This window comes from Polypterus senegalus, chromosome 5 (genome assembly GCF_016835505.1).
Source record: "Polypterus senegalus isolate Bchr_013 chromosome 5, ASM1683550v1, whole genome shotgun sequence".
Classification (NCBI taxonomy): Eukaryota; Metazoa; Chordata; class Cladistia; order Polypteriformes; family Polypteridae; genus Polypterus; species Polypterus senegalus.
This window is the reverse complement of record NC_053158.1, coordinates 26,034,988-26,107,076: the sequence shown is the minus strand read 5'-3', so window position 1 is coordinate 26,107,076 and position 72,089 is coordinate 26,034,988. Positions and strand designations below refer to the sequence as shown.

The 72,089-nt window shown below is 38.5% G+C and overlaps 2 long non-coding RNA genes across 2 annotated transcripts; one reads left to right on the top strand and one right to left on the bottom strand.

Annotated features, from left to right (window-relative positions):
- Positions 1-19,669: 19,669 nt before the first annotated feature.
- On the bottom strand, positions 19,670-33,069 carry LOC120530168. Its single transcript, XR_005633912.1, has 3 exons — positions 32,742-33,069; positions 31,891-32,030; positions 19,670-19,709 (listed from the first exon to the last, which is right to left on the bottom strand). It is a non-coding gene; the product is annotated as an uncharacterized LOC120530168 (long non-coding RNA).
- LOC120530169 lies at positions 32,250-51,889 on the top strand. The gene is made up of 2 exons (XR_005633913.1): positions 32,250-32,606; positions 51,278-51,889. It is a non-coding gene; the product is annotated as an uncharacterized LOC120530169 (long non-coding RNA).
- Positions 51,890-72,089: the final 20,200 nt, after the last annotated feature.

Below are 72,089 nucleotides of genomic sequence, written 5' to 3'. Positions count from 1 at the left end.
CTAAAAAAACATTAGGGGGGCACGATTGAAACTGTTATGAAAACTTGGGTCGCGACTACTTAAAGGTTGAGAAACGCTGACATAAAGACCCTTCATGGCAATCCTGACAACATCAGGCACAAAGCAGGAGGGGGCACTAGTTTACCACAAGTGACAATAATGCGGCAGCCTACTGTACCAATCCACGTAAAATATGCTGTATATATCTGGAATGATGGAGGTATACTTGAAACATCTCAAAGTGCACAAAATGAAATTTTAACCCAGCACTTTGGAGCCAGCCATGCAAACTCTTGCACTACCATGCTATGCCAGATATTAAAAAAAAAAAACATATAGACCATAGTCAGGAAGGATGATGGCACTGTTTTCTCATATTACCAGATCTAATATATCTAGTTAAAGGTAGCAGGGGGTCAAATGTCGGTTCTGACAGCACTGAGTTCAAGGCAAGAACCAGTACTGAAGGGGACCCCAGTCTATTACAAGACTCACTCTTCAAATACCCACACTCACCCTCAGACATGGCCAGTATAGAATTCGCAGCTAACTTAACCAACATATCTTTGGGGATGTGGGAGGGCAATTGGAGTGACCACAAGATATGTGAACTCAGGCAAATATGGGAAAAACAGGTAAACTCCACATAGTGAGCATCGGGATTCAAACCAGAATGCCTAATTAATGAGCCAGCAGTGCTAACCACAATATCAACACACTTAGCATACACACAACGTAACAAAAGAATAAACAGAAAAACAGTCTATTGTCCCTATATATTCTATACCGCATGGGAGCAACTGGAGCAATTACTTCAGGTGACCGCTGTCACAGTGACTTCTTCTGGTTGTTGACGCTGCTTATGATAAATGTAAGTCCTCCCAGTAAGCTCCATTAAATGTGCAGAGCTCTAACGACTACATAACTACACCTGCCTTAGTTTGGAAATGTTTATTAATAACATTTGAATCATATCTGGTCCTTCTCATGTGGTCTCCTAGTTTTTGCTCCTTCTCTCCCCACATTAACACATATTCATATGACACTATACGGTACATCATAAAAAACTGAATTTATGTACATATATTGTCAGTCCACACATGTAAAAAAATCTCATAGGATTTTGGGAGTGATGTCCAAGTTGAGATATACGTTTAAATAATTTTATTAGAAATTGGGCGTAGGGAGGAAAATGTATGAATCTTTTGTTTTCCTAACACTCAAAAGCTGTTAACAGTAATATGAAAAAGTTGGTGAACCCCTCTTAATTCTTTGAAATTTTGTTTATCATTGGCTGAGCTTTCAAAGTATGAACTTCATTTTAATATACGACATGCCTTATGGAAACAGTAGTATTTCAGCAGTAACATTAAGTTTATTGGATTAACAGAAAATATGCAATATGCATCATAACAAAATTAGACAGGTGCATAAATGTGGGCACCCCAACAGAGATATTACATCAATACTTAGTTGAGCCTCCTTTTGCAAATCTAACAGCCTCTAGACGCCTCCTATAGCCTTTGATGAGTGTCTGGATTCTGGATGGAGGTATTTTTGACCATTCTTCATACAAAATCTCTCCAGTTCAGTTCAGTTAAATTTGATAGCTGCCGAGCATGGACAGCCTGCTTCAAATCATGCCATAGATTTTAGATGATATTCAAGTCAGGGGATTGTGACGGCCATTCCTGAACATTGTACTTCTCCCTCTGCATGAATGCCTTTGTAGATTTCGAACTGTGTTTTTGGTTGGAATATCCAGCCCCTGTGTAACTTCAACTTTGTTACTGATGCTTGAACATTATTCTGAAGAATTTGTTGATATTGGGTTGAATTCATCCGACCCTCGACTTTAACAAGGGCCCCAGTCCCTGAACTAGCCACATAGCCCCACAACATGATGAAACCTCCACCAAATTTGACAGGAGGTAGCAGGTGTTTTTCTTGGAATGCGGTGTTCTTCATCCACCATGCAAAACATTTTTTGTTCTGACTAAATAACTCAATTTTTGTCTCATCTGCCCAAAGTACTTTGTTCCAAAATTAATCTGACTTGTCTAAATGAGCATTTGCATACAACAAGCGACTCTGTTTGTGGTGTGAGTGCAGAAAGGGCTTCTTTCTCATCACCCTGCCATACAGATGTTCTTTGTGCAAATTGCTCTGAATTGTAGAACGATGTACAGATACACCATCTGCAGCAAGATGTTCTTGCAGGTCTTTGGAGGTGATCTGTGAGTTGTCTGTCACCATTCTCACAATCCTGCACATATGTCGCTCCTGTATTTTTCTTGGCTTGCCAGACCTGCTGGGTTTAACAGCAACTGTGCCTGTGGCCTTCCATTTCTTGATTACATTCCTTACAGTTGAAACTGACAGTTTAAAACTCTAAGATAGCTTTTTGTAGCCTTCCGCTAAACCATAAGACTGAACAGACTTTGTTTTCAGATCTTTTGAGAGTTGCTTTGAGGATCCCATGCTGTCTGTCACTCTTCAGAGGAGAGTCAAAGGGAAGCACAACTTGCAACTGACCACCTTAAATACCTTTTCTCATGATTGGACACACCTGTCTATGAAGTTCAAGGCTTAACGAGCGAATCCAACCAATTTGGTGTTGCAAGTAATCAGCATTGAGCAGTGACAGGCATTCAAATCAGCAAAATTACAACGGGACCCACATTTTTGCACAGCCAGTTTTTCACATTTGATTTAATTTCATACAACTAAATACTGCTTCACTAAAAATCTTTGTTCAGAAAACACTGCAGTACTCAGATGTTCCTAGGAAATGAAAGACATACCACTGTTATCTTTTTTGTTGAAAATAGAGTCAATTATTTTGCAGGCTGAGAGGCATTCCGAAATTTTTTCATATGACTGTAAATGTTTAAGATTATATTTGATTCCTTAAACAATGGGACGAATATTATTTGTTTCAATGTATTACTGAAATATTAATTATGAAATTATTTTATTACAGACAGTCTGCATAAACATTTTACAGTATAGTGGAGCATGGTAAGTTGAGCATTGGACTTTAAAGCACAAGTTTCATGATGTGTCACATAACCCCAAACTAGTTAATACAATACAGATGACTCCAGCGTATACTAGTGTAGCAAATTGTTTAGGGTAAAGATACAGTATGTGCCAACTATATAATGTAATAATAACACAATAGGAAACAAGATATGTCATAGTTATTAAATACTAAAGATATTCATTGATTTACAGAAAAAAAAGTAGGGAGTTAAAATAAAAAATACATATGCTGTGTATTCAAAACAAATGATAATGAAAAAGGGAATATAATTAGAAAGCACCTGTAACCATCAAACTATAAACAATAGTCAAAAATTAAAACAAATGAAAAATCGTATTGAAACTAAATAACTAGAAATACAAAGGTTAACTTTGTAGCTAAAACAGAATCAACATGACCTATTTTTGTCATAACATTGCAAAAAGTATTATCTAGGAAAGACAAAAGCAAAATGAGGAATACTGAAACACGGGTGTAGAGATTACATATTGTATATATATGAGGGACACTGAAAACGCTGCGGTGGGCTGGTGCCCTGCCCAGGGTTTGTTCCTGCCTTGCACCCTGTGTTGGCTGGGATTGGCTCCAGCAGACCCCAGTGCCTCTGTGTTAAGATATAGCGGGTTGCAAAATGACTGAATGACTGACTGACTGACATTGAAAACGTTTCGGCACTTTTTTTAAACTCTCTTTATTAAGAATTTCAATAACAAATTACATCACTTTTCTACATAGTCACCTTCGTTTGCGATGCAATTTTCCCAGCGTCGTACCAACTTTTTAATGCCCAATTACTACTCCTTATGCCTTCGCCATTTCCACAGAAAACACGAAAATGTGGAAACGTTTTGAACATCCCTCGTACATATGTATACAGTAAGTAAATCAAATACTTGTGTATGAAAAGAAAGGACCTAGTAACACACACACACACACACACACACATATATATATATATATATATATATATATATATATATATATATATATATATATACTATATATATATATATATATATATATATATATATATATATATATATATATATATATATATATATACTGCTCAAAAGAATTAAAGGAACACTTTTTAATCAGAGTATAGCATAAAGTCAATGAAACTTATGGGATATTAATCTGGTCAGTTAAGTAGCAGAGGGGTTGTTAATCAGTTTCAGCTGCTGTGGTGTTAATGAAATTAACAACAGAAGCAGTAGAGGGGCAACAATGAGATGACCCCCAAAACAGGAATGGTTTAACAGGTGGAGGCCACTGACATTTTTCCCTCCTCATCTTTTCTCACTGTTTCTTCACTAGTTTTGCATTTGGCTACAGTCAATGTCACTACTGGTAGCATGAGGCGATACCTGGACCCTACAGAGGTAGCACAGGTAGTCCAAATTCTCCAGGATGGCACATCAATACGTGTCATTGCCAGAAGGTTTGCTGTGTCTCCCTGCACAGTCTCAAGGGCATGGATGAGATTCTAGGAGACAAGCAGTTACTCTAGGAGAGCTGGAGAGGGCCATAGAAGGTCCATAGCCCATCAGCAGGACCAGTATCTGCTCCTTTGGGCAAGGAGGAACAGGATGAGCACTGCCAGAGCCCTACAAAATGACCTCCAGCAGGCCACTGGTGTGAATGTCTCTGACCAAACAACCAGAAAGACTTCATGAGGGTGACCCAAGGGCCCCATGTCCTCTAATGGGCCCTGAGCTCACTGCCTAGCAGCATGCAGCTCGATTGGCATTCACCATAGAATACCAGAATTGGCAGATGCACCACTGGTGCCCTGTGCTTTACAGATGAGAGCAGGTTCACCCTGAGCACGTGACAGAAGTGAAAGGGTCTGGAGAAGCCATGGAGAACATTATGCTGCCTGTAACATCATTCGGCATGAGCAGTTTGGTGGTGGGTTAATGATTGTCTGGGAGGCATATCCATGGAGGGTCACACAGACCGCTACAGGCTTGACAAAGGCACCTTGGCTGCCATTAGGTATCAGGATGAAATCCTTGGACCCATTGTCAGACCCTATGCTGGTACAGTGGCTCCTGGTGCACGACAATTCCTGGCCTCATGTGGTGAGAGTATGCAGGCAGTTCCTGGAGGATGAAGGAATTGATACCATTGACTGGCCACCACACTTTCCTGACCTAAATCCAATAGAACACCTCTGGGACATTATGTTTTGGTCCATCCAATGCCACCAGGTTGCACCTCAGACTGTCCAGGAGCTCAGTGATGCCCTGGTCCAGATCTGGGAGGAGATCCCCCACAACACCATCTGTCATCTCATTAGAAGCATGCACCGATGTTGTCAGGCATGTATACAAGAACACAGGGGCCATACAAAGTGCTGCGTACAATTTTGAGTTGCTGCAATAAAATTTTGGCAAAATGGACTAGCCTGCCACATAATTTTTTCACTCTGATTTTTGGGGCGTCTTTGAATTCAGGGCTCTGTAGGTTGATCATTTTCATTTCCATCAAACGATGTGGCATCCTTTTGTTCCTAACACATTACCCAGTCTATATCAGTATAGATATCCAGGAGGATTTCTTTTTCCCATTGAGATCTGATGTGTTTTCAAAGTGTTCCTTTAATTTTTTTGAGCAGTTTATATACAGTATACAGTATATATAAAATGAGAGGATAAAGGATCTGGCAAAACAAATATAGAAGAGACATAAATATACACATATAGAATGACAAATAAGCCTCCAGGTCTCACTTGGGAGATATTTCTATTCAATTTAAATTTCAAAGCATAAATATTAAAATGAAACATGAAAACTGATGGAAAGTTGAGTTGTGTGTTTCTGCACTTAGTAGCCTAGAATAGGGCAGCGTCCTTAACACAATTATTCAGTACAGAAAATGACAATGCATTTCAAGGAATGAATCCTCTTCCTCACCGCATTACAGCTATACAAAGTAAAAAGGAATTAAGGAAAACAGAACACAATTCCTGTTCAGTACAATCTAGAAATCTAAAATATAAAAAAGAAGTGACAATGAATTATTAAAAGATGATACATTTTACTGAATAAAGTCAATTAGCAGGATCTAACAAAATGAAGACAAATATTTTGCACAGCAAATGGAGCAGGATATTTAATCAGGTTATACTGACGGTAGTATAAAGGATAAACTAGGCATGGATTATGTCAGTTTCATTAGGTCAGGGCAATTTTGTGCTGGAGTTGTGTCAAAACAAGATTCTATAGAAAATACCTACGTATGTATCAGTACACGTATGTAGTGAGCTGAAAGGTAGATACACATGTATAAATAGCTTACAGGGACTTACCTATAAGCAACAAAATAGTGTAACTATTAATCAATGGAAGGACTATTCCAGTAAGCTGCAAAATAAGAGAGTAAAATTCATACAGAAAATGGCATGAAAACCAAGAAATACTGCCTATGCGTGAAGTCAGTCAGTAATGGATGCTAATCAATGGCTGCAAAACCCAAGGCTATAAATGACTGGAGCGACAGACAGTAAATGTCAGTGGAAGTCAATCATTGTAGAAGAAACTAAATGAGGAAACATGTCTTAAGACAAAGGTTATACCGTATTAAGTTTGATTTGATTGTATGGGATGTTATGTTCTTCAAGTAAAACCATCCATCCATCCATTATCCAACCCACTATATACCAACCACAGGGTCATAGGGGTCTGCTAGAGCCAATCCCAGCCAACACAGAGCGCAAGGCAGGAAACAAACCCTGGGCAGGGTGCCAGCCCACCGCAGGGCGCACACGCACACACACACACACACACACACACCAAGCGCACGCTGGGGACAATTTAGAATCGCCAATGCACCTAACCTGCATGTCTTTGGACCGTGGAAAACCAAGAAGAAAAAAAGCAGATCTATTAAGATTTTCTGTGTAATATAAGACTGCTGCAATTACCACCTTCCTGGGTCCTCACTGCGTGGAGTTTGCATGTTCTCCCCATGTCTGCATGGGTTTCCTCTGGGCACTCCGGTTTCCTCCCACAGTCCAAAGACATGCAGGTTAGGTGCATTGGCGATTCTAAAATTGTCCCTAGTGTGTGTGTGTGTGTGTGTGTGCACGCCCTGCGGTGGGCTGACGCCCTGCCTGAGGTTTGTTTCCTGCCTTGCACCCTGTGTTGGCTGGGATTGACTCCAGCAGACCCCCGTGACCCTGTAGTTAGGATATAGCGGGTTGGATAATGGATGGATGGATGGATGCAATTACCACGCTGTCGGTATGGCTTTACAACTTCTAATACTGTAGCCTACATTTTACATTTGTGTGTCGTAAAGTGACAGGAAACCAATTGTTTAATGGAATGTTTTCTAAAATTATTTTTGAGTTCCACAATGTGCTGTGTAATGGTGCGAAAAGTTTTGCCAACATAAAAAAAGAGGATAAGAGCATACTAATAAATACACAATCCCTTTAGTGCTGGAGTTAATCTGGTGTTTTAATGGGACAGGAAAAGCTACCAATAGATGGTTTACTGCAAAATACCTAATACTGCAAAGAGCAGTGTTCTGAAAAGATGGGATTAAGCTGAAAAATGTGGCAGTACTTTAATATATGTGAGGTTATAAATTTTAGTTTTCTGAAATAAAAAGTCACAAAAAACTAAAGAATGAGAGGTGAAATTGGGAGAATGAAAAAGATGTTCTGAAAAGCCATGCAGGAAAGAAAAAGGCCAAGAGATAAACCGTAGTCATAAACAATGCAAAAGTTTAAACCAGAAGCTCCAAAAATACCTAGCTCAAAATAAAACCTTACTCAAAGTGAAAAATCCAGAAGAATTAAAAGTCTGAGAAACTTTTAAACACACAAATGCACTCTTAGAATTTATTTGAGGAATTTTCAGTCTTGGATAAGGAAGTGCACACCAGGGGCTTAAGTTTATACCCCTGAAGTCACTCATTTCATGACCTCTGCAAACTGCATGGCAATCATCAAATTAAACTGCATAAAATAGTGACTCCCATTCCAAACAAAACCCCCCAAAAAACAAAATGGCATTATGGGATAATACAAGTAAATATTAAACACTACCAAACAGCCATATAAAAACAAACAACAACCAGAATGGAATTAAGCAACCCCAAAAACGTATAAAGTAATTTTCAAGAATCATACTGAAATAAGCATGTAAAAGAAGCAATCATGATGAAAGGCATTTTTCTTTTAAAGAGGAAAGTAAGACTTGGTCCGAACAAGCCAAGATCAGAAGCCAGGAAATCAAACTGAACCAAACACAAAAATAGAATACAAGTCTAGAAAATGCAGGAGTTTTCATAATCTAACTATAGATTTTACACATGCAAGATTCTTATGTGGTTTTTATCCCAAAGCCAGGATGAAGTGAAAGTTGTGTCGCCGGCTTAAATAGTTTGCCGTGTGATGATGTCACAAATAGTGTAAGACGCTGATCACATGGCAGCAGGCTGCATAGCAAAGGCAAGCAAATGAGATACAAAATGGCAGCACAAAGGATTCAAAGGACTAACCAAAACGGGGATGAAATGACATGACAGACAAAATAGTAAAATTACATAAACAATATTAAAAAAAACAAATAATCACAGAAAATTATGTACGTAAACACAAAAGGCAAAAGTAAAAATAATCATAACAGAAATATAAATGAAAATTTTCTAGGAATAAAATAAATCTGTGGGCGGCACGGTGGCGCAGTGGTAGCGCTGCTGCCTCGCAGTTAGGAGACCTGGGTTCGCTTCCCGGGTCCTCCCTGCGTGGAGTTTGCATGTTCTCCCCGTGTCTGCGTGGGTTTCCTCCCACATTCCAAAGACATGCCGGTTAGGTGGATTGGCGATTCTAAATTGGCCCTAGTGTGTGTGCTTGGTGTGTGGGTGTGTTTGTGTGTGTCCTGCGGTGGGTTGGCACCCTGCCCAGGATTGGTTCCTGCCTTGTGCCCTGTGTTGGCTGGGATTGGCTCCAGCGGATCCCCGTGACCCTGTGTTCGGATTCAACGGGTTAGCAAATGGATGGATAAAATAAATCTGCATAGAGTCTATTAATAATAAGCGACCACAGTGTCAGTATTTAGTACAGCAAACCGTAGTTGTTTCATATTTGTTGCATAATCCATTTTGATGGTAAATTTTGAATATTGTGTGCTACAAATTGTAAAGATGGACTTTTGTTAAAGGTGCCTCCAGCTTAACAACATGTGAATTGGCTAGTAAGCAGTGTCTTGAATGTGACCATTCTTCTGCCTTTACAGTGACAAACGTGTACAGAACATGGAAGAGATTAATAGCTAAAACTGCCAGTGTCATGTACGGGTGTCAAATGAAGAACTGTGACTCTGATCAGCCTAAGCCACCCAATGTTTAGTTAAAATTGATCCCAAAATAAACAACAGTCAGTCTGAAGATCCTGAAGAGTAAAGGAACTGCTTCTTTATCAAGAAGTGTTATCAATAAGAATGCGTAACTGCTTCTGCTAGGTTTGATCTAGCACCACTTAACTCGATGAATTAATAGTACAGTACACTATATGGGAAAAACTTTGCGGGTAACCCTCCAAATTATTAATTTCTGGTTTTTCAGCTGCATCATTGTTAAAAGGTGCATAAAATCAGGCACATAGCCATTGGTAAACATCGGAAGTGCAATGGTTCCTGCTAAAGAGCTCAATGACTTTAAACATGGCACTGCCATAGGATTCCACCTTTGCCAAAAGTCAGTACATGAAATGCCTGCACTGTTAGATCTGTATTGTGAATTGGAAACATCTAAGAGTGACAACAGCTCAGCCATGAAATTGTAGACCAGGCAATCTCACAGAGCCCTGACTTCAATCCCACTGAACACCACTGAGATGAATTGGAATCGTCTGTTGTGAGCTAGATCTTCCAACATCAGTACCTGACCTCAGAAATGCTCTTCTTATGAAAGGGCACAAATTCCCACAGAAAGACCCAAAGGAGTCTTGCCCAGAAGAGTGGATGCTGTCACAGTGGCCATGGTTTTGGAACGAGATGTCCAACAAGCTCACATACTATAGGTGTCATGGTTAGGTGTCCCCAAACTTTTGGAAATATTCTGTATTTTTCACAACTGGGACTCCACTTTTTTCGTTTGTTGTAGTGTTTCACTTCAACGTATATACTAATTATTTGTAAATCTGGACAATGTTACTTTTTAAATGGATGCTGTGGACGCGGCCCGGACACAGACAGGCAGACATGTTGTAATCCACCACCAAACGTTTATTTACAAAGTACTATTTACAAGTTTCAAGTGCACACAAACCCCTAAACACAGTGCTGGCCACACAATGCCTTCCTCTTCGGGCCGTCTCCACTCTCTCTCCTGCTTTGTCTTGCTTCCACCCGACTCCAGCCTCGAATGAAGGGAGACGGCCTCTTTTATCCCATCCCAGATGGGCTCCAGGTGTTTCCTGGCATTCCTCCCTGGACACGCCCCAGTGTGGCGGAAATGCCGGCTGTTCTCCCGGAAGCTCTCCGGGTGTCCCTTCTCTTCTTCCCCCCAGCACTTCCTGGTGTGGTGGAAGTGCTGAGGTCCAGGGTCCCCAAGGCATTGGGGTGCCCCCTGGCGGTGACCACGGGTCCCTACAGGGTTGGGCTTCCAAGCCCTCTACCCATGGCCCCCAAAGCAACTAGGAAGGCGGCCCCCATGTGATCCAGGGCAGGCGTAGACCCTCTTCCGGTCCCTCAAGGTGTCCCGGCCGGGTTGTTGCCCCTGGCATCCCTGGCAATGCTTACATTGTATTTGTTTTAATGGACAACAGTGGTTTATTTTATACATATGCCTTATATCATTACTTAATATGTAGGTTGTCCATGACATCTCATTCACAAAAGCACACTGCCCAAAGAGTAATCAAAGCTGGCTTTAAAGCTTGTTTCACCTAGTCGACAACACTACCCACAGTGCCACTATACTACCACATTCTGGAAAACAAGATTCCAGTTGAATGATGCACTGGATTTAATAAGTCTAAATGATTTAATTTAACAAGACTTGATATCAGAGCAAAAGTTAAAAAAGAAACAGAAATGTAGGGACAGTAAATTCTGTATTAAAATCCCAGAATATGCATAAGCCTGAAACATCTGACTATTACAGTAAATGGGAAACTCCTCAGTCATGTGTGTCACTGGCTGAAATCCTAACACTAGTTATTCACCTCCTCACTTCACTAAACAAATACTGTAAAAGCTGGAATGTTTGCACTATTGATTGTCTTACCATAACTATTAAAGGATCTGCTAAACAATTAAGTCTCTTCACACATAGTTTACTTAAAAATGACACCAAAATTCAACTCCAAAACCTACTATAGTACATGTTTCCATGACTCATAGCAAGTAGCTAATGACTCACTAGTCGGTGCAGCCACATTCCTTCTGCTTCCTCTGCTCATTAATTTAGTCTTTACAAACTATATACAGAATCATCTTTACTAAAGCTGGAAAGAACTTGACTGCAGTTATATTTATGATTCTGACCTATTTTACTACTGCAGATTGTTAGAAGATTAAAAACATACATCAGAATAAATTGGGATGATGCCATATACATTCTTGGCAATAATTAGTATTGATATTTTTGTTTGTTATTTTAAAATAACTTTTTTGTTCTTTATGCATTTTTCTCTTCAGATGACTTGTTTAAGCATTCTGCCAGTGTAGTTTGTGCACAGCCATTGCTAGGGATGTTGTCATTGATGCTACAGAACTTGATGTTTTAGCAGCCATACTGTTCTGGGGTGAACTCCGCATTAGAAGCTGATCTGACCTTTATTTAAAGGGAAGGCTAAGAAACTTTTGACAGTATAATAATTACATATTTCAGGAAGATTAAATGACACCATTCTATACTGTGATTTCATTATACTATTACTGTTCTGATAAATGCTATTTAATAATGTTTTATTGACATCTTCTTATTTTTTTAATATTTTGCTTAGTCTCTAACACTGAATAATAATGATTTAAACTTTGTAGAGTGCTTTCAGATCACCGTGAAAATCTACATGGATGCAGCTGTTTTGCCTTTTATGTTAAACATTGGTATTTTTGTTTAATCTTCAAACAAGATAGACAGATATGAAAAGCACTATATTAGATACCTATTAAAGGTATTATATGTCATAGATAGATAGATAGATAGATAGATAGATAGATAGATAGATAGATAGATAGATAGATAGATAGATAGATAGTGTCAGAGGTGCCAGGGGAAACGACCCGGCCGGGACGCCATGAAGGACTGGAAGAGGGCGTGCACCCACCTTGGATCATGTGGGGGCTGCCACTCTGGTTGCTTTGGGGGCCACGGGTACAGAGCTTTGAAGCTCCACCCTGTAGGGGCCTGTGGTCACTGCCAGGGGGCGCCCGCATGCCTTTGGAGCCCTGGACCTCAGCACTTCCGCCACACTAGGAAGTGCTGGGGGGAAGAAGAGCAAGGACACCCGGAGTGCTTCCGGGGATGCAGCTGGCACTTCCACCACACAGGGGCGTGTCGACGGGTGATTGCCGGAACCCACCTGGAGCGCATCCAGGTGATAATAAAAGGGGCCGCCTCCCTTCATTCGAGGCGAGAGTCGGGAGCGGAGTGGACTGAGCCTACTGGAGGAGGCAAGGAGGCGGCCTGAAGAAGGAAGTAAGACATTGTGGACAGGACTTTTGGGGTTTTGTGGTGCACTTGTGACTTGATCTTGTAAATAAATGTGCTTGTGGGTGACATGAATGTTTCTGCCTGTCTGTGTCTGGGCCAGTCTCCACAATAGATAGATAGATAGATAGATAGATAGATAGATAGATAGATAGATAGATAGATAGATAGATAGATAGATAGATAGATAGATAGATAGATAGATAGATAGATAGATAGATAGATAGAGCACTATATAATAGATAGATAGATAGATAGATAGATAGATAGATAGATAGATAGATAGATAGATAGATAGATAGATAGATAGATAGATAGATAGATAGATAGATAGATAGATAGATAGATTCTTTGAAAATAAATTCTTTTCATTTATACAGCGCTTTTTCTCACTAGTCAAAGTGCTCAGCAACTGCAGGTTAAGGGCTGTTCCTGACTCCTAGGGAAATGTCTGCCAACTATGTTGGAATGATTATTGAGGCAAAAAATGTGACCTTTGCTGTGAGGCAGCAATGCTAACCACTGCACCACTGTGACTCTCTAAGATAAAAATTAAAAGAATTAACCACAGATTAGATACCAGGTGCACACCACTAGCTAATTGAAATGTTCAGTTTCTTTGTCTTTTCCCCCCAATGCTTTTGCTCTTTTCACTGCCACTACTACTAAATGCACAACACCCAATTGGATTCTTCACTCCTTCCTGTTTGCATCAACTACACAGCAGTCTCTGGATAATACTATTGAAGGAGTAGTCTCAGTAGTGCACACAAGTCCAGAGAAAAAGACATTAATTTAAGACACAAATACAACTGACACTTTTCCAGTTTCTTTCTGCTTGCACGTTTTGTTTTTAAATGTATTTTCACGTTTTCTGCTAATTTTTTGCCCACTACTAGGATCACCGTTGTATGCTTCGTGGTTAGGGGAATGGGAGGCTGTCTCTCCCAACATTGGCTGCTACAGCTCTGTGATTGCACGCTCCCCTCACAAAGCATTATGGGGCACTGGGAATAAATGTTCACAGCAAATTTCCAGGAAAATATTCAGCAAACAAGAAAACCGACAAGCACTGCATATTCACTGTGAAAAATGCTTTGGTGAATTTTGCTGATTGACGGTAGTCACTGTATATTCAGAATGATTTATCATTAGAGTGTTTGTAACAGATGGAATCATTTAGGTTACTGAGGTCCAAGGGGAGAAATATAAGCCCCTTCTGCCTTTTTCCACTCCGTCTGATCATATCAGATGAAATCTGTCCAGCACCAGGACAACGTCTAAAGTACAACGTTCAGACCAGTTCCCCACAGTACCCATCATACCACAGTGCTTGAACACGCCATGACTTGTGACTTGTCATAACGGGTGACAGGTGACAGTTCATCCATTTTATTTGAAAGTAACTAAACGTTTTTCAATATATGGAATCAGGTCAGTTCTAAATTATTTCCAACTTACTTTTATCCTTGCTCTGGCTTTTAACCCTTTCCATGTTTGACAAGCTGCTCCTCCAACAAGGTGTAGGAAAGTTCTTTAGGCAGTAGTGAACGCAGTTATGAGCAGACTGTAGGAATATTTGATATACCCCACTTTATGCTCCTCAGAGACTTTAACATTTTCAGGTTTTGCAGACATAAGGTAACCATCAGATCTTCTTCACTCTGACCACGACTTCTAACAAGTTCGCAGCTTGTCCAAAAGGCTGGCTGAGATGAGACAATGCTTGAGTTTGCAAATTTAAAAATCTACTGCTAAATTTCTAGTTATATTCACAGTGGCAGAGTGTGGCAGAGTGTTGTACTGTTGTTGTTGTCTGTACACCCAAAAGTAAATGACTCTTCAAAAGTATAAGTAAATCTATAAAGCTTTTGTAAATAAATCTGTGTAAAAATAATATAAACTGAATTTATAGGGATTGCTAATCTTTCCTCAGGATAAAGATCCTGTCAGGAGCCTCTACTGACTAATCTCCTTGTGAATGCACCCAATCAAATAATTTCTTTTTTATTATTCATTGCGTTCCAAAAAGCTTGAGAAACAATCTTTATGTGGAATTTTATGAAAATGCCGTAGGTTACAAAGTAATAAATTACTCTGTGACTCAAATAAAAGCATAAACCACAAAAAACCATCTCATTGTTAAGAACTTGCATGCATTATTGCTTTCTTCCTACTTTATTTTACCTAATTCATGTTAAACACTTTGAAGTACTAAGCCCATTTTTTTTAACATTATGACATACACTAACAGAAATAAGAACATTAATTGAGTGTCTAAGCAAAGCTACACAATATAGTTTTATCGTTTTGTAGGGGAGCTTTCTGACCTAAAACTTAAACCTCAGTCATGTTCAATGCATTTTTTAATGTTTTACTTAAAGATTTAATTCCAAAACTGCAAGAGAAAAAAATTGCTTTTTTGCATGATGCTGTTGACATTTATTTTTTGCATAAATTTATTACTATTTGCATAAAACAAATATCCTAAAAGGTTGAACTTTTATTTCTTTAAATATGTATAACAAGGGAAGTACTTGTTTTCATATGTTATAATTAAATTTAAGTGCACTCTGCATGAACGCCATCTTTCATTTAAACTGCCATTTAAGACTTTCTTCATTTAACCAAACAAAGATTATATTTAGCTAAACACATTTTGCACATATATAAAAGTTGCCATATCTCTGAATGTTAATGGGGTTTGTGATTATAGAAGTCAATCAGGTGGATGGGATTCAAAAAATGTATCTGAACTGCATGAGTACTCATCCAAATACACTGTCCTATGACATTTTATTGCTTTATGTAGGGAATCAACTGAAATCAGTACAACATCCCTACATTAACTCAAGTACGCTTACACAATATTACAGGTATTTTGCGTGAACCTTTTTATATATATATATATATATATATATATATATTGTGAACTTGGACCCGGACACAGGCAGACGGACAACATAGTTTCACCCAACACACCGTTTATTTACAATATTTACAATAAATACGTGCTCACAAACCCCAGTGCCTCCTGCACCGATTCCCCCAATGTCCAGGCCACACAGTCCTGTGCCTCTCTTTCTCCCAGCCGCCTCCAATCCTCACTCCAGCTCTGTCCTCTTCCACCCAACTTCCACTGCTGACTGGAGGGAGGCGGCCCCTTTTATAGGAACCCGGATGGGCTCCAGCTGCTTCCCGGCAATCTCCCGCGGACACACCCCCGTGTGGCAGAAATGCCGGCTGCGCACCAGGAAGCCGTCTGGGTGTCCCCTGTCGTCTTCCCCCCGGCACTTCTGCCACACCCGGGATAATAAGGCACTGGGGCGCCGCCTGGCGGTGGCCACGGGCCCCTACAGGGCTGGGCTTCCAAGCCCTCTACCCGAGGCCTCCAGCATAACCAGGACGGACGCCCCCTCTCGGTCTGGAGGAGGCACAAGCCCTCCTCTGGTCCTCCTGGGCATCCCGACCGGGCTCCAGCCCTGGCCGGGGACCACAGGGGATATACCGGCATCGGGGCGCCGCCTGGCGGTGGCCACGGGTCCCTACAGGGCTGGGCTTCCAAGCCTTTTACCCAAGGCCCCCAACATAACCAGGACGGACGCCTCGCGGTCTGGAGGAGGCACAAGCCCTCCTCTCGTCCTTCTGGGCGTCCCGCCGGGCTCCAGCCCCAGCCGGGGACCACAAAATATATATATATATATATATATATATACATACAGTGGAACCTCGGGTCACGAATGTCTCAGAACAAGTACAAATTGGGTTACGACCAAAAAGTTCACCAAACGTTTGCATCTGTTCACGACCACACACTCGGGTGACAAACAAGCCAGTTTCCCTTCCGATTATTTCCACACGTGTTCAGTCTCTCCCTGTGCATTCCCTGTGAACTCTTTGTGCTCTATTTCGTTTCCCTTCCGGTTTGCATGCTCCGGTGATTTAGGTATGTGTTCAGACTCTCCCTGTACAGTACATTGTTCTTGGTCAGATGTGCTTCGCGCAGAGGGGCTTTGTGGTATAGCGGGTCCATAGCTCACGTCAAAACACCAGTTTTAAATAAATAATTGCTGCGCTTGCAGCTTAGAGAGGGGGCGTGGTGGTTGATTGCTACAGCGCGAGGCTAGTTTTTGTATTGCAGATTTTTCAAATGTTCATTTTTTGGTTCGTAGCATGAATTGTTGCAATGTTACTTTTCTTGGTTGTTTACTAAATTACGGATTTTTCAAATGTTAATTTTTTTCCCTGTGCTTAAAACTCATTGAAAAAAAGTGTTAACAGTGAGCGGTTCGTAAGGCTATAGCGTGAATTCTTGCAATGTTACTTTTCTCTGTTCAAGGTTTTCTCAGTTTTATTCAATGTTTTTACATTTAGTTTACTATTACGCTGTGCATTCTATAGTATATTTAACTATTTTTGTGCTTTAATATCTTTAAAAAAATATATTTATATACAGTTCATATGTCCTGGAACGGATTAATTGTATTTACATACAATCCTATGGGGGAAATTACTTCGGGTCACAACCAAATCAGGTTACGACCAGATTTTTGGAACGAATTACGGTTGTGACCCATGGTTCCACTGTATATATATATATGTGTATATATATATATATATGTGTATATATATTGTCACACACGTGCGCATGGGAGGCAGCTAAAGGGCTTGAGTGAAGGCAGTTCTGAGGCATGCTGGGATGTGGCAGAGTGCACTGACTATTTTTCTCCTTTTCCTGTAGACCATTCCCGGGAGATTCCACCTGGCTCTCTTGACGTCACTTCCGGGACTGAGCCATGGAAGTAGACCTTACCGGCTCCGGCCCCTGTGATGTCACGTCCGGGCTCGATCCAATGATTGAAGAACATGGGCCCGATCCTTATAACCTCACTTCCTGTCTTCCCCTTTAAAAGCCTGCCCTTTTTCCCTTTTCCCTCAGTCTTGTTTTGGACTCATTTGTATGCACAGCAGTGCTGTTTATTTTTGATAACAAACGACTTTGCAGCCAGGATACCAGAATATACAGTTTGCTGCCCCAAACCTTTATCAGAGTATGTCTCGTTATTGTGATAATATATATATATAATTCTTATTTATTGTGGGATTCTCTAGTTTTTTTATTCTGTTTCTGAGTTATGTATTCCGATATTTTAGGCATCTCCATTTTCCCTCTTTCTCTCTGAGGAGCATTGCCTTGAATTACCATTGGGGTTTTCCAGGCCTGACCAATAAAGCTTTTTATGGGTCATTTTAAGGGGGCTCACACCCTCTTTGCTGTGTTGGGGTCTCCAGATCACAACATGTCCATCCCCCAGTCCTCTCATAAAATATTTTTCTGCATAACACTACCGGCAAAAATTATTTCTGCAAAAAATGAGGAGTGTAGTAAACATTCCAGCTTCCTATAATTATAATAAAATTATTGTAATCAGAATATAAGTTTAATATGTCACTGTGCTCTGTGCAAATATTTTAAATCTGCTTTTCTTTTCCATTCCCATGTACAGCTAACACAAAGCCAGATTTAGTACAGGGGTCCAGCATTTAGAATTGCTAGGCAAGCTTCTTAAGACAAGACAAATTAAGGACAACTGTGAAATGGGCAACGTGCACAATTTCTGTGTGTTATAGTCAGCATGATATTGGAGTATTCTAAAAGTGATTAAAAGAGAATTGCTCTAGGCTTTATAATAAAAGTTTTTTTTTTTTAACAATTCCAGGAATTTTTGGGTTCCCCTTGTATACTGTGCCATTTTTAAAAATGAACTGGCACATCTTGGATTGCTTCATGCCACACACGGAATGAAGCTTCAAAGAATTTTACCAAGATGTGTGTGTTGAACTGCTTACTTGTTGTGATGTTGCACTTCAGCACGTCCTTGGTGTTCTTTTAGTAAACTGACATTTATTACAAATGATTTATGCTGAATGGTGTACCAAAACACTGAATGGTCTTGCAATCTTGCTCTTTCCATGGGAGCTTGAGTGTCAAGTGAACTTTGTGGACATTATTAATGCCTTTATACAGTATAATAGCGAAAGCTTAGAGGTGCTTTTATTTGTCATATTTGTGATTTACTGTATTTGTTTTACATGATGTTAAAAGGATATTTTGTTGCATTTTTTATTGTGTTATAAAATGTGTGTTAATAATATTTTGCATTTGGCTGGAAAAGTAAAAAAAAATGCTAGTATTGTTTTGCATTTGGGTTGAAATGTTTCATAATATGTGTTTGTAATGTTGTGACAGTAACAGCTGAAAAACAGCCAATATGCTCTGAAGGTGAGGCTTAGAAAGGCCTCATTAGGACAGTTCTCTCCCAAGCCCTGACGTATATAAGCATTGACACTGGTGACTTTGTAGAGCTGTGGGGACCACACCCTTCTGTGTCTCACCATTTCCTTTGCAACATCACTAAGCAACTGGATGCTAAAGAGGAGCTGTCTCAACATAACATGATGGGTTATCGTGGGGTTACACTGATGTACGGACATTTACTCACCTGGGATTCCACTGTTAACCAGACTTGTGCATAATGGAATGTGGGAGAAAACCGACATGAGCAGAAGGAAAAACAAAGCAGCCAGAAGACAGTCTTAAGGTTTAATAAATACTGTACTGGAGTGTGAAATTGTACATATACAATTTCTACCACATGATGTCAGCATTTTGCAGGAAAGAAAATTTACATTTAACCAGAAGGCTACCTAATCCACACACAAACTCATTTAGGAGAGCTATTCTAAACATTATAGGCATATATAAATTTGCTAACAGTGAAAAGCAGAATAGAATATAATTTTCACCACAAGCTAACCACATATGATATAAATGATAATTTCTGTTACTTTTAATTTATGAAATAATGAAACATAATTTCAAAAGTATACACAAGAAACTTTAAAATGTCTTACATTTCCTTGCTCACATGGATTTGTTTTATTTTCAGGGCAAGTTCCATTTTGAATTTCTTTTGAAAGGAGATCATTCTAAAATTGCAAAAATAAAAAACCGTCAGCAACCATTTTCAATAAAAGATTAACACATTAAAGCAAACACAAATAACACACAAATGCACCCATTCACAGAGATTCACACTCTATATATGGCTGCAGGACTCAGTTTGAAGATCAGTATCCGCATTTATCAAGCATTGGAGGGTTAGAAAATGGACCTTCTTCTTCTTTCTCTTCATCTTTTCCCACCTTTATGTGGGGTCAATGTGCCTGATCAGCCTTCTCCATACTGATTGGTCATCCACCTCCTCCCCAGTTAGGCCCTTTTCCTTCAAATCTTCTTTTACTTTATCTGTCCAGCTACTTCCATTCCCATCACTCTTTTTCCCACATATTCATTGTCTATCCCCATCACATGTCCTTTCCACTTCAACCTGCTGTCCTGTAATTACATATCTCTTCCACTTTTCTTGTACCACTGATTGTCTCATTTCAAACTCTATCAATTTTTGTAACCAAATCTAACGTTTTCTTCTGTGCTCCCTTCACTTCCCATGTCTCAGCTCCATACATCAATGCTAATCTTACCACTGTCCTAAAAACTTTACCTTTAATCTTTGCCTTAATTCTTCAAACACTCAATACTCTTGATAGCTTCTTACAGTTGTACCATCCACACTGCACTCTTAGGGTTATCTCTGCATCTCCATCTTATGCTACCACTGATCCTAGATATTTAAATGTATCCACTCTTTTCAATAGCTATCTCAGCAGACTGACTTCTGAATCCTGATATTCAATCTTCTATCTTCCTTCTGCATTTTTCCAACTTCCTCTCCACTTCCACTTTTCTGGTGCTACACAACTCAAAGTAATCAGCAAAAAGCCTGTCTCAGGAGAATTGGTCTTTTATCCCATGACTCACCACAAGATCAAAGAGGTAAAGAGGTAAAACCTTGGTGCAGACCTCCTGTAACTGGGGTCTTGTCTGCTACCCCAGCACAAATTTAAACCTGAGTCCTCACTCTCCAATATATATCCTGGATAATCCTCTCATGCTTCTCTGGTATGCCTTACTCATACACCTCGGGACCTCCATCATAAGACTTCTCCAAATCAATAAACACCACATACATTTTTTTTCCGTTTTTCTCAATGCTTCTGCGTGAGTTGTTGCAGTACAAAGATTGCATTTGTTTTTCTTCTCCCTGGCATAAAATGAAACTGCTTCTCCCCTTGGGTGGTCTCCACCCTAAGCCTTGTCTCTATAACTCTTTCAGATTTATCCCTCAATAGTTTCCACAATCCTGAATATCACCCTCCTCCTTATAAATGGGTACAATCACACTGTTCCTCCACTCCTCAGGTATTCTCTTCTATTCACAGATCTTCTTTTTAGATCCCACAACACATCTATTCCTTCTCCCTAAACCTTTTCTACTTCTGCTGGTATTTCTTCCAGTCCTGTTGTCTTTCTATTTTTCATTCTTTTCAGTGCCTCCTTTACTTTCTGACTGCACTTCATTCACGCTTTTCTCCCTAAATCTGTTCTTAAGACCTTCCTCTTTTATTCTCCACCACTTTATCCTTGGTGCTGCTTGCTCTGGTTTTATTGTCCTGCTCATGCTGGTTTCGCAGTCCATCACCACCAATTTATGCTACACTGTCACACTTTCCCCATTTATGATCTTACAATTCTTTATCTCTTTCAAATAAGTTCTTCCACATATTAGAACATCTATTTGGCTTTCCCTTCCTCCACTACATACAGTAAGTCACACGCTGATTTACTTTCTTTTCAAAAAAATATGTTAACTATTACCAAATCATATGACATTGCAAAATCTGCCATCCTCGACCTTCCTTATTTCTCTCTGTCACTCCCCACCCTCCATGTACCCTCTCTATCATCTCTCTACTCTTTCCCAAATGCCCATTTAGATCACCAACAACAGCTGCCTTAAAAATTTCAGAGTAATAGCATTTCATCAATTTTCTACTTCCAACACCAAGATTTAGGAGTGCTCATAAGCTGTTCTAACTCGCAAGGAGTTGCCAAAAGATGGTCTTCAGGCAGAGATATGCACACACATTCTGGAAAAGGCAGAATGTTTTAGAAATGCTGGATGATTGTTAACTTGTGAGAAGATTTTGATTAAACAGAGATGGAATAATATCCATAACAATTCTTGTATGTCATGTGATTGTTTCATCTGTGAGTAGAAGCCATTCAAAATTGTTGGTAGCGTTACATTTTTTGGCCATGGGGAAAATGTAGCTTTGGAATAGTGATGATTTGGTAATATCACAACCAACTATTTTTGAATTTTGCACTAGATTTTGAACAACCTTACAACACATGAGGTAATATGGTGATTTATACATTTCCCTATCACTCCGCATGAGGTAATGTTAATGAAACCTGCATTCATGGAGATCATGCAGGTATTCTTAGAGATGCTGGTGTGATTGACTGCACACACATAAAAACAATTTCTCCAAGTGAGGATGAGCATGCATATGTGAATTTCAAATAATACCACAGTATCAACACACTGGTGGTCATGGATGCAAACTATATTGTAGTATACAGCATACAGATAGGTGGGGCTGGATGAGTCACTGACAGCAAAATGTCATACATTACAGTACAGGGAGCTCCTCATTCCATCAACCGCACAATCATTTGCATTATGCTTTAGAAGCCTGGGACGGTTCAAGAAGGCAGATTTTGACTCCCAGGGCATTGGATAAATAGAGTCACGTAGAAGATACTGGGTGATCACAAAGACAGGCATGACACATGACTCTGGAAGACAACGGGGAATACTAGAAGACTGAGTGTGACTTCTGAAACAATAACTATTACTTTATGAGGCATTTCCCATTGCCATATGAGCAGGAAGGTGATTCTTCTGAAAGTTGGCCGTGTATCATTCATTGCTAAAAAAAACATGCGACAGTTATTGGGCTCTGCTCTTAGTCGGTGTGTGTATCCTGGTCATTCCATCTCATGCTCATTACACTATTATTTATGATGTTGTGAAGTAGCAGCAATTATGTGCAACTTAGCACAAAATCTTATGCTTTCCTTCTTCTTCTTCTCCAACTACTTTGAATGTTATTTTTATTATTATTACCCATCCATCCATCCATTATCCAACCCGCTATATCCTAACTACAGGGTCAAGGGGGTCTGCTGGAGCCAATCGCAGCCAACATAGGGCGCAAGGCAGGAAATAAACCTAGGGCAGGGTGCCAGACTACTGAAGTATTATTATTATTATTATTATTATTATTATTATTATTATTATTATCTTTGTAGTGAAACTGTAGAGACAGTATCAGAAAACTTCAAAAGGTCACCATGATTTCCAAGTAAACTACAACATACTTTCACAAGTTTCTTCCATAATTCATGGACATGAATTATGAGGAAAATTAAAAGAGCTGAGCATTTTCAGTTTAAGCAAAAAAAAGATTATGAGGAGACGTCATTAAAGTATTTAAAATTATGAAGGGAATTAGTACAGTGGATCGAGACTGTTATGTTAAAATGAGTTTATCAAGAACACGGGGACACAGTCAGAAACTTGCTAAGGGTAAATCACGCACAAACATTAGAATTTTTTATTTACACAGAGACTCATAGACGCCTGGAATAAGTGACTAACAGTGGGTAGGCAGTAGGACTTTAGGGACTTTCAAAACTCAACTTGATAATATTTTAGAAGAATTAAGTGAATAGGACTGGCAAGCTTTGTTGGGCTGAATGGCCTGTTCTCATCTAGATTGTTCTAATATTCTTATGTTCTTATATATATTAATATTCTTATGTTCTAATATATATATATTTCAGTTTTTATGGAAATGTATGCAGTTTAGTGCCTTAATGTTTAATGAAATCAAGGCATAAAACAAAACAATAGCAAATAAATAAATAACTCAAGGAATCATTAGGGCGGCACGGTGGCGCAGTGGTAGCTTCCCGGATCCTCCCTGCGTGGAGTTTGCATGTTCTCCCCGTGTCTGTGTGGGTTTCCTCCGGGCGCTCGGTTTCCTCCCACAATCCAAAGACATGCAGGTTAGGTGGATTGGCGATTCTAAATTGGCCCTAGTGTGTGTTTGTGTGTGTCCTGCGGTGGGTTGGCGCCCTGCCCTGGATTGGTTCCTGCCTTGTGCCCTGTGTTAGCTGGGATTGGCTCCAGCAGACCCCTGTGACCCTGTATTCGGATTCAGCGGGTTAGAAAATGGATGGATGGAAGGAATCATTAAGTGTACAATATTTTACTCAAATTTTTGATTCACGAAAGTAGCCAAGTTTTGCTGATATGGATTCTACAGTGAGCTTGGCGGAATCCTTTGAATTTTTGGGCACAACTATCACAAACACTCTTAGCTGGACATTAACACCACGTACATCACTAAAAGGGCTCAACAGTGGTTCCACTTCTTATGCCAACTAAGGAAATTAAATACTTCCCAGCCAATCCTAGTTCAATCTTACAAAACCATAATTGAAAGTATAATCACATTCTCCATCGCTGTCGGTTTAGGTTCAGCAACGGCACACTTCAAAAATAAATCACAGCATCTGCTGAGAAAATAATTGGCTGTGCTCTTCCATCTGTTGCATACCTGTGTACATGTCATGTCATTAACCATGTCAAAAGGATCACCATGGATTCATCTCACCCTGCTCATCACTTATTCTAAAAACTCTCCACTGGTAAGCACTTCAGGACAATTAAAACTAAAACTAACAGACACCTCCATATTTTCTTTCCCAGAGCCATAGCTCTCTCAAACTAGTAACTTAGCATGTCTTCTTTGTATAGTCATGTGTTCTGTCATATACTGCATGAAGGTGTGTTTTTTTTGTCTACATTATATGTACGCTACACATTCACATTTTCACTTGCACATCATCATTAGCATATCTCCTTTATAACTGTACTATTCTGCAACTTTGTATGAAGGTTTCTTTCAAACTTATGCTATTTAAGTTATTTTCATCTGACACTGAGTTATATTATAAGCAGCTCCAAATCTACAAAGTCAAATTCCTGTACGTTAAGTACTGGCAAATGAAAGTGATTCTGATTGTGATGTAACAGCCAAACTGCGGTAACCCTTTTGATTCAGAATGCCAGTCACTCTGTGCAAGTCACCAACTCGGCCTCCAGTTAAAGAACCCCAGACCATAACAGTCCCTCCTCCATGTTTGACGGTTGGTGTCACATGCTGAGGAACCAGCCTGTCACCAACTCGACGGCATACAAACACTTTACATGATGAACTAAATATTTCAAATTTGGATTAATTGGTCCATAAGAATTTCTTCCAGTCTGCAGCAGTCCACAGCTGGGATTCTAAAGGTATGTTTTGTCCTTTAAGGAATGGCATTCTTACTGCCACTTGTCATGTCAAACCTGCAGCACAAAGTTTCCTCTTCATAGTAGAAGCTGAGAGTTGGTTTTTTCAACCTCTGTTAAACTGTTCTTGTGCTGTGATCACACAAGCTGGTGACCCTCAGAAACTTGTCTTCTGATTGGGTTGTGACTTTGGGTCTGCCAGATCGCTTCCTATCAGAGTTTATACCAGTTTCCAATTGTAACTGAATTGTGTAAGATGCCACTGTAATCACTGACACTCTGATTTGTTTTGCAATTTCTCCAAATGAAAGGCTTACACATCTAAGGATAATAATGCTGTCTTATTTCATTTACTATTATTACTGGAATTTACAACTTTCTACAATGTAATATTGTCCAAGTACTACTTCAGAGGCGACTTACAACATTTATGATACAATTGGTTACATTTCTTTTGTTTTTCTAAGTGAAACAAAGGCAAGTTAAGTGACTTGCTCATGGCCATACAGTGTCAGTAGCAGGATTTGAACTTACAGCCTCAGGATTTGCAGTCTGAAGCCTTAAGCACTACAACACACTGCCTACTAACACAAATGTAGTGTAGTAACACAATCTGTTTCAGCTCTGCTTTAAGACAGACATAGGATTCAAACATCATGAGGACGAAAGTACAGCGCCTAAATAAGCCCCAACAAAAAAAGGAGGAGAAAGGCTTCACCATGAAGTGTGTACCTTTAAGGACTGCCTTAGTTGGATTAAGAAGAATGGACTTTAAATTACACCAAAATCTCTCTCTCCTTGCTATACTGAAGCAAAGCTTGATTTTACAAACACGGATTTGAGTCATCCAGGTTGTATGTTTTATTTTACTTTTTACTTCTAGTATTTAATATCTGGTTTCTCTGCAAATAATATTAGTCATGATTCAATTAAAGTTTGAATACTTCCACACTAAACCTTGCCTTCTTTGTTGATATCTGTTTGTTTCAGTGTGCATGTTTGATAGATTCTTTATTTGATTAACTCATTCAAAAGTAGTGAACAGAAGAACCTAAGGATAAAGGTAACCTTGCAGGAGAACCCGCATTTTATTAGAATTGTACAGCCCTTTCAGGTTTAACGATGAGGTAGCCAGCCTCTGGCCCTTGTTAAGGCATTGAAGCTGAGGTAGCTAGCCTTGGCCATATTGCTCTGTTTGATCTTTACAGCCCTTTCAGGGGCAACAATGTGGGAAGTTCTAGCAAGAATGTAGCTCTTGAAGCCACTCTCAGACTTTGCTAAGGCTTTCTGAAGTGTAGCCCTTTTAAGAGAAGTGGCCAATGCCAGCGAAATGTCCTTGGCCTCTACTGAGGTATTCTTGCTTTGTACTTGATCTGTAACCTGGCGGGGGCAGTCGCCCTTGTCCCCTGTTGTGTTTGAGACATGAGTAATGACTAAATGTCATATAGGTATGTACTGCAAGGTGTACATGTAAATTAAATCAAGTCAAATAATTTAGGCATTTCCAGTGTTAACTTATTCACCAATATAATCGGTTGAAGCATCTTTCATGGACTCTCTTACACAACAAAACAAAGAAAGTTAGATAGTTTCTTTTCAGACTGGGAACCATAAATGCACTAAATAAATTACAAAGTAGTATGGTAGACAGTATTTGCCTGGATATTATCTTGGCGAAATTATGTGTAGAGAGTTGGTGAGCTTTGTTTGGGATGAATGGCCTATTTCTCGTGAAAATGTTTCTAATGTTCAAATGTTTAAAAATATGCATTTACAAATTTTACAAAAGACATAATGCCCACATGTAAAAGTACACATTCATTTAAATATACAGTAAAGCGAAGCAATTTCAAACTAAATAGTCTAAAAGGAACCTAACAGTATACATGTATGCCCATTAATGTGCTTTTTAAGATAGGGTCGGTTGACAAAGGAAAAGCAGAATGTAAAAACTCCAGTCAGTAGCATCCCTAAGCAAATGAAACAAAAGAGGGATCCATGGCTAACCAGACAAATGTATTCATATCATGAGAATGAGTCAGGTTTTCACCAGACTGGAATTTGAAAGAGGTTGCTGTAAGATTCAAAGGCCATTCATTGAAATTAAAAATCTGATTGCTTTATGCAGAGCCTTTTATGTTTTTTTATGTTATAATATGGACTATTTTTTATATAATTGACTAAAACTTCAAAACAGCCATTCTCTAGACTGACAAATTATAATAATAGTTCTAATGTCAAACTGAGAAGAATACAAATAACAATTCAAAATGGATAGCCAGCCTACACCTCAATAGGCTTTGGTGCAAACAAATATTTTCAAAAATCATGTAAGTAACTCAATGGAGTCCACCTGTGCTCCTTTACTTGTTCCCTGGTTTTGAAAATGTATCAGGTACTTATTAAAGCTCCTGACATGAAGACAGCAAAAACAAACCTGGAGAAGAGGTCTGATAATTAGCAAATACCAGACAAAGGAAATAAAATTTTCAAGGCAACAAAAATAACTTAAAACACAGTAGAGTCCATCCATCCATCCATTATTCAACTCGCTATATCCTAACTACAGGGTCACGGGGGTCTGCTGGAGCCAATCCCAGCCAATACAGGGCGCAAGGCAGGAAACAAACCCCAGGCAGGGTGCCAGCCCACCACAGACAGTACTGTAGAGTCCTTTTATGTAAAATAATATATGACCCATCTCTGGTACCGCAGACAGCTGGGGGCCCTCCGAAAATGAAAATCAGAATTAGAAGATCTCCAAAAGGATTCTGTTAGCTCTTTACAAAGCTACAAAGAACTTTACTGAGAAATCCTCACTATAAAAAGGTTTAATGGCTGGCAAGGAACCTGAGACTTGAGAGAAGAGTTAACTTTCAGCAAGCAAGACGATAAACTTAAACACACACCTAAAGCAAGATTGGAATAAACAAAAAAAAAAAAAATGTCCTGGAACAGCCAGATCTCTCAGACCTCAGTCCATTCAAAAATTTAGGATATGAGTTTAAAGGCATTTTTCACCAATAACTGACATTCATTGTGTTTAAGTTTAATCTGTTTTGTACAGATGAATGACTTTACATTGTACTGTAGCATCAAGACATTAAGGAATAGACTCATGACTCATTGCTGCAATTTCCACTGCACTGTATGTCTCTTCCAAATATTGACTTTGATGGGTGGGGATACCAATGGAGTCGCTTATCTTCTGTATTTAATTTATGACTAACTAAAGCTCTTCTGTGTCCTTTAGTTTTTATTTTAAAATAAAGAGTTCCTTGTGTTAATCAACTTCAAATCATCCTAAATAAATATAATAAGTTTTCATACTGTACTAGTAGGAAATGTGAAAAACTCTAAAGGAAGTAAGTACTTCTTTGAGCACTGTACACACATAGATAGATAGATAGATAGATAGATAGATAGATAGATAGATAGATAGATAGATAGATAGATAGATAGATAGATAGATAGATAGATAGATAGATAGATAGATAGATAGATCTTTATACTGTGTATGAATATATATAGACACATACTACATACTGCATATCTAATTAACATTCACAAATTGTCTTAAATTGATTCAGGATAATTGGGGGTTAGTGGCAGCTTTGAAGCAAGAATCATCCCACTTACACCACTTACACAGGGCCAATATGGAGTGATAAATTAACATAAATGGTATTTCTTTGGAGATATGGGAGAAAATGTAGACGGTGATCAGGCATGGGAATTATTCAGGATGCTAGAGCCATTAAGACCAATGTAATCAGTGGAAGTCTGCTTTTTTGGCTGATGATTGATGAAAAAATTAAAGAGCTATTTGACCCCTTGGAGGTCCAAAACATGCTGATATACAGAAACTATAGTGAAAAGCGGGGACGTACAAAAGTTCGGAGAACTAGGCTGTTGTTCTACATACGGGTTGGTTGTAGGCCAGAGTTCCAGTACGCATAAAATAAGTGTAGATACTCATAAGGGCAGAATGGGTATATGCCAGTACAGACTACCGATGAGTACAAGCCAACTTCAAGCACTTCTGACAGGTGGCATCTTACATCCCAAATTACTTTTAGAAAACACAGACTTTTCTTTCCAGTAAAGTTATTCTGCCTCCTCCCCTTCTGCACGAAGTGTGCTTTGTCCCTACTCCACACCAGACTCCAACTCACCTAACTAAGGAAGAGAGGTTTCTTTTAAAGTTGGGCCCGGTCATACTTCCAGTACATCAAAAGCACAACTGGTGTTGTGCTGAGCTGATCAAGTAAATTTTCTAGCATTTATTCAACAATCCCGCATGTGATATGGACGATTTTCTTTCTCCAAGTCACCATGGCAGGTTTTCAAGAGACAATGATGACAGCATTTTTTGACATTGATGGACTTGTTCATATTGAGTCTGTTCCCCATATTGAGTTTGTACCTGCACACTAAGAGTCAAAGAGTCAGTCAAAGAGATTTTGGCCAACAATAATGTGTTTCTTGCTTCACATGCCCCGTATTTGCCAGATCCTGCTCCCAGTGACTTTTTGTTTGTTCACAAAATTAAAATTGAGGCCTGTTCCAGCTACAGTTCCTATTCAGCCCAATGTGTGTCCAACCCAGGGTGATGCCAGAGATATGCTGCCACTCAACATATTAGGGAAACATATTGCTTGGGCAGGCCGTTCTCCATTGTTCTTATTCAGGAAAGACACCCCAATCCACTAGAGTTATGTTGCCCATCCATTCACATCTTTCTTTAAAAGTATTCATTAATAATTACATATATTTAAGGGCAGAGTGGTGGCTCTGAGCTGGTATCCCGAAGGTTGCCAGTTCGAATCCCCGTCACTGCCAAATGAGATCCTACTCTGCTGGGCACTTGAGCAAGGCCGTTAACCTTCAGGGTTTGCTCCAGGGGTGCTGTTCAATGGCTGACCCTGCGCTCTGACCCCAAAGGGGTATGCAAAAACTAACAAATTCCTAATAGAGAAATTGTATAGGGTGAAATAAAGAACAAATATATATATATATATATATATATATATATATATATATATATATATATATATATATATATATATATATATATATATATATATATATCTTTTCCAGGTACTCGCAGTACTTTACACAGACAATGGTGATCCATTTCACCACCACCAGTATGCAGCGTCCTTCTGGTTGATGTGTGGGCAGCCATTTTTGTTTTCACTTTAACTATTAGGTGGTCAAAGGGTGAGAGAGATAGTTAGCCAATTGGAGACACGAGATGATTAGGGGATCCAGAATGGGCAAGGCCATGATGGGCAATTTATTTAGGACATCAGGGGACACCCTACACTTTTTGAAAGATACTCAGGGATCTACAGTATAATCACTACACAAACTCTGTAACTCAGATTCCCATCTCATCCGAAGGTGACCATTTTTTACCACACAATGTCCGTATCACTGCACTAGATCATTGGGATCCACTGGCTGACCACAGGGTAAGTGTACGGGCTAGCCTCACCAACACCTCTTACAGAAGCAACCCAGGCTTTCCTGTTTGGTCTTCTATCCCAATAACATCTGGCTGCAGACCTCCTAAGCTCCACTCTTTTGAAGAGCTACTCAAATTACACACAATTGTATTAATATGTCAGTGATGTTATACGATATAGCCAATCTTTCTCAGCACACTCATAAAACATCATTACACTGTGGTTAAGACTAGGGTTATGGGATGGTTATCTGACTCATAAATAATGACAGCAATCTGACAGTGCCTTGCAGTGAGCATGTCATGTAGTACAGCTCTCTCAGACAGCAACTAAACCATATGATATACAGTAAACTTGCAATCAGCCTGGCTGTTCTGTGGAGCTGCAGAATTACAGCACTGTGGACCATTCTCTGCAGCCCGGAGCCTCCACCCTGGATCTCTAAATAGGTGGAGTTTACTCCAAAGGATGCCAACCGAGTCTAGCTGTAAACCTCCCAAGGCCGTCCCAGTTACACTATGCTTAAGATTAGGGTTGCGGGACAGTTATCTCAATCAAATAATGATGAATGTCCATTAAGTCAACTCTAGGTATTTGGAGCTTCAGGGCAGATGTTCTGGGTTACAGAGATACCTGACTCTGCAGTTGGACCCATTGCTCCCATTGTGTGGGACAAGTTTTGTATTAACATTTTACTGTTCTGGTAATCTGAAGATTTGTTAAATGCACTTGTAGATCAAGATTGGTTTATGTGATTAGAATAGGTCTAGACAATGATACATTTTTAATGGGGTATTATCTCTTTAATAAAAGAGTGTGCTGGGTTGCAGGGGTTAGTGGGAATAAGGAAGAATTTTACTTGTTTGAAGTGTCTGTGTTGAAGTTTAATACTACAATTGTGGACATATAAGTTAGAAAATAAACATTGCTTGATTTACAGAATAACAGAATGGGTAATTGTGAAACTCCGAGAGATGGACACGCGTAAGTTATTGCTCACTTCACACCACATTGTTTTCAATTACAGCTATCTAAATACTTGCCAGATCTAAACATTCCTAGTTTCAGGTGGATTTCCTGTTATGAAGCGAAGGTCTTATGGCTGTTGGCATAGTAGGAACAAACCCTTCCAAAGCTACATTACAATGACAACAACAACAACAATGTATTTTTGTATAGGCCAAAATCATACAAGGAGTGCCTCAATGGGCTTTAACAGACCCCCTTACCCACACAGTCAGAGGAAACTGTCATTCAAAAAAGTACTGATAAGTGAATATTTATATACTGTAACTAAATGCACATACATCTCATGAAGAATGGAATAAAAAAAATGAAATCTGGTTTAAGAACTCAAAATATACTCACAGTTTTGTTGATTAAATGATAAATGACATGGCTGTAATCCGCAGCTATACTTGCTGGGCTGTCAGGGTTTTCACAAGGCTGTACAACAGGCAACGTAAGTAATGCGAGCTGATAAATACCCAAGACATTCCTGAAAAAAACTACACAAGAAGAGCATTAAGTACAGTTACATGTCAAAAAATGAGCTTTACGATAAACACGTGTCCATAAAGATAGGTGGTGAAATTCTTATCTTGTGTATGTATGTGCGTGTCTGTGGTGGCGGCGGGCGGTGGGTTTAAAAGTTTAACTGAACATTTTAGGAGCGACGCCCCTCGTTGTGGCACTCATTCCAGGGCAGTTTTCTAACCTGGGCAGAACACCCTTGCCTGCTGGCTACGAATAGTGGGCACCGTTCTGTTCGCGCCAGTCCGTGGGCGCAGGGCTTGTTCAATGAGAATGTCATCAAGCCTACAAGCCACTTACGGGAATTGCGCTAGGTTTCTATTTCTTTTCAAGGGAAGAGTGGAATTATAATTGCTGGGAATTTCCCCCCTCTTTCTTGTAAGTGCATATAAGTCACCTGCAGCTGCCACTTTCATTTTAGTCTTAGTTGATCGCGAGGGAAAAGCTACCTTACCCACTGCCAAGGTGTATTTAAGAGAAAACGAGCGGGTAGAAAAGAAGCAGAACGCTGTTCGTTGTTTAGCACTCCGTCAAATGTAATATAGACACGGGTAAGGTGATCTTCCTTTATTTTATTTTATATTTTTTGAAAATCGAAATGCTTATTTTAGCTTCCTTCACATGGCAGAGATATGCTTGTACGACCAACAGGTTAATCGATTTGCGCGAATTTCGGAACTACTTACCATTTCTCATCTTATGGTCATGTTTACTGTTTGACAGAAGCATAAACTCCAAAGCATGGCTCAGATTTTCTTTCAGTCATGTAATGTACGCTATTATTCTGAGACGTCGTTTTTTCTAATTTATTCTTGATATTTTGAAGAAGTGCGTTAATAAATGTACTTGTACTGCAATGTCGCATCTGCCGGGTGGGAGTCCTTGCAATCCTAACGTGAATTTCTGTCTGGGCATTCGTCTGCACTTGCTTTACAAATCATGGCTTCACACACGCAATGAGCTCGAATTTTACTGAAGGAACTTCCGTCATTCCTGAAGAGCTTTCACTTTCGGATTTTGTGCGTCTAACTTTGTGCCGCAGGAGTTTGAGGCTTCATCTAGCAAGGCGGACTGAGTCCGATCTGTGCCTCTACAAAAAAGCTCCCTGCATGCTAACATCTTACGCAACCCGATATATTTTATTAAACCGATCAATTTTCTGAATTTATTTTTACCCGTGAAAGCTCCGGGGAAGCCGGAGCCGAGCACGACAGAACAGAATGAATGTTAAGGCATGAAGGGTTTTGTATTGTAGCAAACGTATGTTTTTTGTAGCTTGTTTGAGTATGCGATGTTAATACTGGCAAATAAAATGCAGTTTTACTAAAATGTAGTGCAAAAGTGTGTTCAGTATACTTTTTTTTTTTTTAATTTCGTGATATGCACGGGGTATTATTATATATTACAAGATGATACTCGTAATGTTTGAACTTGCAGGCCCGTCCATCTCCATGCATTTGTTATTCTGTTACTTAAAATATAACTAATGCACGTGAGCGGAACTAATTGTACTATTCAGCGGCAAATGAAATATTTAAATACATTTTATTCGTGTATGTACCCAAGCAGAAATGTGATGATACCGATTTAATGTGTGTTTCCAGCTCATTGGCACAGATGACTGCAGCGCTACTGCCGTTCCAGTTCATGTCCGGTCAATGTCTGTATGGAGCTCGTAGATTCTTCCAGTGCTCTCGTATAGTTTTCGAGCGGAATCCAATTTCCTTCCATATCTCAAAGATGTCCGTTTCAATTTAAATGGTGCATCTATAATTTACATGAGCATGTCATGAGACTGGCCTGGCAGTCCGCCCAAAGAGGGTTCCTTGCTGGCACCAGACTCTGCCAACATTCGCTATGGCATTTTAGATTGGAATAGGCGGATAAGTACAATAAATGCAATGAATGAACGGATGTAATGCAAAGCATGTTGGAGTTTAAAAAATGAAACATTACTTAGTGAATTTACTCGTTTTATACTCAAAAGGAAATCCTCCGCAGATATAAGTGAACATTTTTTTTTTTACACTTTCATAGGTTTTAAAATTGTAACATTTGTTTGTTTCTTTAAATGGTCTTTATTATGGTTTTAATATTTTAGAGATCAAAACATATAATGGATGATTCAGTTAACATCAAAGGGTAATAAGCAAGGTCATTCAAATTGCAACAAACAATGAGTTAATCAAGTTCCAGTGACTCATTATAGGTGTGGACTGCTAATCAAGGTGAGCAAAGTTTTAATAAACACGTTGTGTGGCTGATTGACCGCCAGGTGTGTACGCTTTTGATTTAACGTGGCATAACATGGCCTTCACACAGCCATCAACGCCACAGAAGAGTTGTGGCCTACGCCAGCAGCACTGAGCGCCAGGCACATAACAGTGCTAGGGACAAGAAAGAAAGAAAGAAAGAAAGAAAGAAAGAAAGAAAGAAAGAAAGAAAGAAAGTAACAGTGCTGGAGTATGGACAAGAAAGAAAGAAAGAAAGAAAGAAAGAAAGAAAGAAAGAAAGAAGCACATAACAGTGCTGGAGTATGGACAAGAAAGAAAGAAAGAAAGAAAGAAAGAAAGAAAGAAAGAAAGAGGCATGTAACCGTGCTAGAGTAGGGACAAGAAAGAAAGAAAGAAAGAAAGAAAGAAAGAAAGAAAGAAAGAAAGAAAGAAATAGGCACGTAACAGTGCTGGAGTAGGGACAAGAAAGAAAGAAAGAAAGAGGCACATAACAGTGCTAGGGACAAGAAAGAAAGAAAGAAAGAAAGAAAGAAAGAAAGAAAGAAAGAAAGAAAGAAAGAAAGAAGCACATAATCGTGCTGGAGTAGGGACAAGAAAGAAAGAAAGAAAGAAAGAAAGAAAGAAAGAAATAGGCATGTAACAGTGCTGGAGTAGGGACAAGAAAGAAATAAAGAAAGGCATTTAACCGTACTGGAGTAGGGATAAGAAAGAAATAAAGAAAGAGGCATGTAACAGTGCTAGGGACAAGGATGAAGAAAGAAAGAAAGAAAGAAAGAAAGAAAGAAAGAAAGAAAGAAAGAAAGAGTTCACACTTTCCTAAAATTTGAGTCACTCGCATCATTAGTGGCTCTTTAACAGGACTTAACTGGGTTGTGCGGTTTCTTGATGCTCGACAGATCCATTTTATTCTGATAAGGGTCCTTTGCTCTTAGCGGGCTCCTAACATCAGAACAATACAGAAACCTGAACTCTCGAGTGATCTTACTAGCAGGATACAAACAGAACTGGAAAACACAAACTTAACCGGTGGTATTATATCCACAATAGTCACTTAAAATAAGAAACAAGTTACTGATCTAAATAAATAAGGGTTATTTCTAGAACCTGTGGATGGTGCTTTTGGGAATAATTTTGGCATCACTCTGAAGAACCACTTTGGCCCTTTCAATTTTAAGAGTGAATTTGTGTGCTGGTCGGATTACATTTCATTCTTGTAGTACATAGACTAATTTCTTTCAAAGTACGAAAGTGTGACTGTAAGCTACATACCAAGGAAAGCGATTTTCATAGCAGTGTGAGGCATCATTTATCATGACAGGACTTCATGTGGGTGAACTTCAAAGACATCCCTCTGTGTTTCCTAACAGATCAAGTTGCACCGATCTACTGCAGTTTGTACAAGACCAGCACTTACTTCTACAACTTTTTTCACATTTAGCAAATAATTTCCCAAAATAAGTATTTCATGTTTTGTCCTATTTATAACTATTTGCCATGTGTAAATGTTTTTAATTTGCCTCTGCATCATTTCCCCCGTTGTTGCAATTTGCACATTAAAGGTACGTTAAATGATTCGACATCTTTTTTGAATCGGGGACGTTTGATTTGAATTATTAACATTTTGTGGCAAACTTATATGTATATATCTATTTAAAATGCTCAGTATGTTTACATATATTATAAACAAAGAATACATTCATATTTACATATGTCGTGCTAATTTTGTTTCTAGACGTTGACTCAATTGTTTTATAACTGTGTGTGAGCACTTATTAAAACTGTCAAGATGTATTTATAAAAATATTCTAGTATGTTTACCTACCATAGATAAATATACATGCAAAATGCATTCACATATACTATATCTGACCGTTCTTCAGATAGATAGATAGATAGATAGATAGATAGATAGATAGATAGATACTACAAAAATCTAAACTTAAATATACAATATTCACATTGAGAACTTGCTGGCATTCCCTGAATAATCTCATTGGCTTTTCTTGACTCCTCCTCGATTTTTTTTTCCAGCCAAGGTTAATCGCCCTTAACATTTTTCTCCATATTATAATGCAGGCTGAGGTCTTCAGCGGCACATCCCACCTCGCCTCGCCCGTGTCTTAACACCAGCAAGAAGCAGTCTTTCTTTTCCATTATGTCTAATATAACAACGGGGTGTAGTGGTAGTAGTAGTAGTAGTAGTAGTAGTAGTAGTAGTAGTAGTAGTAGTGTCACGTGTTTTTATTCTCGACTATTCTTCATACATAATTTCATACATACTTTTTCCAGGGGAGTGCTGAACTAAATTTGCCGAGTTAAATGATTATGCCTTCGATTGCTTCTAAACTGAATTTTGAGAGTCTCCATCCTAGAGCCGAGTGGAAACGTGCGTTCTGTCGCAGAATCCCACCCCAGAATACTCACAGTAGGAAGTATACGTGCTCTCGGGTCTTGGGTGGCTTTTAACGGTGTCGTCATTTTCACGTGTGGGATCACACTTCTGGATGGAAGGAGCCGTCTGCGGTTTAGTCATGGTTCCGGTGCAGAACACGTGTGAAAGACGAAGGGAGCTCCACTAGATGCCAGATGTTGGTGATGGAGGGGGGGTGATATCATAAGTCAGCGTCGTGGCGAACTCGTCATTGATAAAATAATCTTGCATTTGCGCCATCTTTGAAATGGAAGCAGGACTGAAAACGTCGAAATAATATCAGTGCACGACAGACGCTGGAATGCAGGAAGATGTGCCAAAAGTAATCGTCCCTAATTTTGAAACAGATTGCGGCGCGTGTCAGGTGTACCCCGTCCTTCATTCACAAATGTCAATAAAAGCAACGAATGTGCAAATTAGTGTGGAAAGATAATGTTTTACACAGAAAAAACCAAGTGCTTGATATTTGTAGATTAAACAGAACTTCGACTCCTCCTTACTTTTTTTGATTTTATCAGATGTTGAGACCAACTTTATGCCCAGTTCCTACAGGAGTGAGCAATAGAGGTTTACAGTCGCGAGGCCGGCAGTTTGAGCACTTGTGATATTGTACCTAAGTGCGCTGTGCCATTGTGAATTTCTTTTGAGTTAAAAAAGCTATTATAATAATTATAATCTGCATGTCTTTTTTCATACGAACAACTGTATACTTACTTTTACCCACTTATGTATTATCCCAGTAACAGACGTAATGAAGTTTTGTATTTACACATATACAACGGTTAAACGATTATATAAAGAATGAACGTTTTCATGTGGATATTCACATACACTCCAAGAATACTCATAAAAATTCACCTTCACTTACCTTCCGGTTAGTGTGACTGCTATATGGTGCTGCCCTGATTCTGTCACTACTGCGTAGCTTATTTAATTTTTAAAAAGAAACACATAAAGTATGTAATAATTTCTATGGTTTTAGAAAAACCTCCAGACAGAGCCGCTTTGCCGCTGCGATTCCAAAGGGTATTCGTCAAAGGCGACGCACAATTAGGGAGCTGTCTTTACTATCTTTGAAGTTCTGTCAACGCCAAATTATATAAAAAATACATGTAACTGAAAAAAATTATATAATATGTGTTATATTTTTTTTTCTCACGCTACAAGCATAAATTCAGTCTTTTAAGAATTACGTATTACTCAATCTAACATGCACTTTCTAAAAATGTAGCTTTTGTATTGGCTTACTTAATCTTATAGTATAAACGTGTTCAAGGAAACAGCAATAATTGAATTTTCTATACTTGTTCGAGTTGTCATTTTCGATAGAACTTCATCATTTATTTACAAATTACCGTTAAATCTATTGGCTATAAAAAATAATTCCCCCCTGAGTGAGAATGCTTGCCCGATTGGGTCCTGTGATGGATTGGCGTCCTGTCCAGGGTTGGTTCCTGTATTGCCCCCATAACCCCCTGCGACTTTGAATTGGATTAAGTGGATTTGAAAATCTCTTACAATAAATCGAGACAGAAATACATAAGTAAAACCAGCTTTGAAATGCAGTTGAATAAACAGATCGCGACTTTGATCGTTCCTGGTGCACAAATATGATGTGTTCTTTTCAAAAATTAAGCACGACCGACTTAGTTAGCGTATCTCATTATTTTCGCAGGTGAACACCTTGCGGATAGAAAATTTAATGTCATTGTAGACAAGCTGCTGAATGTCAATTTGTTTTGATAAAGAGAAAATTCACGTTTTTTTGAAATGATGTAAATGTTCTCTTAAAAGGTTGTAATCGAGAAATTTAAAAGATATATATTGCTAACTCTGGAGACGATGTATTCGCAAGTAGCCTCAAGGCAGCATTTGCATTAAACATAGCAATTGCCCAGAAGCAGTTTGGATTTTTAGAAAATTTAAATAATAAAGATTTATGTCATTTTGTTTATCTCTGATGTCTTTGTGAAATTTGAATTACCAACTGCAAGTACATCAAAAGAAACTGACTTGAACAATTTAGGGAAATGAATTTATTTCGTTAGCGCGGTTGAAAAATGATGTAATGGATGAGGACAGAAAAGCTCACAGGTGAAGTCAATTTTCAAGTGTGAAAGTTAACGACTGCTGCGCAAAATTGTTTTCGTCATAATTATAGTCAGACAATGAACATTCACATAAGGTATTAAATTTGACACCAGTTTCCCAGCGACCCTGCCTTCGATAAGCTGGCATAGAAGATGGATGGCTGGATGGACAGACCAGAAATGAAATACAAGCACTTATTTGAAAGGTTTTGTTGCTGCGATATTTTTGCATAACCTTTGATACTCATTTTAATAATTTGTTTGCTTAAAGTCGCACAGTCATCACCAGTTAAATATGTCCAGCTTCGACTTGTTCGTGATGTGGAGCAGAAATGCATAACCAGAGAAAAGGCGATGCTCCGCACAAACGGTGACTCGAAATGTCCATACTGGAATTTAAGGCGTGCTGTGTGGCGGCGGCGCTCAGTGTTGTGCCATCGTGCATCCTCTGAACCTGCGACTCTCTGAAAATTCGTTCAGTAACTTGACGCAACTTATTAAAATAACAAGCAAATCGAAAAATAAACAAGAAGTGATGCCTGATCTATCTATCAACAACAACAACAACAACATTTATTTATATAGCACATTTTCATACAAACAGTAGCACAAAGGGCTTTACATAATAAAGAAGAGAAAAATAAAAGACACAATAAGAAAACAAAATAAGTCAACATTAATTAACATAGAATAAGAGTAAGGTCCAATGGCTATCTATCTATCTATCTATCTATCTATCTATCTATCTATCTATCTATCTATCTATCTATCTATCTATCTATCTATCTATCTATAAAATGTATTCTTTTTATGTGAAAAAATGGTAACCACGACACCAAAAAACCGAGATAATGCCACCAGAAACGAAATCTTATAATACCCTCCATTTTACTTCACCAAGCTGTTTAATGAAAGGTTGCTGTTTGTTGACCGTGTGCTCAGAATAGTGGCACTGAAATAACGCCATACACATGCTTCCCAAGAATATTAATTAATAACATTAATTTAATTCAGAATGATCATATGTATTTCCCTTATGTAGTTGCTTTTTCAATATTACTTTTAATTAATGCGCACCCGAGATAATTATGTGGTTGCCATGTAGAGTATGATGATAGAGAATGATGCAGTTTTTCAGAACTTTCCTTTTTATTTGCATACAATTAACGATATTTGCATAAGGAAACGCCCCTTTTACCATATTTTTTCCTGGTGCTCATATTTGCACAATGGGAGGAAGCTGATTTATGGTGGGTTGTTTTCAATATACTGGCAAACCTGTTGGTCGCCATACACCACACAAAAGTAAACTTTTCTTCTCCATGAGACAGCATACCATAGCCTCATCAAACATTCAGTTATTTTCAACGCATAAAACTAAAATCTATAACATGTCTGCTATTGATTGTTGTTATTTTAACGATGCAAACTGCACTCTGGTCTATGCTTGTGACAGCATTTTTTGATGGTTTAATGATTGGCATATTTATTAAAGTGAATGTATTTCAGCTTATGGTTAAATGTTCACTTCTATTGTAATGTTCTGTAAAGAAAAGCAGTTATTTACTGTATAGTATACAGCTGCAAAAAGTTATACAGTAGACCTAAAAATATTGTCACCTTATTTTTTACTGTAAAAGTCTGGCATTTAATAAATTAAAATTAAACCACAGCTGGCAGGTTTTTTTACTGTAAATGTAACATTTTTTTACAGTGGGAAGTGAAGCAAAATGACACCTTTTATTGGCTAACTGAGTGGATTACAATATGCAGGCTTTCAAGGCAGCTCAGGCTCCTTGTTCAGGGAAGATGAAATGTACTCTTTACTTTCCTGTGAAAGTTTCAATAATGGGTGATTTTGTTTAATTTTTTTAGGTTATTGTTCAACCCCCTTTATAGATTTAAATCTAAACTGGAATGTGCAAGTGAACGTTATGTGTACTCTCTGATTAATAATTGACAAAAATCAGCCAATTTTAATTGAACTGCAGTGCTTGCTCTTAGTTAATTTGTGACTTGAATTCTTCCGATTTGACACTATACGGTGCTAATAAAAAAGTTCTAACAATAAACCTTAATTGTTAGATCTTTATGATAGAGAAATACTGTTCAGTTTGTGTAAATCTGAATGTAAGAGTCTTTTTCTAGTAATGCGTCTGTATGCTGAGCTTCACCGCTGGGCTGGGCTGCGGCGAATGGGCTTTTAAGTGTCATTATAAGGGGGACAGAATGGCTGAAAATGCTTCATGTTTGAGTTGCTCTTTAACAAGAATTGCTCTTGACACAAGAACACACTCTAAAAACAATTGTTTTGGGCCAACCAAAAAAGTTAACGCAATGCTCTGCATCAAGCTCTTTGAGTGACTACAACTTCTGGTTAAAATTACGTAGAACCAACCTACAACATTGAGTAATTGGAAAAGGTTTTTTCTTCTGATCTTACATTACTTTTAAGTACCATCTACTTAAAAAAAATATAGGATACACACAACTTTTTAAATTCACTGCACATAAAAATTAAGTTGTACCAACTAATTTATATTACATTTTTAAAGACACTTTTAAGTTCTAAATACTTAATTATTAATATATTTTAAAGTTGTGATGATGTAAAAAATTAAGTTGGTGTAATTAGTGTTTTCTGCCTATAATTTTAAGCTTTATCAAGTTTAACTACTTATTAAATTATTAAAACTACAGCCACTTAAAGAATGAAAGTGTTGCAAAATTTACTTTTTTTACTTACATTTTTACATTTTTCAACATCTTTCAAAAACTTTGTCTAACAAATAGACATACTAGAGCAGCAAAAATATAGGCCTCAATGTAATATTCAATTGCCAAATATGTCAAACCTGACTTCTATTGCAAGATGCAAAAACATTTTACATTACAGTTTTGGAGTATAGTCTAAACCTTACAACTGGAAAATAAGTAAAGTCAAAGAAAGATTATTACAGTTAATGAAGTATCTTCTCAATATGCCATCAAGCTTACATCCAGTAAAGCAATATTGCGTCTAAAATCCTTAAGCAACATACAAACGCACGTGAGAAATCATTAGCGGCTGGAACAAAAAAGTGATGTTCAGAAAATATGGTAAGATGGACGGCACTAAATTTCACTAGAGCTATTCATCTTGTTATGCAAAATAAGTAAATGATATTTACTATATTAGAGTGATGTAAATAATTATTACCTTGAAATTGCTCCTCTATCACTAAAATATCCGTTCTATCACTCACCGTAGTTGTTTTTTTCACTTGCAGTGTGGCGTTCTGATCTTGTCACAGCATGTTAAGTGGAAGGAGTTTCACCCTCATGAAGCAGAGAAATCGAGTAGCCATAGCGTTAGATTAGGTTAGACCAGTGCTTCTCAATTATTTTCTGTCATGCCCCCCATAGGAAGAAGAAAACATCTCGTGCCCCCCGCGCGACTATAAATAGTATCATTTGTCTATAAAATTGTTATAAGTACACCTCTGCATAACACTGTATCCTTATTAACGTATAAGAGAATAAAAAAAGAAAGAAATATGGACCAATTTACAACAAAGAATAGCTTTATTAAATGTAACAGAAAAGATTTAAAGTGCATTCTAAATTAAAAAAAATTTAAAAGAAAAATATAAAAAAGCATGTTCCCCGAGGTCAAACGCGCCCCCCCTTGACGGAGCCCCAAGGTCAAACGCGCCCCACTATTTGAGAAGCACTGGGTTAGACGAACTTAAATTTTGTTTTTCAATAAATGAAAAATGAAATTTGAGTTTAGATTACTTGAAAGTCTAAGGTAAGTATGTACTAATATAATTCTTTCACGTCAACACATTAAATAATGTTTTCAAATTAAAATATTCAATAAAATCATCGAACTTGAATTTTTAACCTGATAGCATGCATTTGATTAAGTGATTATTAGAGGTCCCTCGAATTGCTTTTTACAGTGCACAACAATTTCAAGTACTGCTTATTAAATTCTCTTCAATATAATTAAACATTTTTAAGTTGCCCCGAATGTCTGGTGTCTCGACTGGGATTGAGGCTGATGCCACATGCTCCCAAGATCTAGTACTTATATTCACTCCTAAAAATGATGTGTCTTTAATGGCACTTTACTGGTAGTGTGGCTCTTTCTAGAACCATCTCTTGACAAAGGAGCACTTCATTCTGGGAAGGGTTCTTTTTATATGAATTTGGTTCTTTGGGTTGTCACAAGAACGAGACATGGACAGAGTCAGGTTTGGGGCAGCCACCCGTGTAATGTGGTATCCTGGCTGCAAAAGTCGTTTCAGCAAAATAATCAGCACTGAAGTGCATACAACTGAGTCCACAACAAGACTGAGGAAAAAGGGGAAAGGGGCAGGTTTTAAAGGGGAAGACAGGAAGTGAGGTCATATGGATCGAGCACGTGGTCTTCCACCATTGGATCATAGCCGGACGTGACATCAGAGGGACTGGAGCTGGTGTGGTCGACTTCCATTGGCTCAGTCCCGGAAGTGATGTCAGGAGAGCCAGGTGGAATCCCCCGGGAATGGTCTACAGGCAAGGGAGAAAAAGAGTCAGTGCACTCTGCCACACTCCGGCATGCCTCCGAACTGCCTTCACTCAAGCCCTTTAGCTGCGTCCCATGCGCACGTGTGTGACAGGGTTTTGAAAAGGTTCCTGATGTGTGGACAAAACACAAATCTTCAATGTCAAGTAGGCTACAACAAGAGAGGAAAAGATGAAGAACACCTAAACTTAACCTGAGTTATTGTATGCAGCAAGAGTCCTTATAAAATCACAAAATGCTCAAACATGTTACCATCTATTCATGGTTATTTATAGATCTAAATATTTAGATTGTGTGTAGATGTGTAGATCGTACTTTTGGAAAACAAAAATGGTTCCCCTATGACATCACTCTGAAATACCACATTGGCATCTTTACACTTCAGAGTGTATTATGTGTTCAGAACACGAGTTAATGATTACATTTGTGTTTATTGATTTTTGATTTAATCAATGACACAATTACCCGCTCCACACACGTTTCCCTGGGCCATCAGTAGACATTTCTCTTTTGTTGTACTTTGTTGTTCTCATTCCTACAGACTAGAAATTGCCAAAAATCTTCACCTTTTATCAAGAACCAATATACTTTTAATCATAAATGGGCCTTCACACTTAAAGAGAGAATTAAATTCTAACATTTTCGAAGATGCAAAGTCCTCAAACACTTGCTTTACTACTCGATGTTTATACAGTATGAGTAGTTAACATTCTGGCTTGAATTATATTGATTTACATGTTTGCACTATTGGTTTGTGAACATTTACTATAGATTTGGGTTCATAAAATATTGGTTTACCTATGTATATATTTCATACATATGAACAATGTTTATATTTTACATTTACATTTATTTTCTTAGCAGATGCTTTTATACAAAGAGGTCAAACTATGTAAGTTTGCATGTGTATATTACTGCTTTGTGTACATATGTTATTGGTTTGCGTAAAATCTTTATTAGTCTGCATAAGTACAAAACATTATTGGCTTGCCTGTGTATATTATTGGTTTGTGAGTGATGTATAGTGGTTTACATTCATATGCTATAAGTTTGCCAGGGGACCATACTGATTTCAGTGTGTTGCATGTGCATGCTATTGATTTTCATATGAACTATTCTATTAGAACATTAGAACAATTGTGACAAGAAAACCCATCCCTACTGCTCACCTAGATTGTCTGAAATAACATCAAGCTGAGATTTGGGGGTCCCTAAAGTCCTAGTCTCGACCACACCACATGGTGAAGTGTTAGATAATTCCATGTGTCTATAGTTCTTTGTGTGAAGAAACATTTTCTAACATTTATGGCCTTAACAAGTTTCCAACTGAGTCTTGTTGCAGGATTTAATTTAAAGTAACTGGAATTCATTGTACTAATTCCTTTTATGATCTCAAACACTTATGTTTGCTCTAATTAAAAAGTTTCAGCTCCTTCAGTCTTTTCTCATAACTCATATCCTGCATTCCTGGAACCAGCCTAGCTGCTCTTCTCTGGACTTTCTCTAGCACTGTTATGTCTTTTTTCTAATATGGGGCTCAAAACTACACACAGTACTCCAGGTGAGGCCTCACTAGTGCATCATATAACCTTCCATGACTTGTACTGCACACATTGTGATATACAGTATAATCTAACATTCTGTTAGGTCTCTTGATCTCTTCTGTACACGGTCTGGATGTAGATAGTGATGAGTTCACTGTGACTCCCAGGTCCTTCTCATAAGCAGTACTTTTAGTTTTCACATTTCCCATTGTGTATTCTGTCACATCTGTCCAAGCCTGTATGCTCCCTAAGTCTAACAATTTAGCTGATTCTACATTATCTGCCCTTCCACCACGTTTTATCGTGTGCAGACTTAACCAGCTTACCAATTATATTCTTTTCCAGATTGTTTAAGTAAGTATTCTTTTACTTATGTGTGGCACTGGTTTTATGCATGTGCTTCCTCAGCTTTACACACATCCTGCACTGCATCCATCCTTTCAGAGTTTGCTGGCATCTAGTGCTCATTTGATCTCTCTACTGTATCGTTTTTCTTGGCATGCTGTATTGGTCAATCACTTGATCTTAAGTAGAGATAGTCGGGCAAACAAAGTAGCTGCTCTGGTAATGGAGGCTTCTGATGAGCCGGATTAGTAAAAGGGTCAGCATATAAATGGTCCTTTGTTTGCCCCACCTCTCACCTTTCAAGATCATATAATGATCAGTATAGTACACAAATAGATAAAGCTAATACAAAGCAAATATAACTTCCAGTGTGGTTCATACATAAAACCAAAAAGAGTAAGCATGAAAAACTGATACGGATGACACATAAAACCAGCTGAATATCAACGGAAAACCTATATAGTATGCACATACTGCAAATGCAACAGACCATGTACACAACATTGACCTAATTCATACATTAAGCCAGTAGAGTATGCATGCAAAACCAAAGCAGAACACAAGTAAAAATAGTGTACTAAAAAAGCAAGATTTACAAAAAACTCATATAGAATATGCATAAAACTAATCCATGAATTTTCAAACCAATGGTATGTGTTCACTGACCAATATAGTTGGTATGAAAATCAACAGCACCTCAATGTCAACCAACGCAGTTCATGCAGACAAATCAATAATACTATGAATGTGCAAACAAATAGAGTTTATATGCAAACCAATAACATGCGCACTTAAACGTATAATGTACACATGTAAACCAATACAGTTTATGCACAAAGCAGTAGAATAAGTACTCAAGCCAATCTAAATCATACAAAAATCAAAGATATATGCACAAGAACCAGTAAAGTTCAAATGTATGAATCCAGTATTTTATGTGTAAAGAACAATATTTTATTTATGAACGTGTACAGTAAATCAATGCATTATAAGACAATAATGCCATGTTCGGCCCTTCAAACATTCACACTGTAATCACAAACTTGCACATCAGTGGATGTTGTTGTTTAGTGATTTTTGGAAATATAGAAACAGATGCTATTTTAAAATAGAAGAGCATCCGATGATTTGAAGTTTTAACAGTAAGTTAAATCATTACTTCTAAAGTTATTTATTGATATAATTTTGTACAACATACACCTCTTCAACTAATGACTATAGACCTGTGGCACTTACGTCTCAAATTATGAAGACCTCTGAGAGACTAGTCCTGAACTATTTGAGTCCTCTTATGGTAGACCACCTGGATTCACTGCAGTTTGCCTATCGGACAAAGATTGGAGTGAAAGACAAAATTATCTATCTGCTCCACAAGGCTTTTTCTTACCTGGCAAAAGCTGGCAGCACTGAGAGGATTCTGTTTTTTGGTTTCTCCAGTGTCTTCAATACCATCCAGCCATCCCTGTTAAGGGGTAAATGGTGTCCTGGATAAAGGACTATCTGTCAGGCACACCGCAGTTTGTGAGACTCAAGGACTGTGTTTCTGATATGGATGTGAGCAACACTGGAGCACCCCAAGGAACAGTCCTGTCTTCTGTTCATTCTCTACACCTCTGACTATGAAAAAAATAATATACCGTATATATAAAAAATATGTTGATTGATTGATGAAAAGCAGCCACGCCTTTAATTTACGAGTGGTGTATGAGAGACTTATTTTTTACTTATTAGTACACTTTTTAACTTAATATAAGCGTGTTTTTTTTTAAAGTATTTTATATACGTATATGTATTATTTTCAACTTTTCAATCTTGGGTTTGTTTTAGTATAATTTTGTAATCAATACTTTAACACTTCCTTTAATATTTCTATTCGTTACTAGCGTCATCTACTGGTGAAAACTAAAATGTAACTTCTTAAGTAACATGGACTAATTGATCAATTAGTAAAACTGATTATTGATTCATGTATTGTCATTGGAAGTGAGTAAGTGTGCAAAATTTCAAGTCATTTGGACAATAGGAAGTGGGTTAAATATTGATTACAAGATTTGTACCAGACAACAAACAGGTGGTAATAATAACACCAGGTCATTTCACTTGAAGAAATTCTCAGACGATTCTGCTCGTATGGGGTGTATCGATAAGAGACTGAGGACAGGAGTCAGGTGGAGAAGTTTGTTTCTTGGTGCAGAAAGAATTCTTCACATCTTACCATTTGTAAAACCAAAGAACAGGTTATTGACTTTCACTCCTGCAAGTACTTGGGGGTCCACATCAATGACAGGTTGGACTGGTCTTGGAACACAGAGGAACAATATAAGAAAGGGCAGAGCAGGCTCTTTTTCCTTAGGAGATTGTGTTCTTTTAATGTGGGAGTGACATCCTTCATATCTTATACTACTCTGTGATGGCCAATAAGATTTTCTATGATGTGATGTGCTGGGCTGGTAACATCACTTCAAGAGAGGCCCAATAAACTAATTAAAAGGGAAACTCAGTTATAGGATGCTATGTTAACCCCCTGGAGGTCAAAGGCAAAGGAGAAAATTAAAAGAAAACTTAGTGCCATTATGAATGTTGCTGCATATCCTCTCTCTGACACAACAACACTGAAGACTTTTAGCCAATAAATTATTCAGCAGAATTGTGTCAAGAAACACAACTGGGGCTTCTTTATACCAACAGTGATATGTCTGCATAACACCTCTCTGTGACTGTGACAGCCAAGTCCTAACTTTTCTTTCTTAATTTTAATTTTCTTGGTTTGTAGTCATTCTGGTATGTGTTCAGACTAAGGTGTATATGTAGATTTATGTATTTATATTCTTACTTACATACAGTGCTTATTTACCTATGTATGTATTTATTTATTTAAAGAGCTTATGTAAAAAGCCAAATATTGCCCTAGGGACAAGTAAAGTTCTGTCAATCACAGTGAGGCAGTGCCAATCCAGACAGCACAAGCTGGTGTGTTGGTTAGTGCTTCTTCCTAATAACTGTGGGGAGCAGGGTGCATGGACAGGTTAGGTGACTTACTCGCTACTCAGAATTGTATTGCAATTACGGTCTGACAGAAGTTAATAAAATTGAATCAAAATTAGTCACTGACAGATCCAGACAGCGGAGTAAGTGAACTGCACTTGCCTGTTTTACTGGTGATTTTCATGTCTTCCTTTATAGTAATGGATGGTTGTCCAGAGCATGAGAATGAATTTCTATGAGCTGTAGTTAGGATATAGCGGGTTGGATAATGGATGGATGGATGGATGTGTCACAATGGAGCAAGAGGGAGCAAATTGAAGTCTAAGAAAAAGCACTTTCAAATAGGCAAAAGATGAATGCTTAACCTCTGTTGACTTTCAGTTTGTAGCTTTTCCCACAGACTACCCCTTCAGTTTCCATTCAGGCTCCGGATTATTCTATAAATGTAAGATATCAAAGGAACACATCGCCATTATTAAAATCACTGTTAATGATTTTCTGAGCTCTTTTACCAGTGTCAGGATTGAGGACAGATGGAGGCTTAAACCCATAGACCAGATTCTATCAGATGTCCACACAATCTTTTTTATTATTATTTTTATTTTTCACTAAGAAACAATAACTAATCCTAAACTCATCACATCATGTTACAAACAGCAATAAGATCTAAAAAGAGAGCTCACCAAGGTTGTTCAACAATCTAGGCCCTGGACATTAATGATTCAAATATCAAGAATATTTGTGAAATTGAAAGAAAACAACAAGTTTTCAGGAAAATGATAAGTGAAATGTATACTGTATATATTGGATATGCTGTATAGTGATGGAAGGCAAGGATCGGCTGGCATTTTGCCTGGAATAGAGGATGGTTAGTGTTTCTCTTGACAGTTGGGAGGATATAATGGAAGGACAGGGGCTGACTGCCTCCCACAGCTATGTTTTTCCTCAGCACCCTGAGTGGTGGCATCCTTCTGGTGTAGCTCCTGTCTGGAAATCGCAGTGCTGCATGGGAATTGTAGTTTTGGAGGGCAGCTCTAGTAGGATGTCTGGGGGTTGCTAAAGGGTGCTGTTGGGAGGATACTCTTCTGTTAGATGGAGGTTCTACCTGAGCTATAAGTGCTTGTCGACTATAGTGATAATGTACCATAAATACTCCTGGGACCAGGTTAAAAGAAACTGTCTGTCTGGTGAGTTGGAGTCAGGAGAGGGTAAGGACAACACTTACCTGGGAGGTTTGAAAGAAAGAAAGAAAGAAAGATTTTTTAAAATAAACACTTTATTATGCAGTAACAATTATTACGAAAAAACAAACAATCTTTACAGTCATGAACCCTAAAACAGATATTTCAAAAAACCATATTTTTAAAAAGTTAGTATTGGATTTACAAACAAAAAAATAGTTCCTCAATCCTAATTGTACAAACTGTTTCCTTTATACATGACTGGCAAATGAAAGTTTGCAGGCTAAAATTAATTTTATAAAAGTTATAGTCAAGAAGCTCTCTTGCTTTTTATCTACATCAGTCTCTTTTTGATTATTGATTTTTTCTTTTCTTGACTTATAAATAGCCCTTTTTGTCTGCCCCCCCAAAAAAAATTGGCAATCCTGTTATTACTCTTAATTTCCTTTGAATGAGGCACTCCACAAATAAACAGAGACTCATTAAAATACAAATCCAAAGCATTAAAAATAGAATTAAGAAGAGTTAAAAGTGGCCAAATACTAAATAAAAACAGAAAATAATGAAAGACTGTCTCTCTTTCAGAACAGAAAGGACACTTATCACACACCCTTGGATCAATGAGACACACAAAAAAGTTCATGGTGATGATCCCATGCAGGGTCCTCCAGTCTTCTTATTCAATGGGGGCCTGTACAGACTGCACCAAGCTGGGCTGTAAATCTCTAGACAACCTCCTCTCCCCAAATCCCCCCCAGGTCTTTCCCTCCAGGGAGTGTCGAGAGTCTTCTTGAGTTGACTTTGATGTCTCATCTGGACACACAGTTTATAAAGTTCTTTCCCTTCTGCAGCATCCAGGTCAAGTGTTTGGATATCCAATTCCTGTATTCCATTTTGAGTTTGTGATCTTGAAGTAACTAAAAGATTTGGATTTGGTTCAGGAATGTCCATGTTTTCAAAATAGTCTTTTAGCAGTTCTTTACCAAGTTGAAGAAAGAAAGAAAGAAAGATTGCTTATTGTGAGGCTATTTTGCTTAATTTAAGCAAGCGTTTTAAACCAAGACTACTGCAAAGAGCTCCAGTTGGGCTAAACTGTGAGGGTTAAGGTAGTGATGGAGTTTCAACGAGATCTGCACATTTTACATACAGAGACAGACAGTGTCTTGGAAGCAATGTTTTGTCTGTTTAATTTTGAACATTATTAAAATATCCTTATGTACCCGTCATGACTTGCTGTAGCTTATTAAACAGTAAATTGTGTGTATAAATATACTTTTTACCTTTCTAGTCCTGGCAAAATATATTGTTGTTTCTTCAGTAGAATAACATGCCAACTTCAGGATATCCGGCCTTTTTCTAAATGTATTTTCCAGTACGGCTTTGTGGGTGGTTGGGCCTTATTGTGCAACATCAGACATAAACTTGAACAGCCCTTACAAAAATGAAATTCACTTAAAATATACGCTTTTAAAAATACTTAGCTTTGAATATGGAAATATTTTGAAATATGATGCAATATACTACTGCATTAATATATTAAATTATCTTGTACTATACTGAAATATATTGTAAAATATGTAAATTATTGTTCATTTTGTATATTGTAACACATTTCCCAAATAATAAAAAATGTATTTCTCAATATATTTTATAATATCAACTATTATACTCAGTAAGTCACATTTTAGAAAATATATATTTCAATATACATTTTGAAATGTATCCATTTACAGTATACTATAGAATGTATTTTAGAGTATATAGTGTCACATGCATGCACATAGGGAGCATAGCATGTACAAGGCTCTGGTAAGGTGACGTCTCCACCTGGTTACTAATACCTTTCTTTTTTACTCACAGGCTGGAGGATGAGTCCAGAGATAACTTCTGATGTCACTTTTGGGTTTCGCCCAGTGGTCCTGCCTCTTTACCCCAGGACTTATATGAAGAGCGATGACACCAGAAGTCAGCTTTAACTGATGAACCCACCATAGTGAAGGATGCCTCATTGATGGGAGACATTGCTATCTAAGGAAACTTGACCTTGAAAAGAGTCACCTAGTATAGCATAGAAATGGCCAATAGATGCCCAGTAACTTTTCTGACATTTGCTTTAATTGTCTTCTTATTTTCACCTTCATTAAATGGTGTGCCTAGATGAACCCATCCCTTTATGATTTCCTATTTTGCTTTTATTTTACAATAGAAATTTCAAAATATTTTTATATGCATTTGTCATTTTTGTATTTTGCAGTTTATTTTTAAATATATTTATTAGGCATTTGAAGTATCATCCAATAGATATCTCCTAGGGTTTCTTATGCTTATCTCTAAACTAGCGCAAATCTTACTGTGACTCAGCTCAACTTCTATTTAAAGTAAGTAATACATAATTGTAACCTGTGATGTTTTGTGATTAGTACAGAACTTGGTCTACAAATTGTAAATAAAAGCGAGTGATTTCAGACTTTTTTCATTTCTTTTTACATTCTTGCTTTTTGATATTCTGAGTTATCATTTTGATTGCTGCTTGTTGCTTTGTATTTCAATTTGCAAAATAAGAGTCTACAACTTCCCAGTTGCAGAAGATTTGCTTAAGAACTGAAGCACTAATATTTCTGATCAATTTATAGGTAAAATTGAATGTAATTAGATTTACTTCTTATTATAAACTAATGTTGAAGAGATATACATTTAACAAATTGATAGCACTGTAACTTAATTGATAGAACTGTAGTTTGAAATTGAGTGGCAGAGGTTTGAAACATTAGACTGATAATAAACTCGAGTCAATCAATTGGGTAAACATTTTTAAAGTTCCACAACTAAATTTGTTATTGTAAAGCTGAATGCCTTGGAGTCTATTCCAAGCTCATAACAATGGTTTTAAACATCTTAAGCTTCTTATACTCACAGAGAGAGATAGGAAATATTCTGCCAGAGTGACATATACTACATTCATTAGAAGAATCACTAAAAACTCACGTAAGGCAACAGCAGACTTTAACTCTCCACCCTTTTATTACATTGTTGGCCCATCTTCAGGTAGTTCATTGTTGCAGTACAAACATTTTTATTTCAGGAAACCAGAGCTGGAGAAATTCTACTAGGATTTGCTGTAACTTTAAGCTGTTAACTGGCATATTCATACTGAGCGATGCCATTACCAACCAGCTTTACTCTGTTTCCTGTATTTGTCCACATGTGCTCATAAGCTTTTATTCAATACACATTGCAAAATATACAATTCTGGAGTTTTTTGCAGTTGCCAAAAATTTTGTCTTCGTTGAAGTAGGATATCCATGGTTCCTGTCTGTCCAACCTGAATCTTAGTTGTTAAGTAAAATGCCTAATTCAGTACCCAGATGTCGAGAATGCTATTTGAAAGTTTCCTCAGGTTAATGCTGGGCTTGATGTTAGGTCTTCGCCCCTTTATTTCTTCCCCCTCTCCCTTCTATCTGTCTTTCCGTCTCAAGGTTAATTGTCCTATATGATATTTCAATTAAATTAGTACTTGCATACCTTCTTAGAATAGTTTACAAAAATACAATGAATAACTAAATAAATAAAATTGCATTTACAGGGAACAGATGCAGTATATATACAGTTAAGCTTTTACAAGACTATATTTAAACATTAGAGTTGGTGATGAGTGAAACAGGCCAGTTTGCAAAACTGATACTTAAACCCATTTTGCAGATGAATTAAAAAATGTGACATGTGGCATATTTTTCAAACAAAGACACAATAAAATGCACCATAATGCACATTACTCTATTTTTGTCCACAGGAAAAGCTGCTGCTGCTGCCCAAAGCCCCTTCCTGTGCAGTTACCTGGCAGCTGCCCTGTCCTAGTTGAGGATATCGAATCCAGAATTTTTGGGTTTTTTTGTTTTTTTTGTTTTCCTTTTTAATACTTTATAGTGAGTGCTAAATTAAGGCATGAAAAGCCCCCAGACAGACACTAAACAGCCTTCTTTCTTGTGTGAACGGCACAAATTTTTTCAATAAGTGAAACTCAATTTATTTTTCAGTTTTTTGAGGAGCACAACACAGACTAGTTGCAATATTGCAATTGTTATAATTGACTGTTCAGCATTCTTATGACTTGAGCCTAGAAAATTTACCTGAATCTACTGCAGTGAATATGAGTGGCCCTGTACCTTCAGGAAGAAGGAATGAGTAAGAAAACCTGGTAGGCAGAATGACGGAGGTCTTTCATGATCTTGCTTGCCTTTTTAGGGCAGCAAGTGTTGTACATGTCCTTAACATAAGGCAGTTGGCTGCTGATAATATTCTAGGCCTCCTTCGTCACCCTCTGCAGTGTTTCACAATCTTGAGTTGAGATGTGATGTGTTGTGGCCGGTAAGAACGGACTCTACTGTGCTCTTGTTGAAGTACCGTTCATGAGAACAGATGAAGGAAAAAAGAACTGCCCTCCGATACCTGAAGAAGTAGAGGAGGTTTTGATCATTTTTGACAAGATACAAAATGTGTTGTGCCCACCTCAGTCTTTTAGTGATAGTTGCTCCCAGAAATTTAAAGCTGCTCATTGTTTCAACAGCATCCCCTCCAATGTAAATGGATGCGTGCTCTGTCTTTTGTTGACAGCTCCTCAGTTTTGATGACATCAAGGGTGAGATTGTTGTCTTGATACTACAGCAAGTAGATGTCAACTCTGTAAGTCATTTTATCTGTATCCAGGTCTTTAATGACCTCTTGGGCACGGCCATAAGCTGTGTGTCTATTTGCAAAGAGAGTGTTGACCTTGTCGAGCGGTTTACTTACCTTGGCAGTGACATTCATGGCTCTGGGGACTCTTCTTATGAAGTCAGTAGATGGATTGGGAGAGCATGGGGGGTCATGAGGTTGCTAGAAAGGGGAGAGTGGTACTCCCGATATCTTTGAAAAAGAACGAAGGTCCAAGTCTTTAGAGTCCTGGTGATTCCTGTCTTGCTATATGGTTGCGAGACATGGACGCTATCCAGTAACCTGAGACAAAGACTAGACTCCTTTGGTACTGTGTCCCTCCGGGAAAGCCTTGGGCACCGTTGGTTTGACTTTGTGTTGAATGAGCGGTTGCTCATGGAGTCCCGAATGAGGCACATTACCTGCATTGTGAGGGAGCGTCAGTTATGGCACTACAGCCATGTGGCGCATTTCCCCGAGGGTGATCCAGCTCATAAGATCCTCATTGTTGGGGATCCGAGTGGCTGGACCAGGCTAAGAGGTCGCCCACGTAACACCTGGCTGCGGCAGATAGAGGGTCATTTCCGGAGGGTGGGACTGGACTGCGTGTCTGCCTGGGGGGTTGCTAACCAGGATGCCGAGCTGTTTTGTCGTTTAGTGGGTGCAGCAATGCACTGTACCAGTACATGCTCCCCAACTTGACTTAAACTTGAACAGTAATTATCCTGATTGAGTCTATTCCCCTTTAATCTGGGCCATCATATAAGTGACGGCCAAAACTTTTTTTGTTTTGGACTATAATTTCAGCGAAAGTGTAAACGTATGTATTGACCACCCAAACCTCCCGTCTAAGAAGCATAGGCAACATCTCTCATACCATATTAAAAAAAAAAAACAGTTGAGATCAGGATAATAATAAAATAAGCAATGCAAAAGTGTATCTTATAAAAGCTTCTTATTCCTCAAGCACAATATGAAGTATGAAAGGTCAAATGAGGCAGGGACAGCTTTCTTCTATGGCAGACTGCAATGCTCCTTTAGTGTTGTAGGTGCCTCATTTTAATTCCATGTCAAAATATGTGGAGCTAGAATATTCCCCGCATTCATGTGTGTTCAATCTGTTCATCTCTCCCATCTTAAAGATGGAAATTGTAAGGTAAATGGTTATTTTGTTTGCGATTATGCCCTAGGTGTGACTGGTGTTCCAAGAGTTGGTTCCTGACTTGTATGCAGTGTTGCCAATATAGGCTGAAACCCGCTGTCATTCTGCTGGGGTGAAAATATTTAGATAATAAAAAAGAACTGTGTCAATTCTGCAAGAAAGGACCTTCTAATTCAGATAACCTTGGGAGTTGTTAAATTCTATATAAATGGCCCAAATTTAATTTCAATGTGTGCCTAGAAATTCTGTGCATAAAAATTGTAAACAGGATCAGTGACAAGCGCAGCGCCAACCCTGGCAGGACTCACACCTACTGGATATAAGTCTGACTTACTGCATGCAATGCAAACCGCACTCTAAATCCAGTTGTACTGGGAAAGAATAGCCCACCCAAACCGAACCAGTAAATAGCAGAGTCCAAAGCAAAGTTGAACGTATGTGGGGTCTGGGAGAGAGAGAGGTTCAGGGACCACCACCTAAATAGGAATCTGCACCCCTGAAAGTCTGAAAAATCAAAATTCTCGGGGTACCCAAATGCATATTTAAAAAAACATGATACAGTGTTACAAATGGTGCACATTGCTGGGTTTGCGAGAAATCATTGAAGCAGATAGCAGGATGGAAAGGCAGCTGTTTACGAGCGGCGGGTTCAGCCTTGGGAGGATTTGTAAAAATGTTCAAAAGAAAAAGATCAAAAGGAGCTCCATGGAGGCATTAGTGCCTTGTCTTACTCTTAATGATGCTGAAGAGTAACAATGATTGATCGAAGTGGCAGCCATTGCTGTTAGCATCATACTGACAGTGTTCACGTTACAGGGGTACAGCATGAGGCAAAGCAGATCTTGTTCCCTGTTCATATTTGTTGTTTTAGAAGAATTTCACGTGGCCTGTCACTACTGGCTAGTGAAGTCATCAGTCCCATTAGCCTGGAAGAGTATGATGTTGCTGCTTATTATTGTTCAATAAACAAGACGGTAATTAGGTTGAATAATTATTTAGTGTATGCCTTCCATCTTGGTGCTGGCCAAAATATTCTCAAATATCAGAGACAGATCATTGTTAGGGTGTTTCCTTTATTTTAAGATAATTAAGAGCTTAGTAAAACAAATACCTACTCTGTGATACTATGTAGGAAAGGCCTAAAATAGATATCATCTTAAATATCAATCTGCTATAACTAATCAGAATCATCTCTTTGGAAGTTTTCACATTTTGTTGGTATACAATGTTAATTTACAGCAGATTTAGTTTAGCTTTTTGATACTCGTCAGCAGAAACATACACTTTAATGTTGAATTGAAAACAGATGTCTGCAAAGTGGTCTAAATTAATTACAAAATAATTGATTGCATAAGTATTAGCTAGTGTCCTATGTGGTTTGACAAGACCATTGTGGATCTTTTTTGTACATAAGGCTAAATGCCATGTTATTCTGCACATTATCAAAAAACCCACCATGCCCATTGTTAAGCTTTGTGGTGGCAGCATCAATCTATGGAAATGCTTCTTTGCTGTTGGCCTTGGAAGAATTGGGAGGGTAGAGGGAAAAATGAACGCAGCAAAATACTGGGAAATCCAGGAGGAAAACTTGATGCCGTCTTCAAGAGACCTGTGCCTTGGGAGAAGATCTGTTTTCTAACACAACGTTCACTTCAGGACCTAATCCAGTTGAGAGTTGACGATCAGACTTTTCACTCACAAGCACCATCCAACCTGCTTGAGTAGTTTTACAAAGAAGAATGGAGAGAAGTGCCCAGATCTCCAAAGAAGGTGACAGAGAGAGAGATCTGTGCACACTGACTCAAAGCTGTCATGGCTGCCAAAGGTACAGCTACTAAATACTGAATTGGAGAGGGTAAAAACTTATGTAGTCAATTATTTTGTGTTTGATATTTGTAATTAATTTAGGTCACTTTGCAAATATCTGTTTTCACTTTGGAATTAAATAACCTTTTTTATGGAACAAGGTCAAAAAAGCCAGACTAAATCCCTTTTGTGATTAATGTTGTAAGCAATAAAATGTGAAAACTTCCAAGGGAATAATAGTCTTTACTGGCAGTATAACTGGTTAAAAAATGTAATTTATGCATTTACTAAAGTAGTACTCAATGCAGTAAATACACAAATATACCAAAATTAAAAGAAAAAATTTGGGAGTGGTTTCCCCAGGACTTTCTCGTATATTCAGATATGGGGATGGATATTTGATGAGTAAACCTCAAGACAATGAAAATAATTTTTATATTATGTACATTAAAGAACCATCAAGAACAAATCAAATCAAATGAATAATATATTGAACAATTATTATAAAAGTAAAGTTGAATAAATCAGACTCTGCAGCTGCATGAATAAAAAAATAACCAGGTATGAGTTCAGGTGAAGTACCACTTCCGGTTAGCAGAAATAGCCCAAAAGTTGATAGAAATCGAAGTTTTGTACCTAATACTTGTATGAAAAACCTTACCTTGTCAACCTGTAAACACCAGCCTTCAAAATGCAACACCCTGGTTACCAGTTAGTCTCACTCTTGCTCAATTGAGAGAACAATTCAGTCAAGTGTCAGAGTATAAAAGAGGCCTCAAGTGCCTTATACAGGTCACCATGCACCACTTGGTCTCTGTAACACTCCCTGCTTGCTAACATTCCTTGATGAGCTCAAAAATATCCTCATCCTCCCACAGGAAGAGGAACGAAAGCAGTCCACCTTTGTTGTCATTTGGGATCATGTACATTTCCACCGGGCCACTCTGGTCCACGACTGGTTTTGTAGTGCTGTACCTTCCACCATAATATTCCCCATTCCTAAAACAAATAGAGGAATTATTTTCAGCATGGCAGTGGATAGTGTATGAATGCAGATCCCATAAGCATGTGGCACTACTTCAGACAATGGAGGTGGTATGTGATGACATCTACACAGATGAATGCCAAGGATAGATCTGCCCTGCTAGGAGTTTTTTATCCCGCTGCTTGGCCAGGAAGAACATTGCAGCCAATGTGGATGACGTCCTCTGGCCTGACCAGGATCAGAGTGATCTGTTCCATTGCATTGTACAACAGTTTTTGTCAGTTCAGCTGGACACTTTGTCTTGCAGTAACAAATAAATATACCTTTTGTTACTTTTAGTATCTGTACATCGATTTTCTTTATAGTGTTTATCATTGTGCTTACATTACATAGGTGAAATTACTGAGTTTTACTGCATACTACGTAAAACAAGTAATAGGTAAAATAGGTGTTGTATATACATTGTAAGAAGGACGCTATATAGCGCCCGACCCGACACAGATTCACACAGGAGGCACAGGTAAAATAAACAAAATATATATTTTTTTTCAGCTGGACGGCACGTCTTCCCTGTAATCCCTCTAGCCACAACACAGTCCCAAGCACAGTATACAAATACACACCAAGCACTTTCCTCCTCTTGGCACCACCACTCCTCCTCAGCAAGCTTTGTCTTCCTCCCACCCGACTCTGGCCACTGAGTGGTGGTCACTTTATTACATCAGTGTTTATTTGATGTTCTGTGCAACTGTATCAATGTATCAGTGTACACAGTAAAATTGTTAATTTGAAAGTGAAAAACTGCTGTGTTGCTACAAAAGTGTTTGAAAGAGTAAAGCAACATGTCCTTTCCTCTTATGACTTGCTTGAATAGACATAGCTGTTAATGCATTATGTGTGGTTAAGTTTCAGGGCAATAGAGGATGTGATTTAACGTCAATTGCTGCAGACATCATTTTCTCAATGTCAAGATGTTAGGTGTGATTCGCTTTCTGCATACCAAAAGCTTTAGCTCAGCCAGCTGGCAGAGAAAACATTACATGAAACCTCACACTGAGTATGCTACTTGTGAGTTATTGCAAAACCAACCACTTCACATCCTGAAACTCAGACCAAGTGTGAGTTGGATTGTAAGTGACCTGTAACTGATGGTAATGTGCTGTATACAGAACACAATAACATCAAGACTGACGCGCCTTGACAACAATCTGTCTATTATATAATGAAATACTAAAGTCTGTGTGTCCAGAACCTCAGAGCAATATGATTGGTCAGTTTGATTTTGATATGATTGGTCAGTTTAGGTTTGTGGATGCAAAGAAGGAGACTGAGCGAGTGTGAGACACACTTCAAAAACAGAAAGTATTAAATTGGACAGGTGGTGCGGAAAGGCTCCTTAAAAATAATGATGGAGTCTGAGAAGCAGGCTTTATGGGAACACGCTTGAGACAGGGAGCGCCGGTGCAGAGAGGTTCAGACACACATAAATACAAAGGAAAGGAGCTGAAAGTACACATAGGGCAAGAGACAGCAAATATTTTTTAATTATTCTGTTACCTGGGCTAGTATCTCATAAATCAGTCAGTCATTATCCTAACACAGGGTCATGGGGGCTAATCCTAGCCAGGCAGGAACAAATCCCAGGCAGGGTGCCAGCCCATTGCAGGGCACACACACGGGACAATTTATGATCACCAGTGCACCTAACCTGCATGTCTTTGGACTGTAGTAGGAAACCGGAGCACCTGGAAGACACCCACACAGACACGGGGAGAACATGCAAACTCCACGCAGTTAGGACCCGGGAATTGAACCCAGGTCTCCTTACTGGGAGGCAGTAGCACTACATCTGCGCCACTGTGCTGCCATCTCATAAGTGCAGTCAGGCATATGTGCCTAGAGAGTGTCTATGGCGGTCCGTATTAAGCAGGAACAAGTGGGGTTGAGAGTGGTGGAACACCTGTGTTAACAGTCTTTCCTTTTTCACTTTAGGACAGAGGAAGAAAACCAGGAGGAAACATGGTGTTATTTCAGGCACAACACCAGGATTTAAAGACAAGATGAATTGTAAGTCAGTGCTCAATCTTAAACTGGCATCCAAGATGGAGGAAACCGCGCCTGCATCAACACAAGGCGTATCCTGACCCTGGGGTTGATTTGTCTTATCTTTTCACTTACACACATTCACAATTAAACAGGGCTTTGCTATGGAATCCAACACCTCATCTGTTTCACCTCATTTTGTTTAACAGTGCAAACGGTGTTTTAAATATAATGGAGGAAATGCTTGGACTGAAAACATTTTGTTTATAAGAGACTGAGCCTTCAGGTTAATATAGAAATGTATAAGATATGTTTACTTTGCATTTTGAAATGCCCTCTCAGGCCAAGTTCAGATCGTAAATCGTAAAATTGTCATTTGAGCCATTTGGATGGGACAAAAACTGCAGAGCTCCTCTTGTAATAAGTAATTTACCCATTGCTTGAAGTGGAAACAAAAGATCTGCCGGTATCCCTTGCTATGCATGCTGAATTACGGGAGGATAAGGTGTCTCCTTGGAAGTCGTAAGATGCACTAATAGAGATTTGGACGCTGTCGTCCCCTTGAACCCTCAGAAAATACGTCAGACACCAGGTAAAAGTCCAAAGTTTGGATTTATTATAATAATAATGTGCACAAAGCACGCTCCTCTCTACAATACTCATACAAATAAACAATACTCCTACAATAATCAATAATCCTCCTCTCTCCCAGACGCGTTGCCACCCTGCCACCCAGCTCAGCTCACTCGTCTGGGATTTCCCAGAGTCCTTTATAGTCCTTGACCCGGAAGTGTTTCACTCATGTCAGTCCATGTGATTGGTAATACTTCCGGGTCAGATAAAAACTCTTCTTTTTCATCCCGGAAGTACGTCATTTCCTCTGTCCCTGTGATCACTTCCGGGGTATAGGGCAAATACAAGTCTCTGCGCCTCCCTGCAGCGCCCCCTTGAGGCCCCCATGGTATCCAGCAGGGCTGTGATGGAAAACTCCAATATCCATGATGCCCTGCTGGAATTCGGGGCACCTCTATGCTGCCGGAAGGGCTCCATCTAGCGGTGTGGGGGTATTGGCCAGCCATAGTTCACAATACACAGTTTATATTGGGGAGGGAGTCCCCTTTGGAGGTGCAAACAGCCATTTTGTTGTTATAAGTAAGGATTGCTAATGTGGTGTGATCTGACGGTCAGCATAAGGCAAGAATGGAGAAAAGGCGGTATAGAGCACCGACACACCCTTGCCCACTTCAAGCATTTGTCCTGCGGAGAAAGGAGCAGGTGATTCTTTCCCAAGCTAAGCCTGGAGAAGTGTGCAAAAATCCAAAACAAATAAAAATAAACCTGGCTACCAAACCCTAACGAGAGACAAGAATCGAAGTCGAAAAAACAGGCAAAGATATTAAGCCAAATGAAAAGCACTATAAAGATTTCTTTAAATTATTTTTGAGGTGGTTGTATCCTTTGCACAAGACTGACCTTTTATCCTGTCTGCGTGATTACCCGTGGGTAACAACCCTAGCAACCACACCCCTACCAACGATAGAAGTAGCGCCACCAACGGCTCTGAAAATCACAGAGAAGGCCCTGAAAAAAAGCATTCGAAATGTTTGAAAATACCGATTGAAATCAAATGAAACCTATTCATGGCAGCACTGCTTTTACCCCACCTCTTGGTATAGAACCAATCCTGTTCGGATGGGGCTTTAGTTGAAGAGCTGCCTGGTTCTCCTTTTCCATCTCTCTCTCTATATCTATGTCTTTCTCTGTCATCACCTTCCTCTTTCCAGTCCATTTAGGACCCTTGATGCATCTTGAGGTTTACACATTTCAACTCTTTCTTTAGGCCACTCTAATCTGTTCTTTATATGTATGATACCTCAGTACTTGTTTATATTTTAACAATTCACCAATGTTATTTAAAGCCCATGCTTGGCCCTTGTCCACACAGCAGTGAGATGTTCTCCCCATTCCTCTGAGTTCTCTGGTTTTCCTCCCATATGCCCCCAAGACGTGTGTCTTAGTCTGTCTGAGTGATGACTCCAGATTGGTCTTATGCGACTGTAGGTATGAATGAGCCCTTTCATGGACTATTTGCTGCCTTTCTCATATATCCTTGGTCCCCCACGGCCCTGAAACTGGATTACACAGCTCTAACAATATTATTTTGTTAATTTTCTCAAGCATCTTTTACATTTTTTTGTATGGGTAGTTGTTTCAGCTTGTCGTCAATTGTTATCTTATTTCCTGTCATTTGTACTTTTTGTTTGAAGCTTCAATGCCAATTGAGAAACCAGAAGTGAAAGCTGAGTGTTGTGTTTGAAATCAATCATGTGCATAGCAGCATGTACGGTACATGACTGATAATTACAAGATCATAGTGCAGGTTTTTGGTTGTTTAATGATAAAGTTAGTTCAGCTGAAACAGTTTCAGATATTTTTAACTTTTGACCTATAGTGCACTTAAATTAATCCCATGAAATACATTTTTTTAATCTGTTTTTTTTCCTTTATATAGTTACAATGCCTTTTACTTGCCAGAGGCTTTCACAATTCAAACTTTTTTCCATGTAGAAAATTTCTTTGTGGCCATCAAATGGTAATTATCTGACAGATAGGACTTATCAGCCTCTTTCTAGGAATTAATATTACAAAAGTTATTGAGGAAGTTCTTCATTTAATTTACAGTCCAAAATACACGGCCTAAAGCTGGCTGTCATTAAGAAATTCTTGAGGCTGAAATTAGAGGAGCTTGTTCAGCACATACTGTATATGGCCTAAAGTCCGTGGACACCTGACTATCACAACTACTGTATATGAGCCAGTTGGAAATCTCATTTTAAAACCATGGGCATTCATTTGAAGTTGGTTTCCACTCTTCTGGCAAAGCTTTCCTCATGCCAGTGGAGTGTACCTGTGGGAATCTGAGCCCATTCAGCCGAAAGAGCATTTGTGAGGTTATATACTGATATTGGACGAGAAGACATGGCTCACAATTGGTGTACCGATTCATTTCAAAGGTGTTCAGTAGGGTTGAAGTCAGCACTCTGTGTAGGCCATTCGAGTTCCTTTGTGCATGGAGCACAGTCATGCTGGAACAGAAAGGGGCATTCCCCAAACTGTTGCCACGAAGCTGGAAGTGCACACTTGTCTAAAGTGCCTTTGTATTCTGTAATATTAACAGTACCCTTCTCTGGAACCATGGTGCCCAGCCTAAATAATGAAAAAAAAAAAAAACTCCAGACCATTATCTCTCCTCCACCAAACATTTCAGTAGGCACTATGCAGTCCAGAAGACTGTATTCTTCTGACATCTACCAAATCCAAATTCATCCATCAGGCTGACAGTAGTGAAGTGTGATTCATCACTCATCCAGAGTCCAGTTATGGTGTGCATTGCAGTTAGTGATCTAGGCTTTTGTGCAGCAGATCAGCCTTGGACATCCATTTCATGAAGATCTTGATGTACAGTTCTTGTGCTGATGTTGCGTCCAGAGGCAGTCTAGAACTCTGTTGTGAGGTATGCCACAGAGGAGAGGTGATTTTTATGTGCTATGCACTTCAGCACTTGGCAGCCTCACTCTGTGAGTTTGTGTGGTGTTTCTGTTCATGGCTGAGCTGTTGTGGCTCCTAAACATTTCCATTTCACACAGAGTAGACCGGTGCAGATGCAGTACAGCAGAAATTTTACGTATGATATGTGGCAAAGGAGCCGTCCTATGACAGTACCACATTTCAAGTCAATGAGTTCTTCAGTTCGACCCATTCTACTGCCAGTGTTTGCCAACTGAGTTTATGTGGCTGTGTGCTTGATTTTATGAACCAATTAACAATGAAACACCTAAACTCAATAATTTGGAGGGGTCTTCAAGTACTTTTGGTCATATAGCATATATGACGTTATCAAAGTAGTTGTGTAATTGATTATACTCTTTGAATTCAGCAATAGTTTACTTAATTTGAAAATACGTTAAGATATTGATTTCCTTACAGCCTGATTTTACACCTGCAGAATAAAAATGTGATATTTCTCATTAGTTACTGCTAATTTTTGGTGATGACAAATGCATAAAATTATACAAAACCAGTTAAGGATGACCCACAGAATAGCACTCCAAACTTCCTACCTAATGATTTTCACCTTTTTCGAGCACGTAGTTGAGCAAATAAAGGAAAACACTTAAATAACATTAAGGCAAAAGATACAAAGAATGAATAATATCAAGTTCTACAGTCATTGAATAGGAAAGTTAATTATTCTTTGACTAACTGACTTTTTAACAGGTAATGCAGATAGCAGTTAAAATATGTAGCTCTAAAGTTTTTTTGTTTTTTTATGTTCTCATTTATGACTAAGCCTTGTATTTTTCTGTAAACGTTTGAGATGAACATAAACGCCCAATCACGTTACATGATTTTTCCAGCGATTTTCAGTTCCAGACATCATTTACACAATCTTATCAGGTAAGGGACCGTCACAGCATGCTCCTGTAACCACCATTGTCAATGTTTGACGTGCCCAGTGACTCAGTCCAACGTTAAGTCATAGGGGTGGGCTCTGTGTACACAAGAGCTGACAATGAGTGCTCAGCTGAAAGTGCAGTGCATACAACACAGGTATTAGGATTAAGGAATGTGAGGTTGATCTTGGCAGTACAAGATTGTCAAACAGTTTGTAACAATAATTTGTATACTGTAATTCAAATGTTTAACAGATATATTTTGATGTTAATGATTAATTATTTAAGTATAACTTTTCATAAATTGTTGTCTACGAATATTATATGGACTGGAGTGACATTAGAGTTGAAAAAATCTGCATCCTCACCATACTGTTATTTTGTATATGCTGTCCATTTGACATGTAGCAAGAAACCCACAAACTCTCAGAAAGCATTTAATAAGGTGCCACATGAGAGGTTGGGCATCAAATAAAAGAAGTGGGAGTTCAGGGTGATGTTTGTAGATGGGTACAAGATTTGCTCAGATACAGGAAGCAGAGGGTGGTGGTGCGAGGAACCTCATCAGAACTGTCAGATTTTAAAAGTGGTGTTCCACATGGGTCAGTGCTAGGGCCACTGCTATTTTTAATATACTAGGTGGCTTTGCCCGCTACTCGCTTCGCTTGCTAACCCCCATGCCTGTGCTATACGCCAGCCACTTCGCATTTCTTTCTCGCATATGTGGATTTCACTTTCATCAAACAACAAATCTTTTAATTCTCGCGGATACGCCTCTTCATTGGGAAGAAATATTACTTTTCCCTGATGGAAACACAAATTAGACGATCTACAAGTCTCCAACTTAAAGTTTAAATCTGAACAATATTTTCCATCTCTTTTCGCTGTTCCATTATTTCACAGAGTAAGAATTTCCGTTTGTTTGCACTAATGCGATCTTTATTATCATTTTTTGAGACTTTCGAATTTTAGTACTTTCATTATCTCTAACCTGCTCTGCTTGTGTATCACGGCAACATTTTGGAACCTCTTTACGACATTCTACTTTGTCATCTACTCTTTGTCTTTTATTTCCTGGATGTGAAAGTATCTCTCTGAAAAAGCCATGTCTCGTCCAGGGTGGTTAAATCTCTTGGCACAAAGTCTTGTCTCAAAGTGCTTTACATATTAAAGAATAGAAAAATGGATGAATGAAAGTATGGCCAGGGGGACAGAAAAACAAAAACTCTCTGAAAAAGCCATGTCTCTTTGGATTTAGGGTTCTCCAGGGCTAAAAGTCATCATTGTTGGAGCATCATCTCAGGGGTCCCGATTTTGCATTTTTATATAACAGAGAGATTAAGTTAAATGATTTGGATAGGATTATAAGTAACAAGCAGGCTATTCCAATTTTGAAGATGATCCCAAGATAGGGAGGATTGGCAGATAATTTGGAATCCATTTATATCAGTGACATACAGAAGGACTTGGATAGCATACAAAGGATTTATATCTTGGGCAGTAATTTGTGGCAGATGAAATTTAATGTCAGTAAATGTAAAATATTACACATAGGAAGTAAAAATATTAGGTTTGAATACACAAGGGAGGTCTGAAAATCGGGAGTACACCGTTATGAGAAGAATTTAGAATTTAAAGTGGACTCCATACTATCAACTTCCCAACAGTGTTCAGATGCCATTGTGGAAGAATAATTTTAGGGTAACATAGCATTCATCTTAAAGAAATAACATTAAAGCTTTATACATGTCAGAAACCTGTTCAGGTACACGAGGAAACCGGATAAAGGTCAAGTGAATAACAAAATATGCACTGAAATATACGATTTGCATTAGGAAAATGCTGAGATGGTCAAGTAAATAATGTACCAGAATAAAGGTTGACGTAATATGCAAAATGTACTGAAGGATGACTAAGAGATGACTAAGAAATCAGAAGATGTCCTGTAAACAAGAATGGACAATTGTTATATACACGGAAATTTCAAGGGTGGTGGTGCAACTCAAAGGTGTAAGAAGAACCAGAATCTGTATATATAATTCACTAAGGCAAGACACCCATGAAAAGCACGGCGGAAGGGGCATGGATTCACTAAGCCGCCAACAAGTAACACACCTATGGCGCACGCAGGAAGGAGCCACGCCGGAGGTGAATCACCATATGCAGCGTGTAAAACGGTTTGTGAGGGGTATCCCATGGGATCCTTAAAACAATCCTTTACAACTGAGGTTAAAACACAATGAAGTAAGCAATCTTTAAAAACCGAGTTTTCGGTTACAACGCACGACCGCGTGCAACATAGCAAACTGTTTTACACGCTACATACAGCAATTCGCACCCGCGACAAACATGCGTCTTCTTAGATGCTCCTGCAGGAACACGGAAAGTCTACGTGAGTCACAGGTGCATCTGGACTGTGTAAAGACGACAACGACTCAAGTGACGAGTTGGAGGTGGGCACATGAGCGATGGCGGTCCGCCAGTTTTCAGTCACGGACGATTGTGTGTTGGTTCGTTCCGTGCATTGTTACAATGTTGCTTTTCTTGCTGATTTATTACATTACAGATTTTTCAAATGTTAATTTTCTCCCTGTGCTTAAAAATCATTAAAAAACCAGCCTGATTATGCGGCGTATGGTACGCTGCGGGTTGGCTAGTATAATATTATACAACAGAGTTTTATTTTATATAAATATTTGGGTGTAAACCATTAAACCAACCAGAGTAAAATATATGCATTGATTGACACTGCATGTAAATTCTGTAGTATATAAAAATGAACCTCTATTTGTTTTCTCTGACCATTCTGATCTTTCTGACCATGGTGTAACAAGCTGCTTTTGAAGAATGCTCCCTCCAAGGCATTTTTCCCAACAGTAATTAAAAGATAAAATGAACTGCTTTTCTCCTGCCTGATTACTGAATTGTCCTGTTAGAGGATGTTTCTTTCTTCAAAAAGATGTTAAATTTCTACCACACCATTAAGAAGGCTAACAGAATGTGAGAATATTTAGCTCCCTGATGTGTGGAGTACAATTCCAAGGAGGTTCTGCTCAAACTTTATACAAACAAACACTGGTGAGGCCTCATCTGGGGCCTCATGTATAAAAGGTGCGTACGCACAGAAATGTTGTGTACGAACGTTTCCACGTTCAAATCGCAATGTATAAAACCTAAACTTGGTGTAATTCCACGGACATTTCCACGGTACCTCATACCCTGTCAAGTTCTCTGCTTGGTTTTGCAGACTGGCGGCACCCAGCGTCAAAGCAGTGCTACTGTTCCTGTGTGGTTTATGTTTCTTTTTCAGATCCACATCCCTGATGCGGCTTTATAAATACACTGAAATTAACCGCATATTGTTTATTAGTTTAATGCACGTGATTGTAATTAACCAGTGACAATATTATTGTCCACAGAATGGTCAAACTATTCTAAATACCATAGCTGCTTTAGCGTTGTTACTCTCACTGCACCTTCTTCTTCTTCTTCTTTCAGCTGCTCCTGTTAGGGGTTGCCACAGCAGATCATCTTTTTCCATATTACTCTCACTGCACCAATTGGAGCAGCTGATCGGAAAGAGAATTATCGGTATACAGCATCAAGCACACACTGCATCAGCTATGCTGCCTATTTGAACTGCTCTCACATGGCAAACGCTTCAAAACCTTTACTGTACAGACCTCGCGGTTCAGAAAGAGTTCCATCCCAAGAGCTCTAAACGTACTCTATCAGTCCATCAACTGCTCCTTGTAGAACTGTTTGTACTTATATGTACAATTACCTCACTGTAAACTTACGATGCCTGTTATAATATTACACAACCTGAGCCACTTTATAAACCGCGTATTTACATATGATGACGATATCATTTTTAAGATGAAATGCAACAAAATATGTTTATTATATTATACAGATAAAACTTTAACTTTATTTAAATAATCTATATTGTTAATAATTAAAGGACACGTTGTCACTAAGCTAGCAAGGATCTGGCGCTCCGTTCACAGATTGTTCCTGCCTCGAACTGTATGCATCACTGGGACTGGCGTGAAGGATAGAATAATTAAACATGTACTATGAAGATATTTCAATGTTCCTTAAAAGTTTTGAAGAATCTGCGTTATAAGGTTACAGATTGGTTAACGTCTATTACAGAGCTGATTGTGTAGTGATTGGGTATTTGGAGAAAGAAAAGGAAGGACAGGAATTGGAGGTTAGTATGTTTGAAAGAGACAGCACTGCTGCAATAAATTATTTAATCGAAGGTCACGCACAATCACTGCACCACCATGTCCCCATGTTTAATAATATGCTTTAACTCCTATCATCATGAAAATGAAATCACTTATCTCAGTATTTTAATTATTTAGAGAGCTGTAATATCACGAATGTAATGGATTTTGTGTCCTGTCGGAGGAAGAGAAAGCCGATTTAAGAAGTACGTAGTGATTCACACACATAGAGCACAAAGAAGATCAAATACAAACAAAGCATTTAACGTACTACTTTAGTTACGATGGAATTTGAGAAACTAGTAAATTAAACGATTTTAAGATTAAGTTAATGATTTTCTACTTTAATGACAAAATAAACTACATGATTAAAGTGGAAATTTCGAGATTAAAGTTGACATTTCGTGCTTTTTCCCCACTGTGTGCCTTTTTTTTTTCTCTGTACCCTAATAAGCTTCCATATGACACTCAGACAGTGGGCTACGACTCGTCTTTTCAAGGCGACTTTGATATGCAACTTCTTGTTTATTTTGGGCACTGTGCAACTTTGTGAACTTGAGCTTTCGAGTTTCTCCGACACGTTATGTCACTAGATCAGCTTCCTTTTCTTGTTTATTCCACTGTTTAAACCAACAAATAGTAAGTTTTTCCTTGCCTCCACTTGGTATTTGCTGAAATTGTTCTATTTTTCCTTGTGGTTTTGCCATTGTCTTTTTACAGACAATAAATAGCCCTATTTATATTGATTTGCATATTCAAAGAGGCGTAATTCTGGGCGGAGTTGGGGCAGGACAGCAGGCTCGTGCACAAGCATTACTTTTCATGCTGATCAGGATTTATGTAGCGGAAGTACATGGAAGTTTACGTACGCACAGATTCCTGCATCTGGATTTTTCTGTGCGTATGCACATTCCCGCCTTTGTGCTTAGGCCATGTTATAGTGTGAGTTCTATACACGGCCTTATACATGAGGCCCCTGGAGTCCTGTGTGCAGTTTTAGTTTCCGGGCTACAAAAAGGACATAGCAGCGCTAGAAAAGGTCCAGAGAAGAACGACTCGGCTCATTCCAGGGCTACAGGGGATGAATTATGAGAAAAGATTAAAAGGGCGGAACCTTTTCAACTTAAGCAAAAGAAGATTAAGAGGTGACATGAGTGAAGTGTTTTAAAATCACAAAGGGAGTTAGTCCAGTGGATCGAGACTGTTATTTTAAAGTGAATTCATCAGGAACACAGGGACACAGTTGGAAACCTGTTAAGGGTAAATTTCACACAAACATTAGGACGTTTTTCTTTACACAGAGAACTATAAACAGTTGGAATAAGATACCAAGTAGTGTGGTAGACAGTAAGACTTTAGAGGCTTTCAAACCTCGATTTAATTTTTTTATAGAAAAATTAAGTGTACAGGACTGGTGAGCTTTGTTGGGCTGAATGGCCCGTTCTTGTCTAGATTGTTCTAAAGTTCTATCACATACAAAGATGAACACTCATACTTAATACACGTTATAATTCTGCACACTTATAATAGAAAAGATCCATGAACCCCACCTGCTGTTTGACATTATTAGAACAATTGTGACAAGGCCAGACCATACAGCCCAACAAGCTCATCCATCCTATTCATTTTGATTCTCCAAAATAACATAAGAGTGAGTTTTGAAGGTCCCTAAAGTCCTACTCACCACCATAATACTTGATAATTTATTCCATGTTTCAATGGTACTTTTAAGAAATAAAAATTCTAATATTTGTATGAAATCTGTCTTCAAGTTTCCAGTCGAGTCCATATGTTCTTGTTATTTCATACATAATGCAGATTGAGAAAAATCTCATCAATTGGTACTCTGGGGGCTCCAGTTATGTCCATTCTGGCTTTTACGTGAACCTTTTTCTTTCCTGTTATTTTTCTTTTTGATTCCATGTCTTGTTTGGCACATATTTTTCAAAGATTGACTTTCAGGTTATTAATGAAGTACAAACAGAACTATTTACAGAACATATTTACACATATATAAACAATACAACAGAGTGGTAGGAATTTCTACCTCACTTCAGTCCTGTCCAAGTCATTATCTGCAAGAAATTTGCTCTTCCTTATCTTTTCTAAGTGGTTGATCTCTGGATGCTTTGGTTTTGCTCCCATATTTCAAAGACTTGTGTGCTAGGTTGACTGTCATCTCCCGTTTGTGTACATGTGAGTGTATTATATATGAGTGTGCCAATGAAGTAGAAAATCACCTCATCCACACACTCAGGCACCGTTTTGGCAGGATAGTGTCCAGAATCCCTTATTTCTTACTGACAGTACCTTTTAATCACAAAGAACTGTATTTCCATGTATATATGATCAAATAATTGCATTGTTGAGGTGGTTGGCTGTTACTTCCCTAACAAATCACCACATTAAAAACTGCTGCTAATGAAACAAATTATTTAATTCTTATCGAAATTGGAGACCTCTGGCATCAAAGAAATACATCAATTATATTTAATATGACACCTTTCACAGAGACCTAATTTGAATTTACAGGTGCAAAACTTTGCACGTTTCTGCAGTTTAACACCAGGCAAATTAATTAGTTTGCTGATAAGGATCATACAATAAGTTAAGTGAAAGGTGAAAATGAAACGTGTAACTTTTTAGCTATGGCAGCTACTTGACATAAGTTTATGTGCATGATATACAAAGGATAAGATTGGAATGTTTTAAGTCAAAAATGTTTTTCACAATCATGGCATACATTAATTTGCCATGAGATATCATGCTCGTAAGCATTTTATATATATTTTTTGAAATATTGTGTGTGTTCTTATAGTTTAAAACGGGGTCTATAGATGCCAGTGCAAATGTGAAAAAAGCATTGGAGCTTAACCGAATATGTTTACTTTGAAGCATCCAAGTTTCATTCCCAGAAAGCATAACTTCCACATTTCAGAGGTACAATATGTTTTTAACAAAACAAGGGAACTGGAAGTAATAGATTTATAGCCGATTTTTGGCATTATTTATTTTGGCTTAAGGACACATTCCTGTTTAGTTGTCTCTTGACAGAAAGCATCATGGGTGGAATTTTCACATAAACAAGGAAGTAAACCATCAGAAACCCATACATGTGTCCTGTGCAGTCAAATTTAGAGTTGTATAGGATTAGCAATGGAAATGCCATTAATTACCAAACTGCATGGTCTTTGTTCATGTAGAATTTGCACATTTTCCTCATGTGAACTTGGGGTTTCTTCCCACATCCCCAAACATTTGCAGAATGGTAAATTGGTGATTAAATGACAGCTTAACC